This window comes from Poeciliopsis prolifica, unplaced genomic scaffold (assembly GCF_027474105.1).
Source record: "Poeciliopsis prolifica strain line A6 unplaced genomic scaffold, Auburn_PproV2 SCAFFOLD114, whole genome shotgun sequence".
In the NCBI taxonomy this organism is placed as follows: Eukaryota; Metazoa; Chordata; class Actinopteri; order Cyprinodontiformes; family Poeciliidae; genus Poeciliopsis; species Poeciliopsis prolifica.
In genome coordinates, this window is record NW_026562489.1 from 149,908 (window position 1) to 201,517 (window position 51,610).

The 51,610-nt window shown below is 39.5% G+C and overlaps 1 protein-coding gene and 2 pseudogenes across 2 annotated transcripts; all 3 read left to right on the forward strand.

The window, feature by feature from the left end:
• The first annotated feature begins 194 nt into the window (after positions 1–194).
• Positions 195–7,841, forward strand: LOC129354622 (G-protein coupled receptor 37-like 1; annotated as a pseudogene).
• A 16,050-nt stretch (positions 7,842–23,891) lies between these two features.
• Positions 23,892–26,317, forward strand: LOC129354623 (nuclear factor 7, brain-like). 2 transcript variants are annotated; one of them, XM_055024068.1, is made up of 3 exons: positions 23,892–24,446; positions 24,533–25,465; positions 25,717–26,317. In XM_055024068.1, the coding sequence occupies exons 2-3, from the start codon at positions 24,550–24,552 to the stop codon at positions 25,719–25,721; spliced, it is 921 nt and encodes a 306-aa protein (XP_054880043.1). In that variant the 5' UTR covers positions 23,892–24,446; positions 24,533–24,549; the 3' UTR covers positions 25,722–26,317. The 2 variants fall into 2 exon arrangements, with proteins under 2 accessions (XP_054880043.1, XP_054880042.1); XM_055024067.1 differs by having other exon boundaries at positions 24,533–26,317.
• Positions 26,318–35,959: 9,642 nt separating this feature from the next.
• On the forward strand, positions 35,960–50,609 carry LOC129354638 (protein-glutamine gamma-glutamyltransferase E-like; annotated as a pseudogene).
• The last annotated feature ends 1,001 nt before the right edge of the window (positions 50,610–51,610 follow it).

The window sequence follows — 51,610 nt, forward strand, 5'->3', positions numbered from 1 at the left end:
ATTATTAGCATAATTTATTTAGAGGAACGTGTTTTAATAAATAATAAAATATATTAATAGTTTTTATTTATTTACATTTGGAGACTTCCATTTTGTTCCCTCACATTCCTCCACAATTCTGAAATTGTTTTAAATTCGTGCCTTTAATTTGAAACGTCTGACCGGATCCTCTGTGCTGTTTTTGTAAACTTGGATGCTGAACTTGGTTGGACTCTGGAAGTTGTCCATCAGGACCACTGGGAGGTTGGACCGTCTCACTTGTCTCCTGCTTGAGTCTCAGCAGATGCAGGACAGCAGCGGCTCCGCGGAACCATGAGGCTTTTCTGCTGCGTCTTTCTGCTCTTCCTGCGCAGCGCGGACCTCCGTCATGTCCTCACAGCCGCAGACGTCCAGGCGGAGGATGCTGCGGGTCTGGCTGCGGGCCTGGCTGCGGGGACGGAGGAGAGGACCGGGCCGGAAACTTTCAGCCTGAAGCGGGTCACTCGAGGAGCCAAAGATGGGAGTTTCAGGAAAAGAGACCCGGTTTCCCAGAACAGTCCTCCCGCAGACACGACGACCCGAGCGGCTTCTTCACCACGCCGCGGACGCACCGCCAGTCCTCCGCCCCGCGGGCCAACTCCTCCGCGGGGCTCCTGAACCCGCTGCTCCCGGTCACGGACGCCTCCTACTGGGCGTACGCGGTGCTGCTGCTGGCGCTCGTGCTGTTCGCGGCGGGTCTCGTGGGGAACCTCGCGCTCATGTGCATCGTGTGGCACAGCACAGCTTCTACCTGAAGAGCGCGTGGAACTGCATCCTGGCGGGTCTGGCCTTCTGGGACTTCCTCGTGCTCTTCTTCTGCCTGCCTGTCGTCATCTTCCACGAGCTCACCTTGAAGCGGTTGCTAGGAGACCTGTCCTGTCGGCTCGTGCCCTACCTGGAGGTGAGAGAGCGGAAGCGCGCGGGTTGTTTCCGGCTGAAAGTCACTTTGATTCAATATTAATACAACTCCGCCTTTAACTTAGTTTAGTTCAGAAATAAAATTCCAAATATTATCTAATCGAAAATGATGTCATAATTCTGGCCATTTAAATAAAACCAATTATGAAGAAATATATATATTTATGAGTTGGTTAATAAAAAGCACATGTGGGTCAAATGATCACTGATTTCCTCACTGCTGTTCATATCATCCAAAGCAGCGATTCAAATGTGTCTGTTTCTGAAGCATCAAGATGTTTGTTCAGTTACTCACACAGAGTAAAATATTCTGATAAATTAAACAATGCCGAAGTAAAACTGCTCCTAAAAAATATTTTTTCCAAAAAAGTCACTAAGTTTGCAACTCAATTGATTTGAGTTTGTTTGTTCATCATTTTCCTGGTTTTCATTGTTGCAGCAGCAGAATCTTAGTTTGACTTACTAAACGATGTCAACAATTTACACACAGTTAAATAAATTACAATTACAAAACTTTTGTTTTGTTGAACAAACATTTATTACCAACAAAACACAGCATCACAGATTACTGCTAACAACATGTAGCGTATAGCATCTGGCACCTACATGGAGAAAAAGAAACAGCAGCTCAGGAATCCGCCATTAGACGGTATTTTGAGGCTATATGTGTGAGTATTTGTTTTTTTTATGTATTAATTTAGGTTTCTCTGTTCAATTCAGTGTCCGTCTTGTCTACCCCTTGATTGTCCCCAGCTGACCCTTGTTTTTCTTGATTTCCTTCCCTGTGTATTTATTCCCACCTGTGTCTCTTGTTTCCTGTCGGATCCTTATCTATGGTTGTGTTTATCCTGTCGTGTCATACGTCTTTGCCTGTTAACAGTTCTACCAGACATTGAGCTATTAGCCTTTTTGCTCATCTCTGCTGCCTGGATGTTCTGTACTTTCATCACTAAATCATCATTTTTCTCACCATAACTTGAGTCGACCGCGTCAACCTCACCACTTACAACTGCACATCTTGACAACAATTTTTAAAACTCCAAAGGACTGAAGCCACAGGGGTTGATGTAGAGCAGACTACGTTTCTCTGGATAATTTAACCCAAACTAACCCATGATAAACGTAAACTAAACTAGCAGAATAATCCAAATATATGAATTATCGCATTAATCGACATTTTCTATCTTCTTCACTGACCTTCATAATATTAAAAGAGCGAACCAACAACAAATACTCAGTTAATTTTTCTGCCTGAGAAATGTGAATTTGTTTTGGGTCAATTGGGACAAAATGACAAAAAAAAAAACATTTAAAGTATTCAGAAACATTTAAAAACTCAAAGAATAAAATGGATTTTTATGTTGTACTTAATAATTTCAAGATGTGTAACTGATGGTTTGTATTTGTGAAAATCTACTCTTACAAAACTATTGTAGGATTTTTCTTTCCAAAAATTCTACAAGAGTTTGTAGGAAGTTACAAACCACAAATACTCCACTAAAAATACCTTCATATAAATGGTCATACTACCCAAGTTACTTCACACAGTAATCTTTGAAGCATGCGCAATGTCTTATTGACATGGTAGGACTGTAATAAATCAGACTGGGTTGTTGAATTCACTCAGCTTTGCTAATAACATTAACAAGTCAAAATTTTACGTTCAAGTTAGTAAAATGTTCTAAGTTTGAAATTCCAACTCATATCTTAATTAACTTGTACATTTATAGTTCACTTTTTTGCATTTACTCCAGTTTCCTCCATCATCCAAAATGACTTAGGTTAGTGGGTCTCTAACTTTTGAGTTAATGTTTGGTTGGTTTGCTCTGTGTGTCTCTGGCCTGGAGACCAGGGTGGACCCCACCTCTCACCCAATGACCCCTGGAAACAGACAATAGTCCCCTGCAACCCTGCCTGGATAAGAAGGCATAGACGATGGAGTTATATACCATGATGCTGTTGCTTTTCAAAGGATTTTATCGTAATTATTTAATGTTAATGGAAAATTCAGAGTCCAGCTGGTGAACACATTCAGTTCAGACCCAGTTCTCCATCTGAGCTGTTTTTACTCCTCATGTTGAACCGACTGAAGCAAACTGATGAATGGCTCTTTGTCCCTGGATCCAGACGGCTTCCCTCTGAACAGAGCGGGCTGTTGTGACCCGTTTGGCCTTTTTGGTTCTGTTTGTGAAGCGTGAAGCATCTCTTGTTTGTTGGATCTCAGAAACAAACAGTTTGCAGAGCTCAGCTGTTTGTGGTGCAGAACCGAAGATCCAAGCCGGGTCTGAGTGAAGACAGACACAGATTCTGACGACTTCAAGCTAAAATAAAAATATTTAAAGTTTGTGGCCCGGTTTATTGGGTCAGGAAGGACCGTCAGGTAGAACAAGTGAAGCAACTGTTTAATTCCATGTTCTAGTTGTTTTGGAGCAGAATCACAGATTTAAACTCAACTCTTGTTTCACGGCTCAAGACAGTTTCCACTTTAGTGGCAAATGTCACCTTGACAGTTGACCTGGAGAGAATCTGAGGTCACAATGGTGGAACCAGTCCGTGGATGTAGAGCGACGACCGATTGATACACCACTCACATCACTACAGATGCTGCACCGACCCATCAGTCCATCTCCTAGTCCAGTTATGAACCAGACCTTAAACTTCTCCACTCAGTGCAGAACCTCTTCCCAGACCCAGAGACGGCGCTCTGGCCTTTTCTGGCTCGAGACTATAGGCTCAAATTCTCCTCCCAGTCGCTTCACACTCAGTTATGAACCACTCCAGAAAAAGATGTAGATCACAACCTGATGAAGGCGACAGGATCAGATCTGTCCGACCCATCTGGAGGAGACGGCTTCCAGAGTCGTGTGTCGAGGGAATCAAACCATTTCTAGCTGGAATTTCTCAAACTCACACACCAATTCAGGATCCTTCCCCTCCAGAGCTTCAGACCACCGTCGTCCCCACCTTTGGCCATCACCTCCCACATTACACCCCAATGCTTTGGCTCCTCCTCTATGAAGTTTGTGAATTCAGGCAGCATTTAGATGCAGGTAACAGGGTCCAAATCCTCCCATCTTTAGATTACATATATCCTCGTATAGATGGAGGATAACTATCAGTCCCTGGGCTCCTGTCCTCTCGTCCTTCCGCTCGCTGATCCAGGCAACAACATCAACATCATGGAATTTAAATAAGGCGATGAGAACTCAATCACTGGCCTTTGAGTTTTATTAAATCTTGTTATAACTAGGAGAGCATTGTCATATCAACAGTATTTTTCAGAACTCTGCATACAAAATGTATTTTCTCCTTTGGAACCACCTGCCCTGTTTCCCTCTCCCACCTCTTAACATGACCTTCACATAGTGCAATAAGGAAAAAGTACAAAGGGTGAGAAGTTAAACTGTCCATTACAGTCAACCAGCTGGTTGAGTTTATTATAGTTTCCCGTCTCTGCAGGGCTCCAGCTGGACTCCCGGCTCCCTGAACTGGAGCTTCTCCTCATTTGTAGGAGCATGTCGTCTGCAGAGGGCCGTAAGGAGGTCGGCCCTCCAGCCTCATCAAGGCTCTGTGTCTTCACCTCTTTTCATGCAAACAAGGGAATCTGTTTCTGCTAATTAATGACCGTTTTCTTTAATTGCTCTTTTTGCTGAGGAGCATTTAAGCAGGTCAAGCTGCCAGCTGCCCCCATCTGTCTGCTGTTAGTTCAGCTTTTCTCATGCTAATTACATCTCAGCAGTAATTACCCTCAGCTGGTCTAAACTGTTTCATCTCACTAAGCTCTCTGAGGGAGGAAAAGTCTGTTTCTTTTGGTCAAAATCTTCCCCCTTCTGTTCAGTCGAGTCTCCATGAACTGCCAGCCTGCAGAGCAGAAGTTGCTTCCTCAGCCGGAGTTGTTGCTGGTCCTGATATGGACGTAGATTATTTGAGTTAATGTTTGGAATCAGACAGAGATAGAGTTTGTCTGTTCAGGCAAAATAAAGGATTGTGCACAGCTGAATGGCTGCTGTGGAGATGAAGGGATTTCATGAAAGAATCCATCCAAACATCCATTACAAGTTCCCCCTTAGGTCGAGGCAGTAAACATTCACCAAGATGATAAGTAATAATATTTATTGGTTCACATACAAGAATTCTCCACTAACTAGATCTTGCGGTTGTGTCCCACAATGGGAAACACAAACAGTGTTAGAAGTTGGAGAAGTGCCTCAAATAAACAAACAAACAATGAAAATTGTTAGCTCTCCCTCACAGCTGCGACAAAAGACAAACCATCGGAACTGGGCGAACTAACAAAAAAGAAAAACAAAACTCTAAAAAGACAGCAGGCGGCAGTGCAACCACTGCATGGCACAAATCACTCTAAGCTCAAATCTGGCGTCATCAATCCGGTGGATCCCACAGCGTCGAGCACTCACGCCCAGGCAACGCTATTTCCCGCGCCACTCTCAATGACGCCAACAACGCGTGGGCCCAACCACACCTGAAGCAACCAGGAAATCAACACCTGGCCATCAACCTCCAGCCTCCCCTTTATGGAGCCTCAGGCTGCAAGGAGTGCGACCCCTAGTGGTGCCGCCTGTTACACATCAATCTCTCATTGATGAGGTAATAACGTTATAACATGATGTAAATCTAAAAAAAGGTCGGTTTTACATTATACTGCCCCTCTAAGGGAATTTTGGAAATAAATTTTAATGAACACGACTTTGGAGAAAACTTTCTGTGGAGCTGGGAGGGAATCGGATCTTCAGCCGTTTTGTTCTGAACTGTCTTATTGCAGCCAGAGAAACATTTGAAACTGGTCTGGGTTCTGTCTCCTCTGCCAGGTGACCTCTCTGGGCGTGGCGACCTTCAGCCTCTGCGCTCTGAGCATCGATCGTTTCCACGCCGCCACCTCGCCCTCCCCCCACCAGACGCCGAAGGTGGAGCCGTGCCGCTCCATCCTGTCCAAGGTGGGTGTGATCTGGGTCGGCTCCATGGTGCTGGGGGCTCCAGAGCTGCTGCTGTGGCAGCTCGTCCAGCAGACCGTCAGCCTGCCGGCGCCGACCTCTGACCTGACGCAGCACCGGCCGGCGGCGTCCCTCCTGGCCTCTCTGAGGGCGGACCGGGTGAAGGTGGACGCCTGCGTCCGCGAGCCGTGGGCGGAGCTCCCGGAGAGCGTCTACGCGCTGGTTCTGACCTACCACCAGGCCCGCATGTGGTGGATATTCGGCTGCTACCTGTGCCTGCCGCTGCTCTTCACTCTGGCCTGCGACCTGGTGACCAGGAGGGTTCTGTCCCAGCGGGAGCCGCAGAAACCCGGCACCGAGAAGGTGGCCGGCAGATGCTCTTCCTCCTCTTCCTGCTCCTCTTCCTCCTTGGGGAAGAAGAAGCAGCAAGTGAGGGAGCAGAGGCTGCGTACCGCCGTGATGGCGCTCACCGCCCTGTACGTCAGCTGTAATCTGCCTCAGAGCGTGTGCAGCATCACCCTGGCCTACGTGTCCGCCCCGGTTCTGGTTCTGCCGGCGCTGGCTCTGGTCGAACACTTCCTGCTGTTCGTTCGCTGCTCGGCAACGCCGGTTCTGCTGCTGTGCCTCTGCCGCTCTCTGGGCCAGGCCTTCATGGACTGCTGCTGCTGCTGCTGCGAAGAGTGCCTCCCTGACTCCTCCTCTTCCTCATCCTCGGCCTCCACCGCCCCCGCCTCCACCCTCTCCTCGCCCTCCTCACCCTCGCCTTCCTCCCTCACCCCCTCTGGCAAACAGGAGGCGATGAAGAGCGTGGCGGCAGAAAAGGCCGTTTGTGAGGCAGTGAAAGACTCTGCAGCCGCCATTGGGACCCCCTGCTGAGCCCAGAACACAAAACGGTCATTTAAAGGGATAGTTTGTGTTTTATACATCGAGGTTGTGTGGAGTAGTTATGAGTAATCAACGTCTTACGTGCAGAATTCATTCCATAGGGCTGAAAGTAGCTGTTTCCATTACAGTTGTGTTCACATCTTTGTCTATATTCTGAGGTTTGGATGTGATGCGTTCACTGACTCTGACTGCTTTCATTACTTCATTACTATCATATTCAGATGTTTACGTCCAGATTTAAAGTCTGGCTTCTTCTGCTGCAGAATTCTGAGGCATGTCGGATGAAATGCGACGTCACCGTTCGGACTGCAGAACCTTTGAAAACTATTGGATGAGATTCAGGTCCACATATGAAAGCAGCTCTGATTGGTTTTATTGGGAGAGAAAAGATCAGAATTGGGTCGTTCAGTGAAACGGATGGATATGGACAAAACCGAATTGTGCTTGTCTTTTGCTGTGTGAATGTAACCACAACAGGGTAGATACTGACTGCTTGGAACTGCTCCATACATCCTCTTTTCATTTTTTTAAAATGATCCTTTTTCATATTATGAATTCTTGGGTTTTATTTTAACATTTTGAAACAGTAAAAATCTGACGTAATAAAAGCCGAGCTGCTTTCAGGAAACGTTTTTTTTTTCATATTTTTCTTTGATCCAGAAGAATGAAAGATAAAAACTTTTTCTGATTTTATTTTATTTATTCTGGAATTGTGGACAAAATAAAACCCAAGAAATAATTTTATGTAATATTTTCAGGAGGTTCTGTAGAGTAGACAATTATGTCACTTTAGTTAGAAAATTACACATTTTAGAGGAATTTCTTTGTAAGTGTTTGTAGATGAATATTCTTACTTTTTCCCAGTTTCTTATTTTCCTTTTTTACTAATATTTATTCAGGATTTGTCTCCGTCCTGTTCTCAGTACTGTACCACATGGAAACTAATTATATTTGCTAAAATGAGGCTAAATTCAGTTATTCTGAACTATGGCTGTTTATTTTACAGCATGTTTTTGCTGAACATTTTTTTACATTTTGTTTCAATAAAGTATTATTTTTCTTCTTGAATGTTAACATTTGTTATTTCTCTGCTAACAGAATCGTTCTTTTCAACATTTTCTTCACATTTTGCTATTTTTTCTTAGGATTGGTTGAATATTTTCTCCACAATCACAGATTCAGGGAACTTCAATTTTACTATGTTTCTCTGTGAATTTAATAAAAATAATGAAATAAAGATAAACACTTTTTGGGTGATTTCAGATTGAAAGCTCATGTTTTCCCTGCAGAACTTTTTATGTGACGGTTCCAGAGCGTTGGGTTGCCATTTGGTTGCCATTTGGTTTCATTTCGTTGCGTTTGGTTGCTGTTTGGTTGCCGTTTGGTTGCGTTTTGTCTGGAAGGCGGGGATGACTGGGCTCTGAAAGGAGTGCTGAGCAGCTGCACGCCCACCGCCTCACCGACCCACCATGCCTGACTGTGACGCTCCTTTTTGTTGTTGTTGAATTACTGAAGGTCACGGCTTCACAATGAGCTGCAGACTGAATGAACACAGACGCTCTGTGACCGGTTGCTCTGGAGAAAACGCAGGAATTCCTCACTTAGCCGACGGGTTTCCAGAACCTTCTTCAGATTTTCTTTTATTCCAGGTTCAAACTAAAACGTCATCCTAACACAAGAAACTCCCTGACTGACTGATCCACACACTGGGATTGGTCAGGTGTATTCAGAGATTTGATTGGCTGGTTGCTGTTTCACAAAGTTTCCTGGTCAGCAGAAACCATGAAGCTGAACTTTGGTTCTATTTCTACTCAAAAATTAGTGGGAAAAAACCACTTTAATAAGTTTAAAGATTTTATTTCTGTTTTCAGGAAAGTTTCACTGAGATCCAGTCTCTTCCTGAGAAATATCTGTTTACGTTTTACAGAAATAGGCCTGACCTCCTGCTGTCCACATTCTGGACAGTCAAATCTGTCAAACTGGAAACATCACAATTCATGCAGGATTTTTCTCCTATGTTTTTCATACATACACTTTTCTCTCCATCAAAATTTAAAGCTGTAAACATCCAGGTTTCATATCCTACATGCAGCTCTGGACCAAACTGTCGTCTAGAGCCATAACTCGAGGTTATGCAACTCTAGTTATTTATGGAAGAAGTTCAATGAAGCTCTAAAGACGTTTTATGGATAAAACTGTAAGGAGGCCGGCTCTACACCCAGCCTGGCTGTTATTGTGTTCTCCCGGTTTGTTCTCTCTGGGTACTCCAGCTTCCTCTCACAGTCCAGAACCAGGATTGTTAGGCTGACTGGTCTTTGAAATGTGTGCAGGGTGATTGTGTCTCTGTGTTGTCCTGTGATGGATGGACCTCAATGGATGGACCTCTATAAGCCAGATAATAGAGATGCTGTGAGGTTAAACCCAAAGCAGCAGCTCCAACTCCAGCTGCTGATTTATGGCTTTAATATTTGCATGAATATAATAAAGCTGAAACACCTGGAGGCCGTCGGTCTGAGTTTCGGTTCATGAGCCGCTGCTGCGTCTCGTTTCCTTTGAGCTGAAATATTTGTCCTCCCACATCGTTGTGCCTGGGCAAAGAGGAGGAGGAGGGGAGGCCGCAATAAGGAGCGCTTTGTTCAGGCCCCCTCCTCCTGCAGCTCAGAGAGAGACGGCTGAATAACGCTGCATATCAATCCCCATCCACTGAGGGAGTTGCTAAGCTACAACACCCTCTGCCTCCCACCAGCTGCCCCCCGTCACTGAGCAGAAAGAGGCCGAGATGTAGAGCAGGATGAACGGCCGGATAAGCTCAAAGCCAAACTGCTCAGTTTCCTGAGAAACCAGTTCAACCAGAGGCAGGAATATCCCTAAAACCAACTGTCCCCAGTTTGAACCACACTCAGCTTTTAATCCTGCACAGGTCATGTGACCAAATGTTTTCTGCAACCAACTGAAACGGACTCACTCATTCAGAAAAAATAAAAATTTCATAACAGGGGTGAGACAAAGGTATTTATCTTCAGTGATCAACAGATAAGAGGCGGGGTCACCCTGGACAGGTCGCCAGTCCATCACAGTTGGGGGAAGCAGTATTGATGAAGGAAAAAAAAAACTTTTACACAAAAGTGTTTTACTGTAAAGATGGTTTGTAGTGTGTTTTGTTGAAACCTGAAGTGTGAAACAAACTTCAGTAGAGTTTGAAAACCAAATATGTGTAATGGTTTATGTCTGGTTGAACGATGTGTGTGCCCATCAGTGAAGTCGGATCACCTCTTTTCAGTAACGAGTAGTCTAACGTGTTACTGTTTTAAATCCAGTAATCAGATTAAAGTAACTTATCCAAAACACTTTGAGTTACATTTTTGTTTTGGAATTTAATTTTATTTCCTCCACATGTCTAGGGAAGTGACCGCCGATCTATGCTACAGCAGCAACTGATCGCTGTCACAGAAATGTAAACAAGGGAAGTAGGAGTGAAAAGTGCGTTTTGTTGCTGGAAAAACAGGAACTATTTTGAGTTTTTATCACTAAGTCCGACTATTACAAACAAATCCTGCGTGCTCGGTTCAACCTGTCAGCAATGAATGTAGCTTCAGCAATTGATAGCTGCTCCAGGCTCTGAGTTGAAATTGATAAAGTGTCAAAAATGATCTGAACCCATTCATGATTACACACAAAATTCAGATGGAGGGCCGGGCTTGTGCAAAAGTCTTTTCCCCTGTGAAATTCTGCCCCCCTGTGTCGGGACCGCGCATGGCAGCCAGAGAGGTAGATCTGATCATTTTCACTGCACTTCTTATCGATTTCTCAGTAAAACAATTCATATCATGTCAAGGTTGGAACATTCAGTTTAATCAGCTGCTGTTGTTTTAAAAAGAAGCAATAATAAAATTGTAAAATAAATAAATAAACAAGGTCTTCTGATGCTGTTTTGTGTTGTTATTTTAAACGCCAAGAGAATCACTCTCCAACTTTTGTCTCTTAAGACTGACAAATAAAAGTAAGTCATCAAACACAATTTTCCAACGTTTATAACTTTTTATTGCTGATAATAAAAAATTCTCAGCAATAATTGGAAGTTGGCTGATAGCAGGGCACAAAAATTAAGATTTTCTGAAAAGATGAGTAGACTTTCAGGTGAATCCTGTTCTAATATAAAATATGACAGATTACTGGATTAAGAACATTTCTATTATACTACTGTTTTTATTGGTATTTAAAATAACGGCACAAAACAGTGTAAGAAGACCTCGATGCAAGATCTCGTTTATTTATTTTACAATTTTGTTATTGCTTCTCTTTTAAAACAACAGGTGCTGATTAAACTGAATTAAACAACATGATGATATGAGTTGTTTTACCGAGAAATTGATCAGAAGTGCCTTGAAAATGGTCAGATTTGTCAGAGCAGCCTCTCTGGCTGCAATGCGCACTTCCGATTTTCACAGGGGGAACAGAATTTCCCACAAGACCAGAAGTGGATTTGTCCGGTCCAAAACAAAGCAATATTGATCACAATAGTTCTCTTCAGTGCCCTAAGTAGGCTGTTCCAGCCTATTTAAATAAGTATATTTTTTCGAGACAAGGCATCTTGAAAAAATACATATAAAAAAAAAAGTATATTTAGGATATGATTTGTATCTTGGTAAAAAAGATTTCTGTTAGAAAGAAAGAGGGTTATATCGCGAAAAGCTCTTCCCAGAAGGCAAAAAGTGCTACATGGGAAAAATAGTTAAAATTGTAAATATCGACCCGTTTGAAATCAAAAGTTGGAGAAGAGACCCCGAACATTTGCCTCATTTGACATTCCCATATAAATTTTCATACCTGGTCTGTGGTGTCAGCGCTTACACGGCGAATCAATTCAAGAATTATAAGTGAATGGAGGCACATGTCCAATTTACAAATGGTTGGGTCCACGATTTGGTCATTTTTATGCTGCAATAGTGACTGATGAGCAGGCAGAAGCTATTGAAAAGCACACAAGACTGCAGCACAAGTGTTCTGCCTGGTATGAATGTCAAACTGGACGAATTACAGCTTCCACTATGCATGCTGTATTTGCCACCTGTTTGGAAAGCCCAGCACTAATTGGAAGTTGGCTGATAGCAACTGATAGCGTTGCACAGTTGTAAAACAGGTGTGCAACGCCATGTGTACAGTGCAAACAAAATGGGGTGTAAATCATGAGGGTGATGTTCAAAAGGCCTACATTAAAATTAGAACTTCTCACAAAAATCTAAAAGTTAAATCATGTGGTTTCATCATAAACACCATCTTCCCTGAACTTTGAGCATCTCCTGATGAACTCACAACATGCGACTGCTGTGGGAATGGCTGTCTTGAAATAAAGTGTCCTTACAGATACAGGACATCCTGCATCCAGGAGGCCTTGGATGCAAACGACAAAAACTTTAGCCTTCAGCTGTCTGGCAATGAACTTCACCTGGAGAAACATCATCCATACTATACACAGGTACAAACTGAGATTTTCGTGACAAAGTCAAAACACTGTGACCTTGTTGTGTGGACCCAGAAAGACATGGCTGTCGTCTGTATCTTTCAAGATCTGGAATTCTGGGAACCACATCTACAAAAAGCACAAAGCTTCTTAAAAAATATTTGCCTTCCAGAGCTTGTAGGTAGATATTTCTCAGAGCACACCTGTACTCCATCTTCAAGGGAGACATAGTCTAACTGCATCTAAATCATGTGGTTACTCGAATATTTACACTGTTTTGTGTAGCAATTTTTCTATAAAATGTATTACCGCAGATGGTCGCCACATTTGTTACCTGTAATTTTCACTGACATAAAATTCTAGGACAGGATCTATTTATTACATGTTCATTTACCTGCAATGTTAAATCCAACAAGTATTTACAGTTACTTGTCACTATATTGTTCACTCTGAAATGTTTTACACATTACATGCAACTTCAAGTGCTTGAATCAAACATTTTATGTTTACCACATTAATTTATTAAATGAGAGAAAACAGCCACTCCCATGTCATTTTTCAATTCTACACATATTTCAATACAAAATCATGAATGGAATAAATGCAATTTTCTTTTTTACTGTCTACATTTGACATAAAACAGTACTGAATACAAATATTTCAAAAGAATGAGTGCAGAAAATCTTTTTTCAATCTGCATTTTAATCAGCGCAGCATTACAGTTACATATTAACATGTGCAGGTTTCATTTGCATTAGGCTTCATCACCTGTTTACATGCAACTTGAACACATGTTCACTAAGCTGGAGTACACAAAAATCTTGTCAAGATGTCTCACCTCTTCACCCTCACATGTAAGAAGCAACTTAATTGATATACTTCTGTGTAACATTTTGTATTTGTTCCTCATACAACTGATCACTTTCCACATGAACTCTGAGGTGAGCTAAAGCTCACGTGTCTTCAACATCTTTAGCTTCCAATTCTCATCTCCCTTTAGTGAATGACGGCATTTTAACCTCAGCACACATCATTCCTACACTGTCTTTAATATCAAAGTCTCTGTCCGCTAACACAACATCCCCATGTAATAAGTTAGAGAGAAGGCCACAGTTTTCTGTAATGTGCTTGTCCGATGCACATCCGCCCCATCCCTTAGAAATAAGAGAAATCGACCCATGAGGCATTATACCAATAAGGTATTTCATAATGTGTCTGCCTTTGAACCAGGAGAAGGATTGTGCTCATGCTTTTAAATGTGAGGGTCTTTCTGTGCCTAATTCAAAACAGTCAACAATAATTGCTACACGTTTCCAAATGTGTTCAAAAACTGAGGAGGCATTGTGGATTGTAAGCAATGCCTCTCAGGCCAGCATACAACACATCAAGGGTGTCAGCAAAGGCAATAGACAGTTTTATGGACACATTAAAAATATGGCAAAGATGCTGAACAGGTAGATCAAGTCTTAAACGCATTAATGTGAGTAAAACCATTTGAAACTGTGAAAGTTTTTTTGATACTGGCAGGAAAGGCCTAACAGTGTTAAACAATGATAACAAAATGACAAAGCAAGGAAGTCCTGTATAATATTTTACTTTTTTAGTGTCATCCTTCTTACCCGAAATATGTTAAATGCAATATGTATTTACTTTAAGTGTGATATATTTCATAACATTTACTTGTCACGTTCATTGTTTCCTCTGAACTGTTTAATTACACATTAAATGTTTAAAGATGGGCTCTTTCATCTGGTTTGATTTACATTAAATGTTTACTGCAAAATGTCTGATTAAATAATTGTTTACTTTAACCACATAAAATTTCTATTTAAAAATATGAGCTTTCCTTACATGCAAGTTTATTACCTGAAATATTTTAAATATCAAATTTTTTACTTAAAATGTGATTAATTTCATCACCTGTTTACATGCAACTTGAAGTGCTTGAATCAAACGTTTCATGAATGTTTACCGCATTAAATTATTAAATGAGAGAAAACAGACACTTCGACATATTTCAACATAAATGGTTCATGTTCCTCTTTAGAGTAACCTCCTCAGCCTCTCTAACTTGCTCCTCTTCTATAGCCTCCACTACTGCGTTTTCATTATTTACTTCTTCCGGGGTAAATAATGACAACCGTCTCTGTAATTTGTTGATCCATCATGGTTTTGCTGTATCGGCACTTTTTTTTTTTTTTTACATTTTACTTTTTATTGAAAATTTTTACATTTATTTACATATACAAAGAACTTGAACAAATCACATCCACCTCTACCAAAAATAAAAATAAACCAAACTGTTGCTCGGGAGCTTGTACTCATTATTACCTTATTGTCTTTCGTTTTCATAGGCCTTTATCCACTTTTGCCGCTCTCTGTTGTCCTGAATATAGTCCATTTTTCTTCCATTTGTGCTTGTTGCAGTCTCAATCTGTGTGTCAGTTTTTCTATTATATAAATTTCTTCCACTATTCCAGTCCATTGTTCTTGGCACGGGGGGTCCTCTTTCCCCCACTTCCTCGTGATCCCTTTCTTACCCGCTTAACAGAATCTTAATCAGGTATCTATCTTTTACCCTAATCTTCATGTTATTACAATTACATAGATATAATACCATGCTACTCATAGGGATATCATATCCCAGTATACTCTTCACAGATACATAAACATTTTTCCAGAATGTAACAATTTTTGGACAGTTCCAAAATATGTGCGAGTGATCCGCATTCATCATTCCACATTTTCTCCAGCACCCTGCGCTTGAATCACTATATTTATTCTTGATTTAGGCGTGAAGAAAATCTAATGAGGTTCTTCCACGCAAACTCCCTCCATATCCGTGAATTAGTAGATGTCTGTTGCGTTTTCCACATATCTAGCCAGTCTTTATCCGTAATTGTCATATTAAACTCTGATTCCCATTTCTCTTTAATATACTTTGTAGAGTGCTTGTTCATTAGTTTTTGGTATAGTGTAGAGATGGTTTTCATTTTAGTACCTTTAATAGAATTAAGTACCACTCCAATCACATCATTCCTTTCCTGCTTAGTATCCCATTTGATTTCTGTCCTATAGTAGTCTCTCATTTGCAAGTACCTGTAGAACTCATGTTTATCTAGGTTATACTTGTCCTTCATTTTTTGAAAGCTCAAACAGCTCACTATTTTCCTGGAGGGTACAACATCCATAATCCCCTTCCCTATCCATTGTTTGAATCCTTATCATATTCTAATGGTTTAAAAATCACTGTTGTATGCTATCCATCTAAGCACTTTCATTTCTTTCTTTATTTTGTGTTTTTTCAATGTTTTGAACCATATTTCCAATGTAAAATTAGTGATCGGATCTATATATTTCTTGATCTTCTCATATCTATCTTCATCTCCAATAACACTCTGAAACTGGACATCCTCCAAACTCTTTCTCCATGTCTTTCCACCTTACTGAGTAGTCCGGCGAGCACCAACAAACAACATGCCTGAGCTGTGCTGCCCAGAAGTACTCTCTCAGTCTGGTAGGCCCATACCCCCTTTGTCTTTCGTAGCTGTAACGTTTCATATTTAACTCTGGGTTTTTTGCCCCCCCAGATGAATCTTGATAAAATCTTGTCCCAGATATCAATTGAGTTTGACTCACCTCTATCGGTAATGCCTGGAACAGATATAAAAATTTTGCTTGCACATTCATTTTGATAATTTCGATTCTCGAGTTCAAATCCAATGGTAAAGTATTCCATCTATCTATATCTTTTTGTAATCTTGGGTTATTTTACTATAATTCGCTTTAAACAATGTAGATAGTTCTTTAGTAAATTATTGATTCTAGATATTTTATTTCTTTTGTGTTCCATTTAATGGGAAAAGCTTCCTGTATTTCTTTTGATGGATTATAGTTGAGTGTTATGTTTGTGTTTTTGCTTACATTAATTTTGTATCCTGAAAGTTTTCATACTTTCTAAACAGGTCCATCAAAACTGGCATCGATCTATTTGGCTGTTCAAGGAAGGTTATTATATCATCTGCAAAAAGTCCTATTTTATGTTCTTCACCATTTACTGTAACGCCTTTGATTCTTTCATCTTGACGTACTGCCTGTGCCAAAGGTTCTACAAAGAATGCAAATAGAGTAGGTGATAGCAGCACCCTTGTCTGGTTGATCTTTGTATGTTAAATTTATCAGTCAGACTTCCATTTATTTTATTCTCGCTGTAGTTGATGGTATAATGCTTTTATACTCAATATCGATTTATTGTTGAATCCAATCGTTCTAGTACCCTATATAGAAACGTCCAATTCACCAAATCGAATGCTTTTTCTGCGTTGACACTTACTAATATGGTACTTTGTTTTTTCTGTTGCACTTGATCCACTATATGCAATACTCTTCTAATATTATCGTGAGTTTGTCGTCCTCTCATAAATCCTGTTTGATCCTCCTCTGTCAATTCTGTTACTAATTTATTTAATCTAGCAGATATACAGTTAGGGCCAGAAATATTTGGACAGTGACACAGGTTTTGTTATTTTAGCTGTTGACAAAAATATGTTCAGAAATACAATTTATATATAATATGGGCTGAAAGTGCACACTCCCAGCTGCAATATGAGAGTTTCCACATCCAAATCGGAGAAAGGGTTTAGGAATCATAGCTCTGTAATGCAGAGCCTCCTCTTTTTCAAGGGACCAAAAGTAATTGGACAATGGACTCTAAAGGCTGCAAGTAACTCAAAAGGCCTTTCCCTCGTTAACCTGTAATCAAGTAAGTAGTTAAAAGGTCTGGGGTTGTTTCCAGGTGTGTGGTTTTGCATTTGGAAGCTGTTGCTGTGACCAGACAACATGCGGTCAAAGGAGCTCTCAATGACGTGAAGCAGAACATCCTGAGACTGAAAAAAAAGAAAAAATCCATCACAGAGATAGCAGACATGCTTGGAGTAGCAAAATCAACAGTCTGGTACATTCTGAGGAAAAAGGAATTGACTGGTGAGCTTGGGAACTCAAAAAGGCCTGGGCGTCCACGGAAGACAACGGTGGTGGATGATCGCCGCTTACTTTCTTTGGTGAAGAAGAACCCGTTCACAACATCAACTGAGGTCCAGAACACTCTCAGGGAAGTAGGTGTATCTGTCTCTAAGTCAACAGTAAAGAGAAGACTCCATGAAAGCAAATACAAAGGGTTCACATGTAGATGCAAACCATTCATCAATTCCAAAAGTAGACAGGCCAGAGTTAAATTTGTCCAAAAACACCTCAAGAAGCCAGCCCAGTTCTGGAAAAGTATTCTATGGACAGATGAGACAAAGATCAACCTGTACCAGAATGATGGGAAGAAAAAAGTTTGGAGAAGAAAGGGAACGGCACATGATCCAAGGCACACCACATCCTCTGTAAAACATGGTGGAGGCAACGTGATGGCATGGGCATGCATGGCTTTCAATGGCACTGGGTCACTTGTGTTTATTGATGACATAACAGCAGACAAGAGTAGCCGGATGAATTCTGAAGTGTACCGGGATATACTGTCAGCCCAGATTCAGCCAAATGCTGCAAAGTTGATCGGACGGCGCTTCACAGTACAGATGGATAATGACCCCAAGCATACAGCCAAAGCTACCCAGGAGTTCATGAGAGCAAAAGGTGGAATATTCTGCAATGGCCAAGTCAATCACCAGATCTTAACCCAATTGAGCATGCATTTCACTTGCTCAAATCCAGACTTCAGACGGAAAGACCCACTAACAAGCAAGACCTGAAGGCTGCGGCTGTAAAGGCCTGGCAAAGCATTAAGAAGGAGGAAACCCAGCGTTTGGTGATGTCCATGGGTTCCAGACTTAAGGCAGTGATTGCCTCCAAAGGATTCGCAACAAAATATTGAGAAAAAACTTTTTTGTTTGGGTTATGTTTATATGTCCAATTACTTTTGAGCTCCTAAAATGTGGAGTGTTTGTAAACAAATGTGTACAATTCCTACATTTTCTATCACATATTTTTGTTCAACCCTTTAAATTAAACGTTACAATCTGCACTTGAATTCTGTTATAGAGGTTTCATTTCAAATCCAATGCGGTGGCATGAAGAGCCCAACTCACAAATATTGTGTTACTGTCCAAATATTTCTGGCCCTAACTGTAATAGATGTGTAAATCTTATAGTCCACATTCAGCAGTGAAATTGGTCTATAACTACTACATTGTTCATTATCTTTCCCTTGTTTTGGTATGACTGTAATTATAGCTTCTCTCCATGAAGGAGGTATTTTATTATTATTAAGTGTCCAATTGAAGGATGCTGTAAGTATTGAGACTAATTCTTCTTTAAAAATCTTATACCACTCTGCCGGGTATCCATTACTGCCTGGTGATTTATTGTTTTTAAGTGAGTTTATCGCCTCCTTTACCTCTTCTATTGTAATTGTTGCTGTCAGTGACTCATTTTGTATTTTGCCAATTGTTGGTAGATCTAATGTGTTTAAAAAGGTTCTCATTTCCTCCTCTTGAGCGCCTTCAGGTTGTGTATAACTTCTCATAATATCCTCGGAAAATGTCTTCTATTTCTTCTGGATCATTAGTTAATTCTCCTGTGTTGGGGTTCCTGATTTTGTTTATTGTATTAAGTGTTTGCTGCTTTCGAATACGTTTTGCTAGCAGTTTAGTCGCCCTTGACCCTGCCTCATAATAGTTCTGTTTCAGGTATATATTCTTTTTTTCTATTTCTCCCAATAGTATATCGTTTATTTCGGCCCTGACCATCTTGATTTCTTGGTATAAATTTGAGTCTTTTGTTATCTGATATTTCTGCTCTAATTCTCTTGTTTGACCTGTATTTTTGTAATTTGGTTCTTTTTCATGCGCAGTTATAGCTATTAACTGTCCTCTAATGACTGCCTTCATGCCATCCCACACTATTATTGGATCTACTGTTCCATTATTATTTTCTTCAATATATTGTTTTATCCCTGCTTTTATCTTTTCTTTCTGTTGTTCATTTGTTTAATATTCCCACATTTAATCTCCATACAGTATTTCTTTTCCTACTACCTAGGCACATCTTTAAATAAACCGGATTGTGATCCGACACATCTGCCGCTCCAATCTTGCACTCCCTCACCCTATGATTATCACCTTCCTTGACTAAAAAAATAGTCTATTCTGGAGTGTACCCCATAGACAGCCGAGTAATGTGTAAAATCTCTCCCTGTTGGGTGCATTTTTCTCCATACATCTATCATTCCCATCTCCTCTAGTGATATGTTTATAAATTTCGTTAAGTGAATTTTATTTTTTTTGTGGCTCGTTGTGTCTAAGTGATGATTCAAAACTACATTTAAATCCCCTCCACAAATTAGAATCCCTTCTGTTTCTACAGCTATTAAATCAAATAGACTTTTAAAGAATTCTTTGTTACTCCCTGGGGTGCATATATATTTATCATAGTTATTAATTCATTTTCAATCTTTCCTTTTAATATTATGTATCTTCCTTCTTTGTCTTTAACTTGCTTTTTGCAGTCGAATTGTATATTTTTCGGAATTAATATAGCTACTCCCCTTCTACATCCTTCTGCATATGAACTGTAATATATATTCCAGCAACCATATTTTTTAAGTTTTTCATGCTCCGATTTGGATAAATGAGTTTCTTGCAAGTATATAATTTGTGCCTTTTCCTTTTTCAATTTAGTCATCACCTTTTCTTTTTTATTTCGTACATTCAACCCGTTCACATTTAGCGACATTATCTTGATATCAGTCATGGAAATAATTTCTCGACCCCTGCCGAAAAGCTCCCCAGCAACTCAAAACTTAACCAACACGAACTATTACTAACCAAACAAAAACCTAAAATCAAACTGACTTCCAGTACTTGGGGTATCCCTCTTCCCCAGTCCCCGTTGGTGGGGTGGAGGGAAATCCTCACCTTTGCTGAGGGCCCCTCCCTAGATCCTGTACCACTCCCATCCCGTGGGGTACTACTCCGTCTAGACATGTCCAACTTAAAGTTTATATCCCCTCTCCGTCGGTTTTTAATGAATTCTGTGAAATTAAGAAGTCTTGCACTTTGGCCCAGTCTTTATTCTCTTTTGTGACCATACCTCATTTCTTCTTGGCCGACTTCTTCTGTGAGCAAAACATTCTAGGGTTTCCATTGGAAGTTGTGCAGCTTTTCTCTCACTCGATGAGCCGCCTCTCTGTCCCGGCCTGTCCCCTTCGCTCTCTGCCATCCTGCCGCTCCTCGTCTCCTTTCCTCCGCTGCTGCGTCGTTTCCTCCCGGCTCAGCTACGTTGTATCCCCTTTCCTTCATGTCCTGCGCTGCTGACTTAGCATCTTCGTATGTCTTCGCTCCATTCTCCCAGTGTATCCGCATTTTGGCGAGTGGTGTCTGAAAACGTATTCCTTTCTCCTTCAATATTTTTTTAATGCCGATATATGCCTTTCGCTTCTGTACAATCTCAGTCGGTAGTCGTGGTCAAAATAAATACGCTTATCCGTTATCTGAATCTTTTTCTGCCAGGCTTTCTTCAATATAATTTCTTTGGTCTCATACTGCAGAAAATTAACCACGACTGACCTCGGTGCTGCGTTTACATTCGGCTTTGATACGGGTGTTCGGTGAGCTCGTTGAATCTGGAGATTAGTCCCCTCCGGTAGTGCTAGCTCCTTTTTGAATAGTTGCTCCAAAAATGTGACAGTGGATTTCCTCTCTACATCTTCTGGCAGGCCGAAGATTCATATGTTGTTTCTCCTCGCTCTCCCTTCGAGGTCAGTTAGTTTTTCCTGCATTCGTTGTGTTTGTTCCACCATCTTCATTAGCACCTCGTTAGTATCCATCCTCCACTCTTCCACCTCCTCTATGCGTGTCTGCGCCTCGCTGATGTCCGCTCGCTGTGCCTGGAGCTCCCGGTCGTTCTCAGACCACCTCCGGTCTATTTCTTGTCGAAATCTCACCATTTCTTCCTTCATCTTGTTAAGAATTAAAAAGAGGAATAACTTGATTTAGCTCGTTAATTTATTCCTCTGTCCTAGGTTCTTGTGTGTCTGTGTACATGTGGAGAGAGAAAGAGCAATCATACGACGTCAGACTTCAGATATCTAGAGTTTTATCCAGAGAAATTCAATGCAAGAAGAATGTTACAATAAGCATCTCACTTAGATTATCAAAAGTCCAAGACATGACAAAACAGAAACAAAGAACTGAGTAAAAAGACAAAAAACAAAAGACAAAAGATGCATCTTCTGGGAAACTCTCACTCAGCACAAAGAGATTCGAACTTTTGCTGTGAAACAAACCATTTTATGAGAATGTGTATTCTACTCATTTGAATATATGCATTAGGAGGTGTGGTCTTTTCCTTTGTGTAGGCTGTCTTAAATGTTAATTTTGTTACCTCACAGACCCACTGAAACCCCCAGCTCTTCTCGTACCAGCCGCTGTCCAGATTGATATATGAGTGCAGCTGCAGCGTTATCTCTGCCTCAAAATGCTTCAACAAGTAACCAGTTGGTGTTTTTTAATCAAGCTTGCACAAAATGTAATGCTAAATAATGACTATAAGTTTGGATCTAAGAAGTAACTAATTCAAAACATGCTTAAATAAATATAGTTAATTCTAATATAGATAAAATTATTTATAAAAAGTTTTAAGATCCTAGTGAACTTTTGAACCATGCTAAGGAATTTGTTAATTGCCTGGCAGACAGACTCTCTGTCTAAAGCGATCCAAGGAGTCTAGGCCTGTGTGTTCTGTCGAATCCTCCTTAAGAATTTATATACGTTCAGAGAGTCAGCAGTTGTTTTAGTTTGGATCTTTATCTAAATTTATATGAACGTAGAGTGTACTTTAACTTTCTATGGTATATTTCATATGTATCAAAACTATCCTGTGCAGTATTGTGCTAACTTAAAATATTATTTCAACAATCTCTTTCTTCAGTTCGTCCTTGAACTCGGCCAGCTCCTGACACAGTTCTTGTTTCAAGTTTTTGATATCAGCTCTGATGGTTGCGAACCCGTTTTGCAGCGTCACCGTGCTATCACTTTCCTCCATTACCCCCTCTGTGTCTTCCTGGTGTTCGCTAGCTTCGTGTGTGGATCTTTTCCCCGTTGCAGGCAACTCTTCGCTTTTGTCTTGCTTTTTATTGCTTTTCCGACTTATTTTCTTGCTCGTCCCACTCATACCTTAGTTTTATCTATCGAGTTATATTCTTATTGTGGGCTTTTTTAACCGACCCTGGAGAGCTAACTAACTATGCGTCCTCTCCCTTTGCCATCTTCGCTTGTCCCCGCTGTATCGCCTCTTTAATTGACGCATGTGGGTCTGATGTTGGGGCGTTTCCCTCGCAGTGACCCAGATTCAGCACTGGAACCCAGTCTGGATTGAGCTCATCCAACGCTCAAGAGGAGATACCAGAACATACATTAGTACTGATGCTGTAAATTTGATAACACTAGTAAAATAGTTTACTACACAATAATGGAATAACCTTGTTGTCCACTAACAAAACTCGGACTATGCTACATAAAAATATAAGTCTGACCTAAACAAGGCTGACCCACTTAAATGAACGCAACATAACTGAACATGAGAACAGAGAGACACAATCATAGCAAAACATTATGACACAACACCAACAAGGCGAATTTAGATATTCACCATGTCTGGCGCAAACTAGTAGATATCTTGGGATGTTGGTGAACGTAATATTAGGAAGTCTCACCAGTGATACCCAGGCCGTTCGTCTCCTTTTTGTTAGCTCCGATAGCTTAGCCCCCTTGCGTTTACAGGCAGGAAAACTGTGAAACAACAGTCAGTTTTCCATCTTTTTACCGTTTCGGTTATGTGATCTGACATTACACTCAATAAACTCAGCAAGTTTGTACCATCGCTAAATTATTTTAAGTAACTTACATTCAAAAAATCTGTGACAGTCGTTTTCTCGGTTATATTTATGGCCATACAAGATGGCGCTCAGATCCCTCCGCCCAGAGCAGTGACATCACGTTCCAAAGCTCTATAGAGCATTGTAGATGTACTCTGCACTGGAGGGATATGAGCCACAAGGTTGTCGGTTCCGTCTGGCTGAAGAAGGAGTCCAACACCGTTTATGGTGTAACTCATATATTCTACGATATTTTTCTATAACTTTCTCCCTCAGAAAGTATCAATTATTTAGCCGCAATTATCAATACATTAAATCCTATTTTGAGTTTTATGTCAAAGCCACATGAATTAAATGACAGCTATCACACATGACATTTTTTATCCAGTTGCACATGTACATTGAAAATAATATGTAATAAAACTAAAAATTACATTTAATTAATGACATGAAATAGATAAATTACATTATCCAAATAAGTGAGTAAGACAAAAGGTTCCTTTTCTGCATAACCAAACAAACAATTAACATTTAATCAAAGCAAATGTATAACTAATGTATGACAAAAACAACATTCATTACACCAGTTCAGATAATTCAATGGAATAGTCACAAAATGTCAGGAAAATCATCCTGTCCCATTAAAATCTTCCAAGAAATTTAAAAAAATTTATCAAATTGTATTGTTTTTTGAATATTGTGATATATATATTGCATCATTAACAGAATATTGCGTATTGTATTGTGAGAATAGTGTATCGCTACTGCCTAGCAGGGATGATGTGCTGCAGATGTCATCTCAGGATATTATGGGCCAGTGGTCAGAATACTTTGACGACTCCTAAATCCCACTAACGTGTCTTCTATTGAGGAAGCAGAACCTGGGCCTGTCAGATTTTGGACTTGAGAATACGGGAAATAGTTATCCGTCCCCTCCCCTTCACTGGGGCTGAAGGGGGTGGAAAAAAACAACCGTAGGAGGTAAAAGCGGGGGGAAGAAGACTACAGACTACCTTCAGAAAGGGGCCGGAGGGCAGGGGATGGAACATAGTCACTCTAATGGAAAATATTAATGCAGGAGCATGCCAGGACAGGGGTAAAATATGGTAGATGGACTCAAAGAAAGCTTTTGGTGTAGAAAAGGTCTTCACCAAAATAAACCTGTTAATCAGTGAGTTTTATAGCAGCTCAAAGGTTGAATACTGAACTTGCAATGAAACACACCTCAGTTGGAGCTGACCTGAAGCAGGAATCAGGTTGTGGTTGTTAGTACCTGAGAATCCCAGAGAAAAGTGGAAGCCTCCAGCTCTGCTGCTTCCAGCTGCTCACACTAAAGGTGAGTTGAACCAAAAACACCCAGTCACTTGGAAGTAAGTAGAGGAGGGAGGGAGCCATGACTGACTGCACCTTCTGTGTTTTCAGCTTCACTCAGAGACAAAATGGCTTCCAGACCAGAGGATAATCGCTGCAGTCTGCACTCTGAGAAACTCAAACTCTTCTGTCTGGACCATCAGCAGCCAGTTTGTCTCGTCTGCAGAGATTCAGAAAAACATATCAACCACAGATTCAGACCCATTGATGAAGCTGCTCAGTATCACAGAGAGAATCTGAAAACATCTCTGGAGCCTTTAAAGAAGAAACTGGAGCTCAGGAAGAAAGTTCAAAAAGAGTTTGATGAGACAGCAGAACACCTGAAGGTCCAGGCCCGACACACAGAGAGGCAGATTGTTGAGCAGTTTAAGAAGCTTCATCAGTTTCTAGCAGAGGAAGAGGAGGCCAGGCTGGCTGCACTAAGTGCAGAAGAGGAGCAGAAGAGAGGGATGATGGAGGAGAAGATGGAGGCTCTGAGCAGAGAGATAGCAGCTCTTTCAGACACAGTCAGAGCCATACAAGAGGAGCTGGAAGTTGAAGACATCTCATTCCTGCACAACTACAAGGCTGTAATGGAAAAAATTCAGTCCTGTAACCTGCCAGAGGATCCACAGCTGCCCTCAGGAGCTCTGATAGACCAGGCCAAACATCTGGGCAACCTGGCCTTTAACATCTGGAGCAACATAAAGGACATGGTGTCCTGCACTCCTCTGGTTCTGGACCCAAACACGGCTGGTCCAAAACTCCTCCTGTCTGAAGATCTGACCGGTGTGAATGTAGGAGGGGAACAGCAGCTTCCTGATAATCCAGAGAGATTTGACTACTGGTGGTCTGTTCTGAGCTCTCAGGGTTTTAACTCAGGGAACCACAGCTGGGATGTTGATGTTGGAGACAGTAATAGCTGGGCACTTGGAGTGATAGCAAAGTCTGTCCAGAGGAAGGGAAAGATACGATCTGGATTGTTGCTAATACGGTTCTATAAAGGTAAATACTCAGTTGAGACTTCATTAACTCCTTCAGGTTTGTTAGTCCAGAAGAAACTCCAGAGGATCAGAGTGATTCTGGACTGTGACAGAGGAAAGCTGTCATTCATTAATCTGGATACTGACACATACATACACACCATCACACACACCTTCACTGACAGGATGTTTCCATACATTGAAACTCACAATAAAGCAAAAATCCAACCAATAAAAATCTTAGTGACTGAACAGTACCATTAATTTTCACAGGATGAAGAACTGAGTTCACTGCTGGCATCTTTCTGTCCTGACATTGGATTACCAAACACCTTGCTAATACTTTTTGTCCCAAATCCTTTGAAAGTTATAATGATGGACTAATGTTTTCATTCAGTTCTTCTTGGTTTTGGTTCAGTTTTGAGAAATTAATATTGATATGAGGCGATATGTTTTCATCTCAGGACGCATTTACCAGAGTTCATTGTGATCCGACAATCTACACTGCTCAGAAAAATAAAGGGAACACTCAAATAACACATCCTAGATCTGAATGAATGAAATAAATATGAAAATAATTTCCACCTGTTGTCTATTCCATTTGCACAACAGCAGGTGATATTGATTGTCAATCAGTTTCTAAGTGGACAGTTTGATTTCACAGAAGTTTGATGTACTTGGAGTTATATTGTGTTGTTTGAGTGTTCCCTTTATTTTTTTGAGCAGCATATTTCTATATCCTATTCAGAGGTTGCGCTACAGTTTTTTTGTTATATTTGATTGCTGATTCTATGTTGCATGACTGTGTTTTTATGTTTATGATGTAAAACACTTTGAAATGCCTTGCTGCTGAAATGTGCTAAATAAATAAAATTTGATTGATGGACAGCATTAAAAAAGTCAGTCATGTACTATTTTTACCCATCAAATCATAATATTAACATAGACTATCCAGCTGCATTATGTGGTTAACCCTGGTGAAAAATTTGCATACTAAGAATGTTAATTTGAACACACTTGAGCATACTTTAAGTCAGACTAATCATGAGTATACTTCAGGTTCACTTAGGATTATGACATTTTGGAACAACTAATTTTGTGCTTGGTGTACTTTAGTAGTATTTAAATTGTATTAAAGCACAATTTAAAGTGTACTTCAAGGTCCTTATTTTGGACAACTTAAGTTAAACTTAGTATACGTTAAGTATATTGCTTTCTATGTAATATAAACGTGCTTGATTAGTATATTTTGAGTGAACTATTTTTGTGATTGAATTACATTTAAAATATACTTGGAATGTATTTTAAGCATATTGGCATTGCGCATTTTATGTATTCATAGTATGATTACAGTATGCTACAATTACACTACTGGTTTATTATAATTGTTAATGAAGTAAATTTTTAGTTACTTCATGGTTTTTATTATTCTTTTTTTTGCCACTTTGTACATTACATGCTTCATACACACTACAGTACTGCAAACACATCAGGGCACTAGGACACAGAAGGATCCTTTACAACACACTTTACAGAGGCAGCGCAACCTCTGAAACAAATTACATTGTGCTTTCAATATATTACCATTTTGGTAGCACTTTATTTGGTGGGGTGTGCATACGACAGACATAACAGTGTTATAAACTTGAAGGAGTCTTTATGAATGCCTATGACAGGGGTGGCCAAACTTTTTGAGACCAAGATCTACTTTTTCTCTCACCAGCCGGCTGAGATCTACCTCATGACACGAAGACAGAAATTGTAAATTAAACTCTATTGACTCATTTTCTATACGAATATCCATCAGTTATATCAGAAATGATGAAGTGATAGGAAACCTAATGCAGTTTCTTCCTCAGTGAGATTCTGACTCTGGGAGCAGGTTACTGGTTTCTCAGTCAGAAGCTGGTTGTAAACCTGAGACCAGCAGGTGTCGGTCAGTTATGGTGGATCTGAAATGTAGTTTGATGACGTCAATATGCGAAACTGCAGACTGATAGGAGGAACCAGAGCTCTGCAGAGGTAAAGGCAAATCTTCTGAATTTGGGATATAATTAATGTAATTTGACATAATTATTGTGGTAGAAGCCCTTTGTTTGTTAAAACTTAATCAAATATATGTGTCCTATTTGATGTTTGTTGTGACGTTTACTGCAAATGAACGAGGTCATCAGTCCAAGTCTGTCGTTTATTGAACGTTCAGAAACTCCAGCGGCTGTGATGAACCACAGCGAAGGAAAACAAAGGTAGAATAACCTGAACAGGTGATCAACTCAGAACCACTCGCACCTTTTTACTCTCTTTCTCTCTTTATCGTTAAGCACACCCGTTGCCGTGGCAACCGCCTGCCCCGCAAGCCGAGCAAAGCAACTTCTCATTAAAAGTATTACTGAATGGCACTTCATGCCAGTTAGTTTGTTCCCAGAAGGTATTATGTATAATGTTTATGACAGTATTGTGTCAATCTTATTCACACCCCGTCAAATAAAGTGTGACCCACATTTTTCAAGAGTACAATGCCAATATACTATCACAGAATTGTACAAATTGTCAATACATTCAGAGTTCACAGACAACATGCTTATGAAAATTAGCACAATAAAACAACAGGTACACTTTAGAGGAAATGTGAAAAATGTTTCACCCAGAAAAGAGTATTGTTTTAATATAATGTCAAAGTATTCCAGTAGTACTCCAGAGAAACTGACATTTCTACTTCATAAGAACAGTGAAAATCAACGACAAAACATTCCCATTTACTGCATCACTGCACTTAAGAAAAAACTACAAAAAAAAAAAGAACAATAGAGTAATTAAACAGAGAATACACTTGTATTTTAAAGAGTATAAAAAACAGCAAAGAAAAAAGTCAGACTTACAATTTTAGGATGCTGTGGACTCACTATGTATGTGGGATCATCAGAACTGATGATTATTGGGACTGGATGCCTGGAGTGAAAAATATTTCAGTGTTTTCTTTACCTGTTTATGTTAGAAATAGAAAAATAGTCAGCAATGTCATAGAATCAGTTGATGCTGGCCATAACAATGAAGCTGTTTTAAGTGTGGACTTAAGAGAGACAAACTACCTGAAAAGCTTTTCATCCATGATCTGAACACTCTGGTCCTTGCAGGGTGGGGAGGGGGGATGGTGATGCCCATCTCCAGGAGTCATTAGATGAGAGGTGGGGTTCACCCTGGACAGGTCACCAGTCCATCACAGGCCCCTGAAAGCTCACAATGAATAACATGTATGGAACAGAATGGTAGATTAACAAAAAGAATAAATTCTGTCCAATTATTTTCAAATTAAATTATATTTATTAAGCACTCAGTGCTAGTCACACACCAGTTTCTGCTGTTAAAACCGTGGCAAGCTGCTCAGAAAAAAAAAGCCACCATGAAGACGATGTGGAGCTTCATCCTCAGAGCTGGTTGGTGATCTGCTGGAGCCTCTTCTGGGACACGAAAGGCTTTAGGTTTTCTAACATGTGATCTCTGGCTTCCTCTTTCATCATAATTTGCTTAGACTGAAAAAATATGTTGAAAATACAAACAATGATGAACGACTTATAATAACAGCCTCACAATATCAAAGTTTCTTTGGGTTAGTGAGCTTAATTAAAACCAGGTTAAGTTTATGAAGAAAACTATATTAAGTCGCAACAAACGAATCCTCCATGCAGTTATAACTGTATGGATAATAATCATAAAAGTCACAATAAAATTGATAAAATAATTATTTCTGAAATCAACGTATTTGTTTATACGTGTACTGCACTGTTTATAATTAAACAAAGATAATTAACATTTTGAAGCAAACTTACCACCAGCTAGCAACACGTTAGCAGCCTTCCTCCCTTCGGGCTCTTTACGTGATCCACATTTCATTTCCATCGATTGTTGTCCAGTTGTGTTGTTGTCTAACTCGGACTAGGACATCACAGCTCGAATTTATCAAAATTACTAGCTATTATCTAGGCCCTCTCTATTTTTAAGGCAATATTATATGAGTAAAAATGGCGAATTTGAACAGGGTTTGTCATCTTTTTTTTTTTTATTAATTACTTAACAATTATACAAAATCACATGGCATATACATACTTGGAAAAGTCAACTTTTACAGGCTTAAGGCACACATATAACTAAAATAAAATAAAATAAAATAAAAAAGTTAAATAAATAAAATTAGTCAGACATCAAGCAGAGGGATTACAGAACAAAAACAAAAAACAGGTGGTTTGTCATCTTCTCTGACTACGTGGCTTTTCTTCTTTTATGGCGCTTTAAAATAAAATGAAAGTGTGAAATACCGTCATCATCTGGTCTGGAGTGTGAACTTGGAGCTAATGCCGTTCAATAATACATCTATCATACATCTTGTCATGAAATGAGGGAAGACGAGAGAGCCATCAACAGTTGAAGAGTCGGGCTTGCTTTATTAGCACGAGCATTCCACTAACAACATGAACATACTCTTACTCGAACTCGTTTTATCTCTGTATAGTTTTAGTGCGCCCCCAGTGGGCAGAAACCCAAACTGCTGTAACTATAGAAAACAATAGTATCTCACAACGTCTCCCTTCTTTTAAAGTTAAACATTGGAAGATCGTAAACATCTGCAAGTTAGCTTAATGTTTTAAATGATACTTAAATGGTACATCTCTAATACAATTAATTACTCAGGTTAGCTTAATCTTTAGCTGTCAATGATCTCGGCTCCTTGGACTTACTAATAACTTTGGCAGGCGTTGTCCACCCTTTTTCCCCATCCAGTTTCACTCTCACGTGTTGACCCGGGAGAAGGTCAGAAAGAGGGCGAGCTGAGTGTCTGCGGTTGTAGAAGAATCTGTAAGAATCTTTGGCCTTGGATCCTTCATGTAGACTAGGTCTGAGTAGACTGCGCTTGGCATCAATGTTTTTTCCAGGACAGGAACAGTGGTGCGGATCTGTGTCCAGTCATAAGTTGCGCTGGACTACAACCTGTTGCTGCAACTGGTGTGGAGCGGTAACTCATGAGGGCTAAGCAGGGGTCAGGCTGTTTAAGGATATACTTAGCAGTCTGAACGGCCCTTTCTGCAGCTCCATTAGATTGTGGGGAATGGGACTTGAGGTTATGTGAGTGAACCCATATTTCTCCTTGAACTCTTGGAACTCTGATGAGGTAAACTGTGTCCCATTGTCACTGACAAGTACCAATGGGATGCCCCATCTCACAAACATGTGTTTGAGCTTATGATAACTTGAGTGCTGGAAGCGGTGGTGAGGGAATTAATTTCAATGTCTCTTGAAAAATAATCAACAGCAACAAGATATGTCTTACCCTCGAGCACAAACAGGTCAACTGCAATTCTCTGCCAGGGACCACTAGGCAGGGATGTTGTCATCAGTGGTTCATGTCTCTGTGTAGGTTTGTGCTCTCTGCAAAAATCACAGAACTTCACTTTGTTAGTGATCTGTGCACCAATCTTCGGCCACCACACAGTCAACTTAGCTCGCTCCCGACACTTGGTGAGGCCCTGATGGCCTTCATGTAGTTGGTCTAAAACACCGGCTCGGAGTGCTGTTGGAACTACGATGCGGTCGTGATAAAGAACCAGCCCATCCAACTCCGATAGGTGACCTCTGACTGCATAGTATCCATGCGTTGGTGAGCTCCTGCCATATTGCGGGGCCACCCTTTTCTGATAAACATGACCACTTTTTGAAGCTCAGCATCCTTTTGTGTAGCTGGCAGATTTCCTCCAGCTTTGGTGACCTGATTGGCTAGCCACCATAGCGTTAACATATGCCTTTACTTGTGTTTCAGTGTCCGGAACATAACTGTCTTTCAATGGATGTCTGGAGAGTGTGTCAGCGACAACAAGCTGTTTACCCGGGACATGATCAGCAGTGACATTGAACCCCATAAGACGCATAAGTAGTCTCTGGCATCTTAGTGGCGATTTGTCAAGATCATAAGAGTTGATCAATGGTTTATGATCAGTTTGTAACCGGACATGGCCCATCCCTTGGATGTAGCTAGCAAAGCGTTCACAAGCCCAGACCGATGCCAGACACTCCTTTTAAATCTATGAATACCTCTTCTCTGCATCAGTAAGTGTGCGTGAGCAAAAGGCAACAGGACGCAATTCCCCTTCATAGTCTTGTAACAGAGCAGCACCGAGGCCATAACTGCTGGCATCAGCGCTGACCACTGTCAGTTTGTTGTTGGCATCGTAGTAGCAAAGGGCTGGTGCACCTACGAGCATTGTTTGGCCTTGTTGAACGCTCGTTCCTGGGGTTCGTCCCAAACCCATACAGTCTCTTTCTTAAGCAGATTAGTCAGTGGATACAGCACTGTGGACAGACCTGGCAGGAACTTCCCAACATAGTTCACCAGCCCAAGCACCTGTCTCAGCTGCTCCACATTTGTTGGACGAGGCATCTTTGATAGCATCCACCTTGCTCTCGTCAGGCTTTACACCATCAGCACTAATGATGTGTCCGAAGAACTGCAGTTCAGTTTTCCCAAAGTGACACTTGGACCTGTTCAACTTAAGACCGCCTTAATCGTCTGCAAAACTGCACTGAGTCGGCGGTCATGTTGCTCCTTAGTAGATCCATAAACCAGAATATCGTCCATCACGACAACCGTTCCTTCCAGGTTCTTAAGTAGATTAGTCATCAGTTGCTGGAAAATCTCAGGAGCAGATGTAATCCCGAATGGTAAGCGTTTGAAGCAAAACCGGCCCATCGGAGTAATGAATGTGGTCAGTCTTTGGCAGCTGGGGTCTAATGGAATTTGCCAAAAACCACTAGAAGCATCCAGAGTGGAGAAAATCTTGGCTCCAGCCAGTTTAGGTGTTATGTCATCTAATGTAGGTAAAATATAGCGTTCCCGCTTGACGCTTTTGTTTAATCGTTTTAGATCTACACACACCCTGACTTCATCCTTGTTGCGTTTTGGAGCAGGCACCATTGGGGCACACCAATCTGTTGGTTCGGTGACCTCCTCAATGATCCCAAGATTCAGCATCCGCTTTAGTTCTTTCTCCACCTTTGGAAGGAGGGGAAAAGGGACTCGGCGTGGTGTATTGACGCTGTATGGAATTGCCTCTTCTGTCAGCTCAATTTTAACCGGCACACAGTTCAGTAGACTTATTTCCCCGAACACATCACCGGATAACAAATAGTCACCACTGATGGCATTGACTCGTTTGACCAGTTTCATTTGCTTTGCCACTGCTCTGCCTAATAGGTTACTGACAAACTGTCCTTTGATAACTGTAATCCAGTACTGGTATGTCTGACCATTGTGTGGTGGTAGCGAGGAACGAACCCACACATCTGACATTTCCCCCTGGACTGTACACAGTTGATCTGGACTTGTGCAGTTTTGGTTTTTGCTGTAGACTGTTGAAAGTTGCGTCTGTCATGACTGTGGTATCAGCACCAGTGTCAATTTTAAAATTCACTGGGCTACCATTCATCAGCAGCTCGATGTCCCAGTCGATATCTGAATCTGACTCTTCGATGACAGTTGACTTTGCTGTTGCTCTTAGGAACAGTTCACCAATAAAAATGAATCCTCATCTGAATCTGTAGCAGCTTCAGCTCTGACTTGTTTTAGCATTTTAGTTTTACACACAGCCTCAAAATGTCCCATTTTGTTACACTTTCTGCATCTTTTATTTCGGGCAGGACAGTTTTCCTTTCTGTCGTGCATCCTATCACATCTGTGACAGTTCAGTCTATTCTCGCTGTATTTCTGTGCTTGTTTCTGCCGTGGTTTCTCATAGCTCCTCTTTGTGCTGCTAAACTGTTTCCGTCTCACCTCATTCACTGTAGTTTCCACGCGCTCTGCACTTGGCTGTTTCACTTGTTCACTCTGACGTGGAAGCTGGATAGCTCTCTCCAGAGTCAGATCCGCTTCCAGTTGAAGTTTTTGAGAAACCTCCTTATACATTATTCCAATAACGATTCGGTCCCGGATCTGCTCATCTTTCCCCGCGCCGAACTCACAGTGCTGCGCCAGCTCATATAAGCTCCGCACAAAAGCTTCAACCGTCTCGCTGGCCCTCTGGCTCCTTTTGTGAAAACAGGCGCGGTCATGGATAACGTTTCTTTTTGGAACGAAGTGTTCGTCAAACTTCTGCATCACTAAGGCGAAGTCATACTCTGGATGTAGCATATCCTCCGTAGCGGCGGGAAACACGAAAGAGCCGTAAATAGGTTCGGCATCTCTCCCCATAGAGTACAGGAGCGAATTCACCTGCACTTCACCTCTCCCTGTCGAGTTTCGACGCAACTCTGAAGCGGGAAAACCTCTGCCGCCAGGTCGGCCACTCCGCAGGCTGGGCAAAATCAAACGGCTCCGGAGGTCCAAACTTTGCCATTGTGCTCTCTCGGTAGGCGTTTAAGTCCTTAGTTCTGACACCATGTCATGAAATGAGGGAAGACGAGAGTAGCCATCAACAGTTGAAAAGTCGGGCTTGCTTTATTAGCACGAGCATTCCACTAACAACATGAACATACTCTTACTCGAACTCGTTTTATCTCTGTATAGTTCTTTTAGTGCGCCCCCAGTGGGCAGGAACCCAAACTGCTGTAACTATGTTGTTTTCTGGCTGGCCCCTCCTCCGGAGGTTCTCGGGTTTTTTTTTTTTTGGTTTTTTTGGGTTCTGGCAAGATGGTTGAATAAAAATCTGGATCGCTAAGCTATTCCCGCTCATTGTCCTGCTTTTTCTCCACCCACGACCTCTCAGTTTCTGGTAACACAGATTTATCTAACATTACAGTCTTACAATAGTATCTCACAACACATCTGAAATTGGGTTGGGTAAAGACAGTCTCCGTGTTTTAGTTAAAAAACACCCCCTGAAAACAGCAGATTATATTCGGAGCGATGTCAAACTGAAGATACCTGCTATACTTAGTGTTAAGGACAAGTATCGTTTTTGTTGTAGCACTGATGTCACTAAAGTGTCAATGTTTGATAGTTTGGCATGACTATATTAGTTACTTTGTTCAACAACATTACACCAAGTTCCACTATAAGGATTTTTTTTATTCTTTGCCATTTTAACAAAAATAGTAAAAGATTATTAAGGCACCTAAAAAGGCATACTTTATTAGCCTAAAGTATACACTGACTTTGCCTGTCACTTAAAATAATAATAAAAAAACAGTTAAATATGGAAAGTATTCCGTTAATGCAACCTCTGATTCTATTGATAAAAAAAGAATGCAATGAAAAAGAGTTTCATTCCTTTTTATTATTTTTTTAGCAGTAGTTTCCTCTGTGCTTTCACTGATTTCAATGCTGCACCGGATGTTATTTAGGTCTTGGATTGTCTGGAGTTTGACGCTTCCCATCATCTCCGGATGCTTCCCTGGCCTCCTGAACACAGAGGGTTGTGGTTCGTTGAGAGGCAGACGGCGGGCGGTGGAAGCTGGCTGGAGGCCCACCAGCATGCCGCTGAAGGACTGCCCGTCCTCTTCCTCACTGAGTCCTTCAAGTGGACATGGGAAACATCACAGGAGCCCCAAGTGAACTCTGGGAGTCTCTTTTGAGCGCTGAGCAAACAGAGCTCTCATTAAGTCGATGGCTCTCAGGCTGGGAAAATGGCTCCATTCAAATTCAGTCAAAGAGAAACCAGCCAGAGCAAGTCTGGGTTCTGCTGGAGACCTGAATGAAGAACTGGACCAGAAGCTTTTCATTATGAAGAGCAGCCCATATTTTACCGGTTTCTAAAGTTTTTAGATTCTGATTGTAAACCACCCTCTGTGATAACATTCTATATTATGAAGAATGATGAGTATCCGATTATTTGTATATGTTTTTTTGAATAAATAAGAATAAAATGAAATGTTTGAAAATTGGGTTGCTGCTTCTTACTGACATCTCAACTAAAACTAACAAAATTTTATACTTTTTTAAAATCCAGCCAATAACATCAATATTTAATGTTCAAATGAGTCTGTTGTCCACCTGGGGGTGCTGCTTGATTCAACTAAAACATGTGATGTCAATTTAATGTCATTGAAGTCACAAAACTGTGAACACATTGCTGATACAACAGTTTTGCTAATGATTGCTGTTTATTTGATGTTCGTATTTGTTCTTCCCTCCCTGTCATGTCATTATTGTAAATCAGAATGTTTTTTTAAATATCTCATCTGCTTAAATAAATAAAAGTTATCAAAGCAGGTAGCTCCTCTGATGATAGAAGAAGACAGGCTGACCTTTCTTCCTACATGTAAACTTTCTCAGTCTGATGCTACTCTGTTTCTGTGACTCTGTTTGTCCTCCAGCTGTCTGTACTCAGACTGGTTGGTTTCATCTTTCATGTGATCAATAAAAACTGAAACAAAGTTGTGACAGTTGGATAAAAAGTCATTAAATCCTGCATTATGGCAAATAAAGCTCACGGGTACGAGTGGTAAACCATAAAGATAACTGTTATCATTACTCAGGATTTCCTGCTGCTGCTTCCTTTCCCGCATTGACTCCAAAAGCTCCTCCTAATGAAACATGTTGAGTGAAGGAGCTGCAGATGGGGCTGTGCCACTGTTTCAGCAGACAACAACAAGGTGAGTGATTTAGACTTTAGACTCCTTTATTGTTTATTAAACTTACATAAAATGGAAATTTATCTTTGGCAATGGCACAAGAAACACACATCACAGTCGCCACAAAACTGCATGCACAATGAACAAACAAGATCCGTAAAATGAAATCAAGTCATACTACAAAAAAACAACAACATGGAACTGAGAGGCTACGACAGACTGGTGACCTGTCCAGGGTGACTCCGCCTCTCGCCCAGAACGCAGCTGGAGATAGACACCAGCACCTCCCGACCCCGTTAGGGAGAACGGTGATCAGAAAATGGATGGATGGATGGAACTGAGAGGATGCAACAATGAAACTGGGAAATAAAAGCAGTGGAAAGTTTTTGACTTTTCTAAAGTATTAGTCTAATCAGATGTGATTACACTCACCTCTGATTAGGTGAGTCTAATCAGAGGAAGGCTGGAACACTGCACTTTCATGCAGAATCCCATTTGAAAGTGAAAAGCTCTTTATTTGCAATATTTACAAGATGCAAAAATGAGGTGATTTAATGTATTATTTATTATTAATTAATTAATGTGTTTAAGTGAGGATTTGGATTTTGTGTGTTTTTTCAATTAATTGAGTCTGTGTTGCAGCGTCTACCCCTTGATTGCTTCCAGCTGTCCTTCACTTCCCCTGACTGCTGTTGTGGAAAAAACAATTTTACCAAGCACTGTCAGGTGAAATCACTCAATCAGGTTTATTTATCTATTGTGCACAATACAGAGAGCTTGTAGGACAATCAATAATGAAGCAGGTTGGATGAAAATCTCTGCCAGGCAGAGACAACACTTGACTTTTATAGCAAGGATAAGGAATTCAAAACAAGGGCGATGCAGTCTGGTTCTGATGCAGCTGTAGAAAACAACTTCCAACCTTGTGCATGTTACCCAAATAGTTCTTTTGGTGAGAGTTCACAAGCATTTCATATAACATGATCAGCAGATGTGAAATTGTAGTAATTTTCCACCACAACTGTGTCAATGGTGGATTTTTTCAACCTTCACAGTTTTTCTTTAACAATGAATTCAAAATTATAATGCTTCCCTTAGCTGCTGTATTGTGATAGGATCACATTTTCCACCTGCTAGATCAGGTGTCTACAACCTGGTTCTCTGGAGACACAAGTGAATCTTTGGTTAAATCTGTGGTTCCTAAAGATTTTCTGGGCCTCCCTATGGATCACAATAAAATCCCACCCAAAAAGGAAAAAATAAAAAAATCAACTGGGCACACATCGTTCAACCAGACATAAACCTATACACATATTTTGTTTTCAAACATGCACTTTCACACTTCAGGTTGCAACAAAGCACCCTACAAACCATCTTTACAGTGAAACACTTTTGTGTAATTGTTTTTTTTTTTTTCATCCATGCCGCTTCTTGGGGCACTCTAAACCAATTCTATATATAAATGTTTGTTCTATGAATCACTTACTTTTTAACAACAAACACTCCATTAAAATATTGTCTATCACTGCAGTGGCCAACCCCCTCAGGAGAGTAAGACAACACGGCCGTGGTGGAAGTCCTTTATTTTAATTTCTGAAAGATGGCAACCCTGGTAACTCAATGGGAGCGTAACCCTGAAGACAGACGTCAGTATCGTCTTGCTTGGCGTCATTTCAGACATTCTGAACCTGTGACACGTCCAGGTGTCACAGGTTTATGAAATCCGCCCGTCTGTCACTCAGCTTGCAGATGTTTGTCTGCTGGAACAAATTTCAGAGTTTGTTTCTCTTGACTAAGGAACTCAGATACGGTTTTAAATCTCATCATTTATGTTGTTTTCTGTTCTCGTGACGCTACAGGTGCTTTAGTATTATTTTTACAAGTTCTGACTCAACCCTGGAGCAAACTGTAAAACAAGCGTCACTAATCTGTTTTACTTGGCAGACTCAGAGAATTTGTGACGAGGTTGCACAATCCTTTGGGAAACTAAAAGTGGTTGGGTGTGACAAGGACGTCTAAACCCAACTGTGCATCACGTTGCTTGCAGTTGTGTTCCTGCTACAGCAAATTCAGACGTTTCTTCATTACAAGAGAGAAAATTCTGCAAAGAGAAAAAATGAAGGTTGACTGGACTCTGAACTGCATCAATCCAAACTCAGGTATGCTCTACAAACTTCAGTGTTGATTTTCTTTTGTCTTTCAGAGACATTCGTCTGAGCTCTGTGTGAATGTAACTGTAGCAACAGATCAATCAGAATCTGATGCACTAATAAAAAACAAATGTTTTTGGATCACGTTGTTTCCAGAAAGCTGTTTTATGGTTATCGCTCTTCCTAACCAATCTTCTCAGTGGGATCTCAGTCTGAAGGAGGAAACCAAAGTCACCTGCTAAAACGTTAAATAATTTACATGTAATAAGAATCTGTTAAATGCTGATGATGAAAAACCTAACAGCTCTGAAATGATGAACTTTAGACTAACAATCAGTGTTTTGCTTTTTGTAAATGATCTTTTGCTCGCTGCTGTTTACTTACATATTTATTCATGTCATCTAGTAGCTCACACTTTACGCAGCTTTTTGTTCACACAAGAGTTTTCCAAAACTTGCAACCCTGAAAAACTGGTGATCGACAAATAAGCATCACAAATATCCAAACTTAGCAAGAGTTACATTATGAAAGTCCAACTAGTTACTTCTTCTTTCATAGGTGTCAATGATCTTAATGTCATTTCTATTTTTCTTCCTTAAACTGACTGAAAATGTTTCTTTCTCAATAGACCACATTTAGAGACAAACCTTATGTAGCTCAAAGACATAAACTTTCAGAATTATTTTCTATCGACTGCAGAAAGTTTGCAAGTTTCATTCACAAAGAAACTCTGGTGACTGCAACACAAAGATGTGTGTTTTTGCCCTTCCCACATACTGATGCCAATAATTACAGAACACACCCAGAAGGTGAGCCACGCGATTTAAGGTTTCACCACAAAATAACGTAATCTCTGCTTTCTGAATAAAAACTACTGTCAGGTGAAGCCATTGTTGCACTCCCTGATTTAATGTGAAGGTCCTTAGTCAGGGCACGATTAAAGAAAAAAATAAATATTTTTGCATCTGTCATTTTCAGATGCTGACTGTTAATACTTCAGCACAATAAATCTAACCTGACAAGTACAGAGTGAAATGATAAAAATAGAAACTTATTGGAAAATTTGCAACAATTCTGAATATTTTCTACTTTTATAAACTATTTTCTGTTTTCTACTATTGAAGAAATTTTGAATCCACAAATCTCCTTGGAGTTGCAGTTTCCTCACAGAGCAGCTTTCAGACTCAGTTCCTTCAGACTAGCGGCAGCAGCAACTAGCAAACGCCTGGAAAATACACAAACCACAAGCAGCAATTGTTTAGCAAACAATAAAAAAAAACAACTAATTCTCTCTATTATGCCTCATAATCAATAATTACATGTTTTCATTAATTATAAATTCAAACACATTTTGATCCTCAGCTGTATCAATAAATACACAGAAATGTTAAGTTGTGGTTGTTGTTCATCCACCTGGAAAATGTTGAGCCAAAATGCCTCACAGCGAGAAAACAAACTGGTTTTTATGATATATTCTTCTAGAACATGCAGCTGCGTTTTATAGATCTGTGCACTTAGACTTGTTCTGTCTAGCATTTAATTTATATCAGGATCGTTAAACTCTGAGCTTCTCTTCAGTTTCTGCCCCAACACTCGCTCAGAAAACAGATTCCAAATAAATTATTTAGATGTTTAAAATTTCCTGTAATTAATTAATGAAGATAATGCGTTAAAAAATAGTTTTCTCACAGCCTCCCATGTGTGGAACATGTGCAAATGCTATGGAACATGTGCAAACGCCTCCAGGTTGTTACTCAAAAGCTTAGACGTGAGGCGTGTTGATGTTTCCCAGCATCATTTCCTGCCGCAGCTTGCCTTGTTCACGCGCATTTAAGGAACCAACACCCCGAATGCTGCAAAACATCTTTTAGCTTTTCATTCAGTATAATAAATCCAGATCTTTCCACTCCCTCTCTAAATCCAAACAGATTTGTTGAATTGTATATAATAGATCAAGATGTGAAACCTTCATCAAACTTGTCATCAAAGTTTTGCCTCTCAAAGTTCAAGTTTTTAACCAACACATAATCAGCATAATACAGTATAATTAAAGAGACTTATTGGTGAGAAAAGGTTTGTTGTTTCTTCTTGTTTGTGTGTTTGTCCAAGATAACGTGTTTAAATGTTTCTAAAGAATTAAAGTGAATAACTGGCTCAGCCGCACATTTTTCACGCTGCTTTTCAGGAATTTTGGTTTGCTCATCTTCACGACTTGTGGAATCCAACGTGTTTGGAGGATTTACGAGCATAAACCACCTTTTGAAGTGAAAGCCACAGCATGTCTAATGAATTTAGGTCAGGCCTTTGACTAGGCCCCACACAGACTTTATTTTGTTTCTTCCAGCTATTAAGAGGAGACGTGTTTTGGACTGGTGGATCCATTTCACACATCTTCCATGTCTGGTACTAAATCCACCATCAATCTACCAACAAGTTTTACAAAATGGTTTGATGCTCCTTTTCAAATGATGCTATGCCCCAAAAGTTCCCAAACGTTTTTGGGAACAAGATGTGAGGTTTTCTGGATGAAACATTGCCAGGCACTGAAGTGGAGGCATGAATCTGACCTTAAACAAGGCTAGCGTACAGAACTAAATTGGGGCCATAAAGTTTATTTAAAAAGGTTTTGAATCTAAAATCAAATCAGAAATTGAAAAACGAAAATTTGAAAATAAGATCTTGAATATGAAAAGTACTTTTGAACATTATTTTTCAGTTTCATGTCTTTTTTTTAAGTTTAAAATCTTTTTTTTTTCAGTAGAAAAATTTTTCAGCTTCAAAATAATTTTCAGATTATTTTTTTGTTTTAATAAACTTTATGCCTCTAATTTATCTCCATACGAGTGATGCCTGCAGGTCTTTGGATGTCGCTCTCGCTGTGATTTTCGGGTGATTATGATCAGACTCAGAAAGTTCACTGCAGTTCAACGTTTTCACCGTTTGACTCTCTCTGGTTCTCTGGACTTTTTGTGTCAGTTATTTTGTGCTGCATTAATTCCTAGATTTGAAAGATTTTTAGGTGTTGTCTTTCATCAGGCTGATGCTATTGAAATGTTTTCTTGATTCATAAGTGGTGTGGCCGTGATCTGGCTGGGTGTGGAAACTGAACGTAGATTTCCAAGATATGACTCATCACAGCTACTGGATGGGAGCAACTTTCACACCACAGCATTTTGATCTTTAAAAGCCTTTGTTAAACTGCTGCCTTTTACCTGAGTTAATTATGTTTGATATTTATTTCAGTTAAATTAAGCGACAAACACAAACAAGCAAGGAAGGTTGAAGCACTTTTACTTTTACTGGATGCAATTCATGAAGTTATGGCTGTAAAAATAGTTTACAATCACATTTGGAGAAGCAGCATTCAGCTTCTAAGCACCTCAAATCTGGAACAAACTTCCAGAAAACTGCAAAACAGCAGAAACACTGAGCTGCTTTAAATCACAGCTAAAAAAACTTCTGTGAGTCGCTTTTCTAACCATAATAATTGAATCACAGACCAACATATTTGATGTTTATTGATGATTTTGATAATGACATTTGTCAAAATGTTACTTTTGTTTCTGGTTTTGTAATTGCTGACTGCCTTTTGATTATTTTTTATTTTGTGTTACAAATATTCAAACTGCCTTGCTGCTGAAATGACAGACAAACTTGATGTATTGATTTGTGCCACAGTTTTAAACATTTTGCTTTCCTTTCAGGTTTGTTGGACTCGACCTGCACAGTGAGACCAACAACTGCGAGCATCGGACCAGTGAAATCTCACTGAAGGAGCTGATTGTGAGACGAGGCCAAGCCTTCCAGCTCACGCTATGGCTGGCAAAACCTTTCAGACCTGCCCTTGATCAGCTCACCATGACCGTTGTGACAGGTTGCCCTTTTATCTCTTCATTTATATGGAGCTTAAACAGAGAAAAGCAACAGATTAAGTTGCGATCTGTTCACCCAGATTAAACATGATTTGCCTGATTTCCTCTCTAGGAGAACATCCGTCTGAAAACCTGGGGACAATGTCGCGGTTTGGGGTCCCAGACAAAGTCCAACGTTCTGGTTCTGCTAAGGCGGTTTGGAGAGCGGAGCTTCAGCGGCGCTCCAGTCCTGAAACGGGAGTGTTGGTTCTGGTCATCACGCCTCCAGCCTCCTGTCCAGTGGGGGAATTCAAGATGTCTGCCAAGCTGGGGGAGGAGCAGAGGGACCTGGCAACCCTTGCTGTGCTTTTCAACCCCTGGTGTCCTGGTGAGTTTTTGGTCTCCGCTCAACACCAAAGTGTCCAAACTTTGGGGTGTTAGACATGCTGGTCATTCAGTCCTTTTTCCATTTTGTTCTTATTATATTTATTTTTTTCCAACTTTCTCAGTTTAGAAAACAAAAACACTCCTGTCTCCTTCTATTGTCTTTTTGTACTGCTTTTAACAACACGTAATTTTTAAATATTTTATATATTCTGCTCATTGTTATTTTTACTTAATCTCAGAGATGACTGGTTCAAACAGGAATTAATCAGTTAGAATGGGAACAATAAGCTTTTACACAACAGTTTGATTATAATTGCGGTGTGGAGGTCAGATATTTTTGTGCATGTTCACCTCCAAAATTCATTAATATAAATTGAGACACCAGGAAAGTTTCCAAGATTATGTACAATATAGAAGCAGGAAGGAAACATAAGAATTGTAAAAAGAAAAAATAGACTTTTTTAAACAAAAGAAACAAATATATACATATTTTTACTTTTTCTCTGCCTTACGTTTTGGTAAAATGTCGAAAAGATTGATTTTTGAGACATAATAGTTGAGACCAAATTTAAAAAATTAGTTCATTATTTTAATAAACTCACATTTCTGTGCTGTGATTTAGTTTATGGGTTTCTATGTTGCTACATTACCAAAGTTTTTAAAATATTTTCACTCTTACACAGCTAAGTTTTCTCAAATTATTGGATACATTTAATAACTTTTATATCTTTTAATGTTAATACAACATTTTTTGTACCTGTTAATATCGTTTTCTTATGTTTGTGCAGAGGACTGGGTTTTTCTGCCAGATGAGGCTGAGAGACAAGAGTACGTGATGAATGAACGCGGCATCATCTACAAAGGAGTTGATCGATACATTGATCCAATTCACTGGGACTTCGGACAGGTAGTCATACTTCATCACTGTTTTGATTGAACATTTAGTTACATTTTTCTGAGTGTAAACTAGATTGAAGGTCATTTGTCTCTCACTTATTGTCCAGTTTGAAGAAGATATGGTGACGATTTGCATGAAAATACTCGACTACAACGTCAAACACAAGCGGGACCCGGCTGACGACGTTTCTGCTCGCTGTAACCCGATCTACGTCAGCCGTGTCGTCACATCTATGGTGGGTAACAGCCTGTACTTTTGTACATATAAAAACATTTTGTAATCATGCTCTGATGCTTCAGAATAATACAATCTGGGCTTAGAACAGCTTATAAAAACACTGAAACACTGTTTAGTTCTGTTTGAGTTTGTGTTTTAGCTGAATTTCACTTGTCTTGGAAAATGCCCTTTCTGCAAAGCATTTGTTTGACGTTAATAAAATACAAGAAAATCTGTGACTGAAATTGTTTATTCTCCTGGAAAGTTGAATTATTTCAAAGTTTGAAAAATCTCAAAAAAGAGGAATTAAAAATATAACTTTAAACTGATGAAAGTCCCAAAATGTTTGATCATTAATTAACTGGAACGGGCCTTGGCATTATACTGACACCTAGTGGTCAACTTGCTATCCAGGCCACTTTTTACCAAAACAAGTTTTGATAAAAACTCTTCAAATTATCAATTAATTTATGTTTAAAAATTAAATAATAAAACACTAAGTTAAGTAGAAATGTTGGCATTTTAAGGAACAAAATAACAATAATTCATGTTATAAAAAATAACAAACTTAGGCAAAAGAAAAAAAAATCTAAATCAGTTTTTTGATATAAAACAAGCAAAACCCGCAGTTGTGAGTCTGATGAGTTTTGGGTTAAAACATGTTCTTCATTCAGCGGGTAGATAATTCAGCTCCTAAAAGTACGTTTTCCTTTAAAAGGTCCATTAAGTTATGCCCATAGTGTTGCTTTCCTGAGAATAATTGTAATTTTTTCAATCATTCTTCCAGATTAACAGTGAAAATGGGGGCGGCATCCTGAAGGGCCAGTGGGGGATGGACTTCAGAGGCGGGGTCCCGCCCACTCACTGGAGCGGCAGCTACGCCATCCTGAAAAAATGGTCCAACTCCGTCTTCAGCTCTGTGAAGTACGGGCAGTGCTGGGTGTATGCTGGTGTCATGTGTTCAGGTAATCTTGAAAATGTAGCTCAAATATTCATTGAAAACCTCCAAACTAAAATGACATTTCTCCAAAAATGAGTATAAATGTAACTTTTGATTTCCACAAATAAAACCAAAATAGCTGTGGAAGCATCTTAATGATGTTTTTTTTCATGCATGGCTGCAGTGATGCGTCTGCTGGGGATTCCCTGCCGCGTCGTCACCAACTACCAGTCGGCTCACGACACCAACAAGAACCTGACCATCGACACGTACTACGCTGACTATGGAGTGAGAGAGAAAGAGTCCAAAGACAGCGTCTGGTGAGAAGCTTCACACATGCAGGATTTAAATCAATGCATCGTCCATCAGTGCATTGTCTTTCTAAAGTCAGTAAGACAAACAGACAGAGACAGAACAAACTTTGGATTTTAGCCTTTGGAACCTGATGTACAATAAACAGAAAGAATAATAAAACAAATACATCGTAAATTTACAGAAGTAAGATTATAACAATAGTTGATTTTCCATTAACCATAATATTGCAAAAATAAATTTGCTTAAACTGATTTTGAAAACAAGAAATAAAGTCATGTTTAAAGTAAAGATGATACTACTACTGACAGAAATGCTGAAGATAACAGGAGGTAGTCAGAGAATGATGGTTTGTTTTGTTTCTTTTGGTCAAATCTTTTTTTTAATGGAAACACTGATTGCCAAATTGTGTCTTTTGGACATCAGCAGAAAAATCTGCACACATTAGTGTAGAAATGAGTAAAAGATGTGACTGCCGTAAAACTGCTTGAGTCTGAGCTGCTTTCATTAAATCTGTGGATGTTGTTTTAAGGAATTATCACGTCTGGGTCGAGGGCTGGATGAGGCGACCCGACCTGGCCAAAGACGGTAAATATGACGGCTGGCAGGTTTTGGACCCAACTCCACAGGAAAAGAGTGACGGTACGAAAACCTGCTTCTATAGACGTGGCTTTTCAAACTTTCCTCTGATCACCTGGATCTCTTCTTGCCAAAATTGTTCAATCTGATATTAAATGATGTTTACACTGCAAACATAATTTTTACCAAAGTATGTTTTGATCTAATTTCTAGTGCAGATATCTTGTTACATTTAAATACACTTATTTTACTCATGCAGGAATGTTCTGCTGCGGCCCGGCTCCGGTCTCAGCCATCCGGAACGGAGACACTCACCTGAAATACGACGTCCCGTTTATTTACGCCGAGGTCAACGCTGACTGCATAACCTGGCTGGTCAGTGGAACAACATGAACCTTCTCTGAATTGTTTCTGAGCCAGTCCTTAGATTCACCTTTTGTTTTTATTTCACGCTCTTTAGGTCAAACGTGATGGCTCCATGGTAAACATTGATACGGACAGTATCAAAATCGGGCAAAACATTTCAACCAAGTCAGTCGGAACCAACAACAGGATGAACATTACAGACAGCTACAAGGAGAAAGAAGGTTTCTGCTCTTTTCCATCACCGTTTTTAACCTGGTTACTGAAAAACAGGCTTCAGTTCAAATGGAATAACTTGATACTGTAATATTGTGTCCAAAACATTCACTATGACAGGACCAATGTAACATCAGAATATTACAATTATATTTCTGTGTTTCGTTCCATTTAAAGCAAATCTCAATAATTGTCTTCATTTAACTAAACTAATGAAATCCTAATTTTTAATGTGGGGATTCTTGTTAAGATTAAATAAAAACAAACAATTTATTTGCAACAGAAAGAAAGAGTGAAATGCATTTGTGCTTACGTTAAAGCAATAATCGTAAATATTAGTTCCGCTAATGTGAAAGCTCTTTATCAACATCGTATTTAGTGCAAGCTAATGCTAATGTGCTAACTTCAGCCGTATTGATACCCACCGTGTCAATGACAAAAGGCACTGTAACAGTACATAAGCTGCCTTTTGTAAAGATACATAGTAAAAAAAAATTAACAGCAATAATTTAGTTTATTTAGTACGGAGCCCTTCAGGGGACATGGGACATTTTTTCTTTTGCGTTTCCTCGCAATACTATTCTGATCATTTATGCGGCATAATTGAACACTGTAAGCCTTTCTTCGGTACTTTCTGCTTTAATATAAGGTTATGTGAGATTTTTCCATGAATGTTAATACCTTGTTGTGAAATGTCTGAAGTTTTTTTTATCTTTGTTTAGGATAGAAAAGAAAAGCACCACAAACCTAACAATATCTGCTCGTGTCTCCTGGAGGGCTCTGTAATTTAGCCTTTCATTTTAAAAAATGTGTTCATTTTTCAAAGTCATTTTTTCACCATGTTGTTCTTACAGAATTTCAAGCTAAATATTTATTTCTGAATTAAATACTTAATTTGCGAACAAAAATATTTACAACTTGAAAGTTATAATATTTAGTTAATAATCTAAATTATTGCTGTTCATTTTTTTTTCTCAGGTTTGTGATATGTTAGGAAGCTAAGGACGCTAAATGTTTTAAAAGTTATTGAAAGTGTGGCCACCACTGCACAGGATTACGACATTCCTCTGCTCATCGGAACGATAATTTCTGACATCCTAGCGCAGTTTTAATTCAGTGTGAATTCTCAGTTGACATGGTGACTTTTGGTAGTCAAAACATTCATCCATGTTTCCCACTTTTGATGCAGTTTTACTGGTTAAATGAACCATCATGTTCACAGGAACAGAGCAGGAGAGAAGGATCTTCCAGTACGCCCTCACCAGGCTGGGGAACGAAGGGGAGGGAGAAACTTGTGTTGAGAAAGTTGGAAATGGCTCTGATGAAAATGCTGCAAACAATCAAATATGCAGTCCAACGCCGCCACCACAACTCTTCATTCGATTTGAAGAGGTACAGTCATCAACATTTGCTGGATGATAAATTGTCCCTGCACTTGTTACGCAGTTTCATGAGGAACAAAGATGTTGTACTTCATTTCTTTAAACTTTGAAGGTGTCCAAGCCGGTGGACGGCGAGGATGTGAGTCTGAAGCTGATTCTGAACAGCGACAGCAGCGCCACCAGGAGGCTGTCCATCAGCATCGCCGTCCAGGCCATGAGGTACACCGGCCAGCCGGCCGGAAACATCCGGAGTGAGGCGCTGGAGCGGGAGCTGCTGCCTGGCAAAGGTCATCCTCTTTACGGGAACTAACTACGGTGGCCCTGAAGTTCAAACCACTTCAGCAGTTCACTAAACAGCTACACAGAAAAGAAATAGAAATAAATGTTCTAAATTATGTTTTCTTAATGTTGTGTTTTCTTAATTTGTAGTTGGCCTAGTGTACTTTTGACAGGATAAAATTATTTCTGCTGTATCCAACATCTCAGATCATTTTCTTCAGACTTTTTATGTTTTTGAAGGTTTTGAATTCAACTTTAGATCCCATGTCCTTCGTTTTGTCCCTCCAGATCTGATCGTCCCCATCCTGGTCCCGTTCTTAACTTACCACAAACACATGATTGGATGTGACAGCATGAACATTTCAGCTGTGACCACCGACCAACAGAAGAAAAATCACATGTTCCTGGCAGAAACCCGCATTGTGCTGATGAAACCACCGATCTCCATCACCGTAAGTTTTTCCCCCCACAGAGAAATAGATCAACAATATTCAAATTCCTATCAATGGCAAGAACACAAAGTATTGACCAGAAAAGTGTAGGGAGAAGCACAAGCTTACTAAACCTTCATTTTATTAAATATAAAGCATCATAAAAATGAAGCAGCATAGTCTTTTCTGTATGTTTTCTAAATATATCTGACTTCCAGTCACTAAACAAACTCAAAGGAAACTGATCAAAACTTATAGTATTTGTTTAGCAAATTATTTATATACATATATTTTTATTGTTTCAAGGATATAAAACAGTTTTATCTCTTCCTACAAATTTTCCACACTTAATAACTGACTGAAGTGAAATTATTTTTCATATTTGCTCTGACCTTTGGTTTTGTTAAATAAATAATTTTATTCTCTCTTAATTTATAGTTTGTTTAATTTCAAACCACATTTGTACACACATCGGAAATAATTTATGATCAATAATTATGATGTTTTGGTAAATATTATAACCCACATTTTCCTTCCGTCTTTATTCTTTCCTTCCTCTCATGATGTTCCCTTCACTTTCACTGGATTTAACATTTTTGCGTCTTTGATTTAGAGCAATGAAAAATATAAATACAATGAGTATTCCATTGGATTTAGGAGTAACAGTGAGAAAAATTATGATGACGAATAAATAAGATTCAAAACAGCAGTTAATCTCTCCCAGCACGTTCATCTGGAGGTCATAGAAATAAAACAAAAGCAAAACGGGTGTTAAATGTTTAAATTCACGATAATACCAAAAGCTTGAACTAATATGGTGTGTTTGGAAGGTTTTCCAGAAGATACAGGACAGCTTGCACTAATCCGCAGCACATGTCTGCAAATTCCAGCGAGACCAAATCCCTGCACAATGATGGAAGAGGCTGAAAGTCACGCAGAAAACTACCAGCTCAAATTACGGCTGAATCACAGAGGAGTCGTTTGTTTTTGTTGTGACTTTGTCATGACTGATTTAATTCACTGGGTGTGGGGCAAGAAACAATCAACAAATCCATCCAACTGGCCAAATACGTTTTCATTTATCGGATGGATTAAGTGTTTTCACAAATGATGATGCATATGCAGGGATCAATTATGGATTTTAGTTCCTGCTTTCTGAAGAACTAAAACTTACACAGTGTGACAGAATGAATCCAGTAATACATGAAAAAATTACATTTTTGGACATTTAAGTGTATCTTACAGTTTTTATAATCAATTTTGTGCATGTTTGTCTGAAAAAGGACAAAACATTATATTATAACATTTTAGCATCAATCTGGAGGTTCTACCAATAAAATGCTCTGACGTTTCTTCCTCTAACTAACTGCAGAAATGCACTGTGTCTTTGGATTGTAGGTGTTTGGTGACGCCAGAGTGAACAGGGAACTGACGGCCGAGGTGTTTTTCCAGAATCCAGTGAAGGAGATACTGAGAGACTGCAGTCTGACCCTGACAGGAAGCGGCCTCTTTAATGGAGAACTCGTAACCAGGTGAGTGTTTTAATGCAAGCACTCACTTGTAATGAGTGTGTTATTTATGTACGGTAATAAAAAAAAAAAACCTAAGAGGACCCACAGGAGTTATAACAGTTTTTTGTTTTAGAAAAGATGCTCATTTTTATTTGGGCTCAATATTTACAACAATACATTTATAATTAATGTAAAAAGGAAACAACCTGGCAATAAATACAAAAGTAATATCTACATTTTACTAACACAAAATAAAGAAGCTCAGAAACTTAAAATAATTTTTAAAAATTTTGTGTTCATGTTTTTTTGGGAAAAGTTACCTGAACTATTTTCATAAAATGTTAAATAATCAATAAAACCTGCAATTTTCTTCCTCAGTGACTTTATATTAGCAGTTTTTTGTACCATTGAACAAATCTATATGCTCTGGGAATCTCAAGTCAGCAAAGTAAAAGTGCATTAATGTGTTTTTAAAATGTTTCTTTGTGCTCCTCACAGACTCCCAGATCTGCTGCCAAACAACAGAGTTCGTGTGAAGTTTCATTTCGTTCCCTATAAGAGCGGAGAGAGGACTCTTCTGGTCGACTTTGACTGCGCCTCGTTCAGACATCAAGAAAAGCTGCACAATCATCGTCAAGCCTTAAATTTCTTTGGTCCTTCGTTCCTTTAAAGCAAGATGGCTGATGCAAGAATTAATACATTTATTGATAATAATGATTTGATGTGTTTCCTTTCCAGTAAGAATGAAGTGTGTAAAATCTATGCATCATTATGAAATCAGAAATGTATTTATTTTTGACAAGAACAGAGACAGGCAGGTCCCATAAAACTTTCTACATCAAAGAACTGCAAAATAGTTTTAAAAAGTGTTTTTCTCTGGTTGATTTATTGTTCTGTGCAGTAAGTTTCTTTATGAACTTAAATTTGCTCAACAAAAATCATCCTGCCGTGAAAAATAACCAGTTTTATAATAAACTGCTTTTTATGTGAAAAGCTGATTCCTTGATAGTCTGTTACAGATTCTGCATTGCTACATCAGCTGCCTTTAAAGTGCTTTATATTTATTTCTGTAGGTTTAAAAAGTTAACTTCTATATATGTTTTCTCAGTGTGTTACTGTTTTTTTTGTCTGAAATCAAAAAACTGTTATTTACTTCTTTTATTATTATTGAATAATAATAAAATGCACATCTTATTGTTACATTTTATGCAATAAAATGTATATTTTATTGTTATTCAATAACATTCTGTATAATTAAATATATATGCAGTCCTGATGTTCAATAATAAGTTACCAGAAAACTTTAAAAGTAATCAGTGCTAGCTGTTTTGGGGGGTTTAATTATTCTGAACTCTATAGTGAATAAAAATCTAAAACACAATGTCAAGTTTCCCTTCAATTTATGTGGCTTTTCCACTTGACAAGGAATGGATACATCACCATTTTTAATCCACTGTATTTCACTCAAAGGACCAAGCAGTTTTCTTCCACTACCCTCCAGTTATTTATCTGTGTGTCTTTCACTCCAAAAGAAGAAGAAATAAATATTGCTAAATTGTATTACTTAAGTTTACATAAATTAATTTTATTCAGAGTGCAAAGAAAATACAAGCAAACTCACAAAGTGATTCAAGTTAAATGAACAAAATAATTAATTTAAATTCTTTAACTTTTAAGTGCTACATTTCAAATTGATATTTGAATTTCAAATGTTTACCTTTTGAAACAATGTTTATTATACAAATGTAAAAACACTTACTTGATGTTTAAGAAATAGTTTAACTGTTAACTTCATTAAAAAAAATCACAATACCAAAATTATTCCAACCATAAAAATCACCAATTAATATGGTGATTTTTATGTGGATAATACAGGTGTTAACGAGCTGGCATATAGCCGGAAGCCAGGCTAGGTTAGGCTAGGCAAGGTTAGGCTAGGCTAGGCTAGGCTAAAGCTACTCTCCGGCTGCCTCTGCTTGTTTGTGGATGAATCTGGTTCCTCACAGGTCCGACACGTCATCAGATCACCAAAAGCAACACGAAACTGTTTATTTAGCGTTACGGTCTGCAGCTTCTAACTGCTCCATCATTTACAGTC

Coding starts and splice junctions, on each gene's coding strand:
- LOC129354623 (XM_055024067.1), top strand. CDS start 24,550: ATGGCTTCCAGACCAGAGGATAATCGCTGCAGTCTGCACTCTGAGAAA.